This window comes from Mustela nivalis, assembly GCF_964662115.1.
Source record: "Mustela nivalis genome assembly, contig: HAP1_SCAFFOLD_1751, whole genome shotgun sequence".
Classification (NCBI taxonomy): domain Eukaryota; kingdom Metazoa; phylum Chordata; class Mammalia; order Carnivora; family Mustelidae; genus Mustela; species Mustela nivalis.
The window spans coordinates 28425-100513 of record NW_028134913.1 but is presented as its reverse complement, the minus strand read 5'-3'; positions in this window follow the sequence as shown (position 1 = coordinate 100513).

The following is a 72089-nucleotide window of genomic DNA, read 5'->3' as shown; positions in this document are numbered from 1 at the left end:
ATTACAGAGCTGGAAGGGGGAGGTGGGTGTGTCCTGGAGGTTACAGAAATTACATGAGAAAGGGAAGTCTTTTTAGATCTCTTTTTCAACTAGAGGAACTCTCACCTTATTGATAGAATTCCAGAGTGGGAACCAATGATATGAGGACATCTTTGAAATGTCTGAATATGTTCTTCGACATCTTTGCAAGTGACGAGGAGACCTTGACCTTAGGAGGCCTTGGCCCTCTTTGTAGCCAGAAAGATTTCACCTACAGATTTGGGTTCTCCCTTTTAAAGTCAAGGAGTCAGTCCTTCCAAAGGACACCTCCTATCATTTTACCCTCTCATCATAACTCACGTGCTGGCATCTCCAAGACCCTCTGTTCCAGGTTGAGAGTATCCACTTTGGCCGGGCTGGTCTTGCCAAGAACACCACCACAGGAAATCTAGAGCCTGTAGTGCTATTAATAACATCATCTAAGACTGTGTTTGCTGCCCTCATAGCCTCTTCCCACCATGACTCACTGAAGCTTTTAACACATTGTATCCATTAAGCTATAGTTCCCAAAGCTCATCTTCTCTAGTGCCAGTAATTTTTAGGGGACCAGGCAAACCTTAAACTTGTTCCCCTTAACTGGATCCCTGTGCCCCCACAATCTCTTTGAATGCCTTTCACCATGATCCTTGAATGAGATCATGCTGAGTACCTGAGACCACTGCTGGTACCTAACACTTCTTGGCACCTTGTCTTCTAGGTTCTTGGAAGAGGAGGTGGCTATGGAGGTGAGTGGGGATGGGAGTGGGAGGATTTCTCCCTTCACTTCCCTTTTTGTGTTTTCAAATAATGGGTTTTGAGGGGGAGGGAAAGGTTAACCAGACCATTTATTTTTCCATCTCCCATCGATAAAATGTTTACCACTCCCCACTGGAAGAATTTAGATCTTTCCTTTGAATCTCCAGGAAAATCTCCCAAACTCAGACCACCACCATGTGGATTCAGCCATCTACTGATTCACCTCCAGATTGTCTCCTCCTAACTGCTCCAGCCACAGGTTAAGGGCGTAATGTTCAATGCCCAAGCAATTAAGTGGGGAACACGTTTATCTAAGCAATTGCATGCAGCTCTCTATCTGCTTACAGGGGGTCTCTACCAAGCCTTTCCAACCTCAGCAAAACATGAGAAAGCCCCAGCAATCTGGGGTATATATCATTCATTCATTCCTGTGTTCAACACTCATGGCGGATCCCCACCAAGACAGTGGGAGAGCAAGGACTGGAGAAATCCTGGAAGCTGAAGTCTGAGGAGGATTTCAAATTCAAGTCAGAGATGAAAGAAACATCTGGACTTGATCCTCAGGTACATGCAGTATTCTGAACTGAGGCTAGAACCAGAGACCATTCTAATGAAAGGCCACTACAGTTGGGCTCTCACAGGTGGGCTCCAACTCAGTTTCGTGTATATTCATTCATGAAATAGCTCTTCGGGTCAACATGCAGAAGAAAACCATTTAAGAAAACTGACAATGAGGAGAGGAAAGGGAAGCCAGAAGGCATGTGAATGGGGAGAGAGGAGGAGCCAGGGCAGAAAACCAAGAATCCCTCCCTGCCCTCCTTGCTGCCAGGGAGGTCTGAGGGACTAGTTTCCACCTGGGATCCCAAGTCCAGAACAAAAGCAGCGGGGCCACGGTGGGGGAGGGAAGGGGGTCCTCAGCAGGGGCGCTTGGGGCTGCCAAAAGATGGCGGCTAGCGCGCCCGCTAGGGAGGGGCACCTCGCAAGGCGCTGTCCCCAGCCCGACCCCATGCGGACCTGGGTTTGGCGCAGCGTCTGGGGTGGTCCCGGTGCCCTGGGGTTCGCGGGAGGCTGGGCCTCCACAACCCCCCTCTCCGCCCCCAGGTGGGGTCCGCGCTTTCTGCTCCAGGTGAGGGCGCGGCGCGGTGTCACTTTACCTGTGTGCAGAGGGTGGTCCTGAAAAGCCTTGGGGCGGGGAGGGGCAGCAGGCAGCAGGAGCGGGACGGCGAGGCCTCACATGGGAGCGCACGGGGGGCGAGTCCGGTGGGTCCTGCAGTCCCGACTGGGCCGCAGCACAGCACCGCGGCGCTGCCCGCCCCTCCTCCGCCAGCCCCTCCACCTCCTCCCAGACTCTCAGCCACATCCTCTGTGAGCTCACTTCTAGCTTCGACAATTAGCAAAGCGCCTTCTCCCCGCCGCCCTCCACCCGCCCCCGCCCCCCTCCCTCCTGAGTCCTCCGCGAGCTCCCTTTTCACTTTGGCAATTAGCAAAGCCCCTTCTCCGCGCCGCCCCGCCCCCCTCCCTCCTGAGGCCCCGCCCTGGCTGGGGCGCGGGGGGAAGCCCCGGGGGCTGCAAGCTTTGCCAGCGCTGGCGCTGGGCAGCCTCCTAGCCTGGCTCCTTGAGCGGGTGTCCACCCGCGGCCTGGCTGCAAAAAGATCATCAGTCCTGTTAACCCTGGCTGCACTCTCCCGTCAGTTTGCTGGCTTCCTGATTGCGCCCAAAGCCATGAACCAGCTTCCCCAGCACAGGCCTGGGCTGAGATGCCTGCCCAGGATCTGTTTGAGCAGTCTACTCATCTCCAGGCAGGGATGGCACTTCCACATGGATGTTTGGGTTTTTTTATTGTTTTTTGGTCATTGGTTATTATTACATGACCTCCAGGGTAGGTGCTCCACAAAGGGAGTGAAAACAGGATGCATGATATACCCCTCACCTCCCATGCTGTCTTTCTCTTAAATAATAAGCACTGCTGAACTATCTTAGATTCTGTACCTTCTCTCCAGCCATGAACCTATCACTGTCTTTAACTCTTGAAAACTTCATTAGACAAATTAATGTGGTGAAGGAAGCAATATGAGAAAGCCTATTAATCTGATGAGCATGGAACTGAACAAACCCTATAGATACTTTCCCTTTGATTTCTAGCCTATCAATACCTACAGTGAGTCACATACACTCAAGATTATTGTTTTTATTGTATACTTCATATATTCATTGATTTTGGACTCGTTATCATTTTGTTGAAGTGTTAAACTATGGTAATAAACAAACTTTTAATTAACTTTTCCTCCTATGATACAAATATAACTTGCACTTGAGCTTTAGCTAATTTTATGTTCTAAAATTGCCAAAACAAAATGATCAAGGTTTCTAGATTATTTACTGTATTTTCTACTATATAATATTTTTCTATCTCTTCTGTATAAAGAAAATGAATGCTTGGGGCTCTTGGGTAGCTCAGTGCATTAAAGCCTCTGCCTTCTGCTCAGGTCATGATCCCAGAGTCCTGGGATAGTGTCCCACATCAGGCTCTCTGCTCAGCAGGTACCCTGCTCCCCTTCCTTTCTCTCTGCCTGCCTCTCTGTCTACTCGTGATCTCTGTCTGTCAAATAAATAAATAAAATCTTTAAAAAAAGAAAATGAATGCTTGATAACTAAATGAATGCTTTACTGAACAAATTAAATATGGCAATGGCATTTTATTTTATCATGCTTCACATATTAAACTATAATATTATATCACTAGTCTACAAATAATCTACTCGCATAGTCATTTGGAAGCTTTTAGCAAAAGAATTCTTCCTCCTGATTGTAGTATAAAAGCCACAGAAATATACAGAAGACTCCTAGGATAGAAAGTTAAATCCAGTTATCCGTGATGCCTTGAGGAGGACCTGACCTATGTATGTCCTGGGATGCACTAGTAACTGTTACATGTGATAGGATTATATTTAATATATACAGTTTCATTTACTTCACAAAGGACATATAAATTTGAGAATAAAATATTTGATGAATCTATAAAGTCTATATTTATTTGTAACTAATGTGGTAGAATTAAGATGTTAATTTAAAAAAAAATTCATTGAACACATACACATATTCAATTGTTTTTATATATATAAACAGCATTATTTATTTATGTAAATAAATGCATTGTCAGTAAAATCCATTTACTTATCAATCATAAGGGTAATTTTAAGTACTAAGAATAAGAAATATGTGAAAAGATAAGTGTTCAAGAGTGCAGTTTGTGGTAATTAATACAATATGATAGGCTCATAAAAATGATATATTACTTGAACTTAAAAGCTTCTATAATTAAGCGATGACCACTTGAAATTTGTAATTAGTCTTGCTGCAGTTTTTCCTTGCACTTATTGCCCTTCCCCAGAAGTTCATTAAGAATTTCTGTGAATGTCCTTATATTTAATCACATTCATAGATTCCACTACTGCTCACAAAACAAAGCCAAAAAGAGAGGTAACTCTATGTGGCACTCCATCCACAAGCAATACATTCATAAATAATTAAAAAGCTCTCTACTTCATTTGTTACCCATTCAGCTGATAATTTAAATGAGTAACTGAGGCCATTTTATCAGCACTTTTAATAGAATGCGACTCAGAAACTTCACAGTGTTATTTAAGAAGAAATGCTCACGTGTTAAGGTTTTTATTTATTTTAAATCACCAAATAATTTTCAAATATTAAAAGCAAATGTCTCCTTTTCCTCCAAGTTTCCTTGCTATGTCAAAGTTACAAATAAATACATTAAAATCGTATTTTGAGTAGTAGATAAAAACAAATGTTTTGAAACTGTCTGTGGGTTGAGTGTCTGGGTTAACTTGTATAAATATCTAAACTCAATGTATGTAGACTTTATTACATGGTTTTTTTTAGACTATTTAAAAATACATGCTCAGATAATGACATTATTTTATTCATTTTAATAAATAAATTATTTTATTTAATTATGTTTAGATATTTATTTATTAAATTAATGATTTAATATTTAATAATCTAAATGTGAAATATTTTAAATTCTAAAAATATTTATTTAATTAAATTGATATATTTAATATAAATATTTAATAAATTATTTAGTCATTATTATAATTATGCGATACATTATGTATTGTGTAATAATTGCATTTTAATAAATAAATAAATGTATTATTTACATTATTTTATTATATTTTATTTAGTTGACAAAGAGAGGGAGAACGCAAACAAAGGGAGCTGCAGGCAGAAGGAGAGGGAGAAGTAGGCTCCCAGCTGAGCAGAAAGTTCAACCTGGGGTTCCATCCCACGACCCTGGGATCACCACCTGAGTCGAAGGCAGATTCTTAAGTGACTGAGCCATCCAGATGTCGAAGGCTTTGTATTCTTCGCTTCTAAATATTGATGCTCCTTCATCTCTGGAGTTAGTAAATTGATGTTGAGAATTCATATCAAAGAATTGATAGTAGCTGTTAAACAGAAACATGTAATTTAGGGGAAAAAAAGAGCAGAAGGAAGAGAAAGGCCAAAAGTCAAAAGCACATTAATATAAAATTTAATTAGATAAAAAAGCTGATATTCCTGAAGGGGGCTAATAAAAGAGCTGCAAAGAGCTGATAGGATTAGGAAAATTGTCCGCTCCTGGTCATTTCATAATTTTAGACTATTCCTTATTAATAAATATACTTAGTTCCAGAAACACAATCACATAAGAATATTTCCACCAAGTTTCCTCTAACAGCATTTACAAATTAGACGTTCAAACAATGCAGTTCATTACATGTTGCATCTGTATCTTAAAGTTTAAACACTTTCTGTGACACATTTTCTAACAATTAAAATTAAAAAAATATATATATACATATATATATATATATATGTATATATACATATACCTTATCCCTAAATGGAAAAAATATATATATAGAGAGAGAAACCTTATCCCTAAATGAAACCTTTCTTTGTTTATTAGCATAAGTAGGTAAATTAGCAACAACAACAACAACAAACAGCTAATATTATAGAGGTAGGAACAATTTACCTTTTCATTCATTGCTATTTTCTAAAAATTCCTATTTTATTTTTTTCTCAAGTCTGTCATAATAATTTTCTAAATCTCCTGCCTTATTCAATTTTTTTCTTTTAGTGGAAATTTCTATCTCATATTTATTTTCTCTTCCTCCACTCTTTGCTGTAATAATTCAATGTATTATTAGATTTTCTGTTTTTCTCTTTATCCAGATATATCTTTTCTTTCTTTCTTTCTTTCTTTTTTAAATAATTTGATTTGCTGGCATTTTACATCAGTACATGCTTTTTTATGGATGTTAGAAATGTCTGTGGAACTACTAGAAGAATAAACTTTTTTACCTTTAAGAAGTTTACAGTCTAGAGTGCCTGGGTGGCTCAGTTGGTTAAGTGTCTTCCTTCAGCTTAGGTCATGATGCCAGGGTACTAGGATCCAGTCCTGCATCAGCTGCCTGCTCAGCAAGGAGTCTGGTTCTTCCTCTCCCTCTGCCCCTCCCTCTCTCTCTCTAATAAATAAATAAAATCTTTAAAAATAAGACTTACTGAATCTGAGACTGAATTGCTAAATTCAGTCTAAATAGAAGACAGCTAAACAAAGCAATGATCACAACTGGAAAATTTAGCGAGATCATGGTTTAACATTTTTGGTTGACACAGGACCTCTTTCAGTAACAACTTTCCCTAAATATCAATTTCTTTTTAAGGCAAAAAATTTTGACAAGAAATCAAGATCCTTCTGATCATTTTCATATCAATTTAAGGTGACATCCTCAGAGTATATAATCAAATATGTAATTATTCTATCTGTTGCCTTGTATATTGCCTGTATCTTTTTCAGACTCAAAGTTCCATTGAGGTAGAGTTTTTTTTTTTTTAAAGCAGAGATTTTTAAAGTGTTTGATATATACAAGATGCCTAATAAGTGTTTACAATGCCTATGTATTACAGAAGCCTTAAACAGGCTTTAAAATAATGTAGGTGATATTAGTGGTCATATCAAACAATTTTTAGGTTTCAGTCATGTAAGTATCTACATTTCTCAGAGACAGAGAAACATACAAATGGTCTGGGTCCAGTAGGATAATGCTAGCATGTGTTGTAAATTCCTTTATATGACATTATTCTTGCAAGAATTGGTTATGTGGCAGAAAAAAAGGTATCACTATCTTATACTTTATTATTTAAAGAGATTTATGGAAGTCTTAATTTCTTACACTACACCTTTGTTTCAGTGGACCCAATTTCCGTGGTAATGGTGAGAGGAAAGTAGGCAATTTAGGAAGCAGCAAAAATCTCCTACAAGGCACTATAAAATAAGGCTTGTTCTAGATCATGGGTCTGTCCAAAGGGGAATGTTAAGGGGTAGAATGGATGATGGATGCATTGTGGACTTATAACTTTAAGATTAATACTGTTATGCCCCAATAATGGGTCTATGATTAAAGGAGCGAGACTGATGTAAAGCAAAGGTCAAGCAAAGCTTTATTTCATGCCAAGCATCAAGAATCTAACCGAACGTTTGGGGCCACACCTCTTATGAGAGAAGGCAACCCTTTGCTGTTTCACAGTCTAGCTTTTAAGGGCAAAGGCCATGCAGTCAGGCCTGGCCACGCACAGGTGACCAATGAGATTTTAACACACACAGGAAACTGCACAGTGAGGCTAGATGACCAATTGAGGTTCAATTTACCCTAGTATAGACATTTGACCCAGCCTATTACACCTTGATTAGGATTAGTGCCAAAAAGGTTCCCAAAGGGTGGAGGAGTGGGGCATACTCCTTAGTATCTAGGGAGACAATATGCAAACACCGCCCCCCCTCCCGCTGATTGATGTCTCCACCTGGCCTGACCCACTTTTGTATATGGGCTTTGTTACCTGGAGCTGATTACCAGGACTTGTTTTTAAGTGAACCCCCTGGGGGAAGGGGAGCAAGGACAGTTTAAGGGTTAACCTCAATGAAAGCCTCTTGCTAAAATATAAAAATATAAAATAGGTCCTTACATTACAACAACTCAGTAGGGAAAGTTCCAGTGTGGTGATAAAAGAAGTGAGGTAACTTGCATTGCACATTTTTTTTTAAAACGTGTAAGTTGTATTTTTCCGTGCCATTACATCATACTTTATCTTCATCTCTGTCTACTAGTTTAAAACTAGTTAAACAAATTCAACAATTTTTTAAAAAATATTTTATTTATTTATTTAAGAGCAAAAGCCAGAGAGAGAGAGAGAGAGCATGAGCAATATGGGGCTCGATCCCAGGACTCTTGAGATCCTGATCTGAGCCAAAGGCAGACACTTAACTGACTAAGCAAATGAGACTCTCACAAACTCAACAATTTTATAAAATTTTTATTTGTTGGGGTGCCTGGCTGGAACAGTCAGTAAAATATGTAAATCTTGATCGTGGGGTTGTACGTTTGAAATCCACCTTGGGTGTAGAGGTTTTATTTAAAAATAAAATCTTTAAAAAAATTTTTTTTCATTTTTTTATTTAAGCCATTGTATGGCAGTGTTGATCACTATATTGTACACCTGAAAGTAATATTAACCTTATTTTAACTAACTACAATTTAAATAAAAACTTTAAAAATAAAATAAAAATAATAATCATAAAAATAAAAAAGAGGAAAAATTATTTGGCAGGCAATTTTCTTAATTGCATTATTATTTATTATTATCATAGTCTGTGTGTGTCGGTGGGAAGTGGCTGGTATTACAGTGAGTTCCATATCTGTGTTACACTGAGGTCCATGTCTGTAGTCAGTCTTTTTTTTCTTTTAGTTTATTTTCAGGGATCCAAAATTCATTGTTTATGCACCACACCCAGTGCTTCATGTAATAAATTCCCTCCTTAATACCCACCACTGGGCTCACCCAACCACCTGCCACCCTCCTCTTCAAAACCCTCAGTTTGTTTCTCAGAGTCCACAGTCTCTCATGGTTTGTCTCTCCCTCCGATTTCCCCCAGCACACTTCTCTCCATCTCCCAGTGTCCTCCACGTTATTCCTTATGTATTGAGTCTTATAAAAACTTTTATTTCTTTCCCTATTCTGCTTTGCATATGCTTACCTTAGATGTTAAAATGTTATAAACCTCTCCTGCCTGGTCCATTTTCTCTCTCTTCTCTCATGATTTCTCATGCTCTCCCTGCCAACCCCACATGCCTTACAATATCTGGATATGACTAATTTCTTCCTGAGCTACTTTATTCTACTCTGCCATATGGTCGCCCTTCCCTCTTCTGTACCATATCTTCTATCCCCTGCATTTGTGCTTTAACAATACCTAATTCTTTTCACTACATCTGTATCTTTGAGGTCAATACTCAGTAGTGCAATCGCTGGGTCATACGCTAGCTCTATTTTACTGGAAAGAAGGGCCATATGCACCCCAGTGTTCATAGCAGCAATGTCCACTATAGCCATTCTGTTGAAAGAGCCAAGATCCCCTACAACAGACAAACGGATAAAGAAGATGTGATCCAAGGATACAATGGAATATCACTCAGCCATCAGAAAGGATGAATACCCAACTTTTGCATCAACATGGATGGGACTGTAGGAGATTATGTTAAGTAAAATAAGTCAAGCAGTGAAAGTCAATCATCATATGGTTTCACTTATTTGTGGAACCTAAGGAATAGCATGGAGGACATTAGGAGAAGGAAAGGAAAAATGAAGTGGGGGTATTGGAGGGGGAAATGAAACATGAAAAACTATGGACTCCAAGAAACAAACTGAGGGTTTTAAAGATGAGAAGGATGTGGGGATGGGTGAGCATGGTGATGGGTATTAAGGAGGGCACATATTGCATGGGGCACTGGGTGTTTTACACAAACAATGAATCATGGAACACTACTTCAAAAACTAATGATGTATTGTATGGTAACTAGCATAACAGAATTAAAAAAAAAAAGGAGGGGGACAATACCTAACACTCAATCTTTGCTAGTTTCTTGTTTACCTCCTTTTAAGAGTAAGCTCATTAGTGTTTTTTTTTTGTTTGTTTGTTTGCTTTTTTTGTCTCAACTAAAAGAAGAAAAATAATACACATTATTTTGAAAACTTTTTGAACAGTGTACAAACGTTAGTCAAGTCCACAATGTCTCATCTCTTCTTCCTCCTAACATGGCTAAGTTGAAAAACCCTTTATCTGGGAAAAGATCATTCTCCAGCCACCTTGTGTAAGATTTTGGCTTTAGCTTAGATTATCCTTTCTTTCCTTTTCTGAAAATAAGTTGAAAATATTAATAGCCTCAGTTTCTTCTTCCAAAATATGACTGCTTCTTTACCAAGTGCAAAAGCAACCCATTTTGACCATAGTAAACAGCTTGGACCTACTTTTTTTGGCTCACTGTTTTAGTGAGACAAGTGGAGTGAAGATGACACACCATTTCCAAATGTATTAATAATTGGTAGACCATACTTCTAAATTGAAGTTTTGTTGCCAGTAAACTACGACCAGACTCGCTATAATTACAGAGGTAAATTCTTTATATTTACTATATTTGAAATTACCATATAATACCAAAATAAAATTATTATTATGTGAAGAGTCTGTAATATTAAGAAGATGACTTTGAAATGATTGCTTATCTAAATGAAATTTCCCATTTTATAATCTTGTATAAGCTTCCATTGTCATTTCTAATTAAAATCTATTAGAAGGCACTCTTATTTTCCCTTAAGTGGGAAGTCAAATGTGGAACAAATTCATCCCAAAGGAACTGATTCTATATTCCACTGAAGACCAGGTGGCTTCCATGTGGCATTTTGCCTCTTGCATATTGTTCATCTCCTACAACAAATGAGGGTATGCTCTTTAGTAAACTAATTCAACTCAATTAGAGACATTGTCTTCAAGGGATAACATTATAGAGACTAGAATCAGAATCATACTTTTGGGAAAATTGGGCCCAGGATTTTTGTTTTGTTTTGTTTTGTTTTAAGATTTTATTTATTTATTTGACAGACAGAGACCACAAGTAGGCAAAGAGGCAGGGGGGGGGGGGTTGGGAAGCAGGCTCCCTGCTGAACAGAGAGCCTGATGCAGAGCTCGATCCCAGGACCCTGAGATCATGGCCTGAGCCGAAGGCAGAGGCTTAACCCACTGAGCTACCCAGGTGCCCCTGGGCCCAGGTTTTGATGGCTTCTTTCCTCAATCTTATAAAACCTATGTGAACTCTACTGGATGCCAGAACTGCTTAAAAATATTTGGTCCCTTGTAATTTTAACCTTCCAGTATTCAATGCACCTGATCCATGTAATATCCTATAGTATTTTTGTCAAATGAAGACTCTCAAAGTGTGTTTCTTGGGAGACACTTTTCAATTGGTTGCTTACATTTCTGCATTTATTATTTGTTCTAGGCCATCCTTTGAAGATAGTTGTATTGAATAGACTTAGAAGACAGAAATAGTATCTTTTTTTTAACTTAACCTGTTGTGTTTGCAAATATTATCTGCCTCTGTTTTGATTCTTCTTGTGGGAACTGAGGCTCAGAACTGATATATAACTCCCACCCCTACACACACACACACACACACACACACACACACACACACAAAAATACTGTTAATATTCTGGCTACCTCTATTGCTGTGAATATTAAACTATATTATTTCTGAACCATGAGTCTGCGTCTTCTATCAACACCCAAGAAACTATGGCAGACTCATACACCAGCTTTCAAATAAGGGAAAATAATCTCAGATGCTTTATATTTTTTGATAGTGTTACCTACTTCTGAACATATGACTGAACACATATAAAGCTGGAGCCCTGACCATTTAGAGCTTATTCTGTGGAAGAACTATGCATTCACTAGTAAGCAAAAGTAGTTTCATCTTTTTTTTTTCCTCCTGGACACCATTTCCTCTCTCACACTGTTGCTCAAATTGGATGGAGTCTAAGGTCCTTTGAGGAAATTTTTGTTTAATGACTCAAAATAAAATAGGAAGAGTCTAAAGTGCTAAAAATACTTCTAGATAAAAGGTATAAGATCATGCCAGAAAGGATAGTAATTTTATCTAACAACTGCCTGTTCACCCCTTTTTTGTTCATTAACTAATCTCCAAATTCCTGACTAAATCCCTTTTGTAAGCCAGAATGTGAGCTAAAAACTGGGATTTTAAAAAATGTTCATTTGAAATCCAGTTAGTTAACATATATGGTTGTATTAGATTCATGTGTACAATATAACATATAGCACTCAGTGCTCATCATGACAAGTGCTCTAATTAACCCCATCACTTATTTAATCCATCACTCCTTTCAGATCCCGTCAAGTAACCATCAGTTTGTTCTCCGTAATGAAATGTCTGTTTCTTGCTTTGTTTCTCTTTCTATGTCTTATTATTTCCCCTTTGCTTGTTTGTTTTGTTTCTTTTATTCCATATATGAGTAAAGGTATTTGTCTTTCTCTGACTGACTTATTTCACTTTTAGCATTATACTGTCTAGTTCCAACCATGTTATTGCAAATGGCAAGATTTCAGTCTTTTTTATGGCAGAATAATATTCCATTGTATATACATACCACTTATTCTTTATTTATTCATCAATTGATGGATACTTGGGCGCTTTCCATATCTTAGCTTTATAAATAATGCTGCTATAAACATAGGGGTGCTAGCATCCCTTTGAATAAGTTTTCTTATATTCATTGGGTAAATACACACCAACAGGATTGTTGGATCACAAAGGACTTCTATTTTTAAATTTTATGGAAATTCCATACTGTTTTCAAATATGGCTGTATCAGTTTGCATCACCACCAACAGTTCACAATTGTTACTTTTTCTTTTTTTTTTAAGATTTTATTCATTTGACAGAGAGAGATCACAAGTAGAAAGAGAGAGAGGAGGGAGCAGGCTCCATGCCTGGCAGAGAGCCTGATGTGGGACTTGATCCCAGGACCCTGAGATCATGACCTGAGCTGAAGGCAGAGGCTTAACCCACTGAGCCACCCAGGCAGCCCCCACAAGTGTTACTTTTTCACATCCTCTCCAACACCTTTTGTTTCTTGTAGTGTTGATTTTAGCCATTCTGACAGGTGTGAGGTGGTATCTCTTTCTAGTTTTGCTTTGCAATTTCCTGATGATACATGATGATGGACATCTTTTCATGTATCTACTGAACATTTGAATGTGTTCTTTGGGGAAACACTTGTTCATGTCTTCTATCCATGGTTTTATTGGATTATTTGTTTTTGGATGTTGACTAAAAACTGGATATTAAGTAACACACAAGACAGGTTTCCTTGAGCTTAAATTTTATTTGCATGAGTATCATTAACAGGAAAAAATATGCATATGGGTATGTACAAGTGTGTTTATGTATACATCTATCTATCTATCCTCTATCCCATGTCTTCTAATTGTGGTAAATCCTGTAAGGTGGGGAATGGGATAGTCTGAAGAAATATGCTTCTGGATATGCTGGGTAAGCAAATTTAATTGCACTCAGATGCATTGGATATAAGTGAATCACTCAAATGAGTTATTTAATATTATATAGAAACAAATTAAAAGTTTATGTAGTTGAAAATAATAGGTAGTTAAAATAATTTTTTTGTTTGTTGTTTTTGTGTCTTTTTTTGTTTATATATACTATGGTGTGAATGTTTATGTCTCCCAAAATCATATTATGGAATCTAACTCTGGAAGTGATAGTATTAAAACTTAGGGGCCTTTGGGAGGTGATTAGGTCATAAGTGGGATTACAGTCCTTTTAAAGGAGACCCCAGTGAGTTCTCTTGATTCATTCATCATGTACGTTTACAGTGAGAAGATAGCCATCTATGAGGAAGTGGGCTCTCCCTGGATCTGCCCATTCCTTAATCTTGAACTTCTCCGTTCTAGAACTGTGAGAAATAAATTCCTGTTCTTTATAAGCTATTAAGTCTATATCATGTCCGTTATAGCAGCCTGCATGCAGAAGGACACTATGACCTAAAATGAGAGCAATAAATATAAAGTTTCAGTAAAGTCAGTTGGTACAATGTTTTTTTTTTTACTTAGAGAAGACATGCTGCTTCATGTTAAACCTTGATATTGTATATGTTTCTTGAAGGGCCACTTCTTACTCCTTTGTGTGTTTTCCACAAAGTCCAGGATGATGCCTTACATAAAGGTAATATTTTATAAATACTGCTGGAAATATATACTTCTCTAAAATCTTATTTTGCCTACAGATTACTTGGATCCACTTTGTCTTGTGTAGAATATTTGAAATATATTAAGAACAGAATGTCTCTCTAAATAACATTTAGAATCATCATTAGTTTATGACTCCTGACTCATTTGTTTATGCAGTGATACTTACTTCAAGAACACTGAAGTTTGTAATATAATTTTGAATTAATCACCAAGCTAGTTTATTTTAACTTATGAAAAAATAATTTCTCAGGTTGGTTTAATTCTGCTCTTATGTTATGGTCATGACATTTTCATTAAAATAAAGTAGAAAATAGAAGTAAATAATTAATGAAAAATAAAAAATAATAAATAAAAAATAAAAGCAAATCTCTTGTGAAATGTTAAACTTTTCTTACTTATTTTGTTTTGCTTTTTCTCTACCATGCTGGCAAAGCTGTATGTTGCAGATAAGTATAATTTTCTAGGTGGTAGGTTTGTTACTTTTACTAAAATTTTCAAAATATAAGGAGTTGAATAGTCATAAATTGTTTATTAAACTCCTTATCTACACATATAAAAATAAAACAATGATGGTGACCTGGGTATTTCTAAAATTGTATTCTGTTTTTCCATATTATGGTTTACAATGTAATTAATAAAGATTCTGCATATATTAACATCCATCCCCTTCTATCTCATCTGTATGTCCATACAGAGCATGTATGATTTCTATTCATTTCTATGTTGTGGTGAAGAGATTGTCTGAAGTAGCCTATATTTATGCAGGTAGATCTTAAGCTACGGTGCTCTTGTTTATTTGCTTTTTCGTGATCAGTATGTCTGAAAGATGGTAACTATTGCATCAGGTGTGACGATTAAAAAATATTATTGGTGCCTGATACGCTGTGATTAAATAGGTAAGTCGATTCATAATTTGTTAATTAAATTAGAAAAGAAATTCCTTTGGATTTGTTCTTTATTAAGAGTTTTTTTTTTAACGAATGCCTTGGGATGTTTTTTGTGTAATATATATCACATGCCGCAACCTTTAAATTTGAATGTAGAAAAGAGTTATCAGAATGAGCCTAGAAAATATTGTTATGGGGGTGCCTGGGTGGCTCAGTGGGTAAAGCCGCTGCCTTCGGCTCAGGTCATAATCTCAGAGTCCTGGGATCGAGTCCCACATTGGGCTCTCTGCTCAGCAGGGTGCCTGCTTCCTCCTCTCTTTCTGCCTGCCTCTCTGCCTACTTGTGATCTCTCTCTGTCAAATAAATAAATAAAATCTTAAAAAAAAAAGAAAACATTGTTTTGAAATATTTTTGTTCTGTTATATTATGTTAACTTAGGAAATAATGGTAGTTATTTTTATTAGCATTTCCTACTTTCCACATGCCCTTACAGATGAGATATCATGTTTTTCCTACTCTTTTTATCGTGGTTGTTATATTCTTCATGATCAATAACAATCAATAAAAATTCATAACATTAATTTTCTTTGGGAAAGTGATATTTTAGCAAGAATCCATGACCAAAAATTTTAGCTGTTGTTCTTCCAGGAGATGAGACTATCAATGTTCCCGAAATTTCAAGAAATAGAACTTATTAATTGTGTTGGTTGATGTTTATTGTCTCTGAACTTAGAGGTGCATAATTCAATTTAAAATTTATTTTGGGGGCTCCTGGGTGGCTCAGTGGGTTAAAGCCTCTGCCTTTGGCTCAGGTCATGATCCCAGGGTCCTGGGATCGAGCCCCGCATCGGGCTCTCTGCCTAGCAGGGAGCCTGCTTCCTCCTCTCTTTCTGCCTGCCTCTCTGCCTACTTGTGATCTCTATCTGTCAAATAAAATAAATAAATTCTTAAAAAAAAACAGAGTGGACCTAATGGGGGTGCTTATCTGAAATTGAGGGACATTATAAAAAAATAAAAAATAAAATTTATTTTGAATTGAAAACAAGATCTTACTGAAGTTTAGGCATCCCACTTTATATCAGGCCTCCAGTACATTCTAATTTATTTATAGAAAATATCATAAACATGAATGACACTTTTCCTATTGCATTTATATGAAACTGCAATGACTCAAAGATGTCAGATTTGAAAAGCACTACCTTTCTATAATTTCTGTTTCCTAGGAGGAATGGATATACCATTTTAGCACAATTATCCAACAGTATTCAAAACCACCATGAATTTTAAAACATAGTTATTACATCCTAAAAATCAAGTATGAAAATGTATAAACAACCAAATCTCTATCTGTAAATGAAATACTCCCACACAGACGGGTTTTAAAACTTTCTAACTTAAGGAATTTGATAGCACAGACTCAGGGTAGTAGTTTCAGTGCCTACAGTATACTTTCAGGGAGAGAGTAATGTAAGCTCTGAGTCACTTTCTGCCTAGAGATGACCTAATAGTGGTTCTGGCATTGTTTGTTTGTTTTTGAAAATACGTTCCTGGGCGTCATTCAGAAAATGCAGAGTTTGGCATCTATATAAATTAAGGATGATCTTTTTGAACTTTTGTCTTTCATTACATCAAATTACCATAATTGGACAGAAATTCCACTAAATTAAGCATTGTTAGGAAATGTGTAAATTGGAGCTACTCAAATTAGTTGCTCTTTGAACTATGTGCTGTTGGTTCAGGATTAGATAAGGAGTTTGAAGGCAAACCTAAATCATTGCTTCCTTTTTTGAGAGATTCTCAGCATATTTTCTTAAAATTAGCTGAAATAAACAATGTGTTTAGTCGCAAAGTGATTTGCATTTTTGCACAAACTCCCTATCTCCTTGAGAATTATAACAAATATTTCATGAAACATCATTGATCTTTACTTTGTTACACTGTTGTAAAGTACATTCAGAGTTGCCAGTTAAAGGTGTTAGTGTTGAGATGAAATGTCATGCATTTTTCTTCACTTCCATGCAAATGAAGAAAGTAATTTATTAAGACACAATGAAGAAAAAAAATTGACAATGAGTTCCAGATTTTAAAAATCACTTGCCATTCAATCCAAATTGTGAGTTTGATCGGTTACCGAACACTTTATAATGCACCCCTGGTAATTTTACAGAGATTACGTTTTTCTTACCAATTCTTGATTATTCTGTCTTGCAATGCAGAGAAAGCTAACTAATTTAAAATAAACTTCCGTTAATTTTGATTGTTATAAACTTAAAATTGACTAATTTCCATATACAGAGTTTAAAATGTTCACAATTTACATTAAATATATATTCTGTGTATACCTTGGAAAAATTATACTGAAAATTGAAATTAAAATGATGTTGTATATAGCTGCAAGAAGCCGCCTGTCCCATTTTATCTTACTATATTAGTTGTGTCAGGTAATTTATAAAATCCCTGCTGCATAACAAATCTATTTTTTGTTGGAATGGGTAGTAATGTTTCTTCTTATTTCGAAATAAGAGTTGGTCTATGAGTGCCTCTGCAACTGTATTTTTCCTAAGTGGCTTCATGGTCTTGAACTGAGAAAGCTCAGAGCATTAAACATCAAAGTAATATATTTTGACATAATTAGACATCAAGGAAATGCAATTAAAATGACACTGAGATATCACTACACACTTACCAGAATGGCTAAAATAAAATATAATGACAAGCCCAAAAGAAAAAAATATACCATTTGATGATACACAATGGCAAGTTGTACCATAACTTAACCATCTCAGACTAGTGTAGTGTTAAATTTGTTTTTCTAAGCCATGTTTTTGGTCACTTACCACTTTTCAAGGATATAAAGTGCTATCATTTTACTTAAAACTGTGAAATTTGGTCAGATTTAAATTTCAATTTATGTTAAAACATTCTGTAAACTGTGTTAGACTTTGACATTTGTTCCCTCAGTTCAGTGAATAACACTATATCATATTCTGAAAAATACGCTAATTTTTATTTTGAAAAATATCCCTTTTTCCTCTATGAATTGGGCCATTGAGAAGGTGACACCGACTCGCTTCGCAAACTGCCTTGGTGAGAGACCCAGGCAGCTCCAGAGGTTTGGGACGGCCTGGGGTCCTCTTGGCCCACCCATGACTACTCCAGTCAAGTGTAGTGATCAGGCCTGGGTTGATGAGGAGTGGTTGCTATGACCTCAAAGCTTTGTGACATCACAGATGCTGGCTTCACTGAAGCAGCTGTCCCTCTCCCATGACCTTGGTGTTCTATGGCTTTAAGTAGGAAGCTCCGGGAAGGACAGAACAAGAGCCCTCTGAACCTGATCAAGAACTCAGGATGTCTTGTGGGTTAATGTCCAACTTCCCCTTTCTGGAGACATAGAGGAAGGAAAATGACATTCAGTATACCTTCCTTTAGGCCAACATATCCCCGGAGATGGCAAGGTGTCCTTTTCCACTACAATTTCTAGATATTTCAAGAAAAGGTGAGGCCTCGCGGGTATGAATAGCTCTCCGTGGGTTTTCTCGTCCTGTGGGTGAGAGCGTACTTTGTCAGCGTCTTTCGCCTATGCGTCTGTGATGACTAAGGTACGGAAAGTCCCTTTCCGAGGTAAAAGGTGATGGCATCGATATATGGTGCTGTCTGGGGCCTAGTCTCCTAGTGTTCTGAAACACACGGCTAAGGGATGAGGCCTCTGTCTACCTGGCTTTCCCTTAAATACCTTTGCAAAGTCTTTGAGGAGAGTGATATTCTGCATCTGAGCTAACTCTCAATGAAGAGGCCTGGACCGAAAACGTTGTCATTATTAGTTAACTGTACTTGTTGTGGTAACGGGTATAGACATGTGGACCAAGTCTCTTTAGTCAGAAGGAAAGGGACGGCCTATACCGACGGCTTGCAAGGCCCATTCGAGCAGACTTTTGGAGTGAGCCGCAATGCCTTTGCAAGGACTAGTGGATCAGGAAGTTTGGGTCCATTTCGGCACCACAGTATTCCTCTGTCGTCGAAGTGAATGAACCCCTGGACCTTGCCTTGACATGAATGTCCCATGCCCTGCTGTTGGGAAATGGAAAAGGAAGGGAATACTGACGGGCAAGAAGTCAGAGAAGGAGACCCACCAGGAGTGACTCAGGACTCTGAGAATCCAGCTGAGGTTTACCAAAAAGAGAACTGCTTAATGGGTAGTCAGGAGTTGTGGAATATATTAAGAGGAGCACTGGACGTACATGCAACTAAAGCATCCCTGAATACTCTGTCAAAAACGGATGATGGATGATAGGCAGGCTTTCTCAACAGAACAGCAACAAGAACAACATAATTTCAGAGGAAAACATTATGGCCCTCTCTAAACCAAAGGCAGTCACAGGAGAAAAGGAAAGAATTATATTGTTTATTGTCTTTCCTTTATTGAAATGACATGGAATTGGTTTCCTAAAATGTCCTTTTTTGAATTGGGTCTTTATCCTTGTGAATTAGAGTTTACCCACCTCTTCCATCTCTGGATTTGATGAGAGGACATCACAATGCCTTCACTAAATACCTAGAGGAGTGGCTCAAGAAAATGTCTTGACCTGGCCTTCTGTGTGTTGGCTGGGGTTGGATTACTGCTTCAAATGGTTCCGTCACTACTAGAGCTGAGATTTTGTAGGATTACTGACCTAACTTGGATGTTCCTATGTGTCTGCGAATTTATCCTTTTCTCTCAGTTCTTGGATTTGCTAGCATAAATGTGTGGATGTGCCTCTTCGGTTTTTCTTTTTTCCTTTCTCCGAGTTGTCATGTGGTTTCATACTTGCAGCTGTGTGCTTGTCTCCCTGTTTTATCCCAGTAATGGCTTCTGTGGTTTGTTCGTGTTGTGAAAACTGAAGTGTGAGGTCTCCTGATTCATTTCCTATTGGTTTGTTTGTATTTCCTTAATTTTGATAATCACATGTATGATTTCAATTTTTCTGTTAACTTTGGAGTTCGGTTTTTCTTCATCTTGTTCCTTCAGTCGTCCTTATAGGGGGATTTCTTTTTCAGTGTTTTTAAATTTTGGAAATGCATGCTTTTAACCCTATATGGTTTCCCCATAAAATGTTTTGGCATCCTCCTCTAAGTTTCTTAGAATTCCTTCGTTCATGGCTCTTCTTTTCCTTTGGATTTTCTTTCTTGCATTCATTGCAGTTCGTGAATGTGTTGTGTTTTCGACTTTAGTGTCTGGCTGTATTTCCAATTTGAAAGTGATATCTTCCTGTTTTCATACCTTCGTGATGATAAGTGCACAGGATAGGTTTTGACTTCTCTTCCATGAATTATGACTGGATTTGGACTCGAGCTCATGACCTGCGATAGACAAAGTTAGGTCTGCTGCTGGGAAGAACATATCTTATTGTCCTCAGAGACGCAATCTTTCTCATCGATCCCCAAAGTTCAGGTGGTCTCGAGAGCCCATGTGGACGTCTGTTATTCCTTAGCACCTTCCCATCCAGATGATCTGTCCTGTGCTTAACGTAGATATCATAATTGCCAACAGTATTGGATAAAATTTACCATCTCCCTTCCTGTGTGTTCATACCTTCCAACGTTTAGATACACCCTTGTTCGTGGTGTATATGTTGGCAATTCTTCCAGGTTTCTGTTGTTTTGATGCTCCATCAAGACAAAACAACTTCCGCTTATCTTTTGTCTCTCGAAGGCATAAAATGACTCTCGCTGACTTATGCACAAACACTTTGGCTCTCTTCTCCTTGGGAATAGCATAACCTACATCTTCCCTGTTTCTTCACTTGCAAGCTATGAGTATCTTTATAGTCGAAGGAAATCTCCTATGGTCAACAGAAGGACGAGCTAGTTTAATATTTGTTGTTTTCTTATGGATGTTTTCTACCTTTTTTTTTTTTTTGATTTGGAATTTCAACCACTGTTACAAACTGTTTGTATTGACGGGAGACTTTAGTCCTGATACTGAATGTATTATTGATAGGTAATAGTTCACTTTCTCATTTTGGTTGGCTTCTGACTTGGATTCTATTTGCCTTTCACCTATATGGTATTTTCTATGGGGTTGCTTCATTGGTACGATTCCTCGCTTCCTTCCCATATTTTGCATGTCTTATCTTTGTGTGTTTGCATGTGCATGTGTTAATGCTGTGTGGTGTGTGTGTGTTTCACATCACAATTATTATTAAAATACGAGAGAATGGAATTCGGTCTCTTGTGGGTAGCAATTCAATTTGACATGCCTTGAAATCTCACATTCCATCAGTTTCAGGAAATCTCCTGCAAGGAATGTCATCTCTTGTCCTCTTCAAGTAACACGTGTTCTCACAAAACTGCTTTCCAAAGAACAGCACCATTTGAATTTCTCATTAGAGTCATACTGTTTGTACCAATACCCTTTCTTTTTCGTATGATTCTTGAGTGTCATGAGTTAGTGAAATCGTCTGTCTGATGTCGTTCTGAGAATGATAGATGTGACAAAGCCCAATGCTCTCCGCAAGACTGCCATAAGAGACAAGTGGAAGAATTCCTTCTTGCTTATGTCTCAGTACGAATTGCGGTGACATGGAGGAGAGTGAGATGGTAGTAGTGTCTAATAACCTCATGCTTGTCTTCAGCTATGAAGGCAACAGGAAGATGAACACAACAACTGCATTGGGGTGGAAATTGACCTGAAGCCTACAAGATAAACTCCACAGCGAAAGAAAACGGAAGTTGCAGAGATGATGGGAGAAGGTTGGAGACATGGCTCAGGGGATATTTGGTTGGTTAGTGGATCAGAGGGCTGGATCCCATGAAGAGTACCAAGGCACAGGAGAGCAGGGCACACTGGGAACCCACAAGGAACCTGTTTCCCAGTGCCGTTGACTGTGAGACGCAGAGGGTCTGAAGGGCACGAGTACTTTACAACACAAGTGTTGAAGTCTGAAGTTTTCCTATCAGCAGGCTTGGCAGACATCAACTTGAAGGAACACCATCTTTTTCCTGCATATGACACCAACAAGCGACCAGGAGCAGACAGCCTGGAGACAATGATCAGAGAGAGACAATACTAAGTGACGCACTGGGAAGATGGTGAGTAGTGGGAGTGATTCCGTGAAAGGCAGTGTTCGTGGAGATGTCTCAATGTGGACATAATAAATTTTGGGCTCTCGCAACAGCAGCATCAAGACAAAGCTACTGGCCAAGACAGGTATGTGAGGACATAGGCTGCCTAGCCAGCCAACTCGAAATCCCGACAGTGGAATACTTGGAAAACTGCCTTCCTCAGTCCAAGATGCTTAGTCCAAGGACAACGACTCTCCCATAGGGGACGAGAAGAAAGCTTTGACCACATGTTCTCTTCTGAACACAGCATTCTGCAGGCCTGCGTTCTGCTGAGTTGCTCGAATTTCTCCTTTCACAGGCACACCAGAGCCCACCAAGGTAAACCTCTGCATATTCAACCTGGACCCTAAAAACAACAAACGGCCGGAAAGGAGAGCTACAGCAAATGACTGGCCTCCAGGACAGGGTCAGCCACAACACAAACAGCAGTGGCATGCATGCCACATACACACTCACAAACACACACACACGCACGCACTCAACAAACCTTAAGGGCCAGCCCTGGGTACTCCGGATCTCTTCCTCCTAAATAAATTACCCTCAGGTTAGAAAGCAGAATGAGTTTAACGAATACAGAGAGGTGACAGAGACTTAGATCCAATGCAAAGATGAAAAAATCAATTGATGCCCAGGTAAAGGAAGAAGGAATGATTATGGCTAGGCAATCAGAGTGAACCCTCTACATAGAAAACGCCCGATGAGGGATTGAAAGCAGGGGCCTGGATACTCGCTGTACGTCAGAAAACATAGGAGATATCAGAGAGTCTCGAACCACAGAGATAAAACTGATAAAGATAAAAGCACCTAAAGAACTCCTGAAGAGAAGATTGGCAGGAGACTGTACACTGCAGCTCCATGCAGGATCCCATGATCTTACCTCCAGAGGCTTTTCCAAAAATTCCAATGCTGTTTCAGTTCTCATCATTTGAATTCGGGTGGCCCTCCAAAGATAGGGTCCTTATTCAAAAGAGCGAGACTGATACAAAGTGAAGGTCAAGCAAACGTTAATTTTGCACAAAGCATCGAGAATCATATTGACCGGTCAGGGCCTTCTCTTGCAAAGAGGCAACCCCTCCCAGCCTCAGAGACTAACATTTATAGCGGTAGTTTAGCCAGGCTATACAGACGTGGCCAATGAGATAACAATACAGAAAAAACTGCACAGTCGTGCTAAGTCTGCTACACCACAAAAACAAAAATGCTAGGTAACACATGGGTGGACAATTGGATCTCAATTTACCCTAGTAGATATATGTGTGCCCCTCTAATGGGATGTCTTCACCTGGCCTGATTCACCCTTGTATCTAGGCTTTGAGAGTAAGCTCCTCTGGGAGGAGTAGGGTCAATTTTGTTTACAGCATGGGTTCAATATAAGTTTACTGCAGAAACACAAAATGACTCCCTCTGGCCTAGCGGACCTTATAATGAGTAGCTGTAGCATCCCTAGAAATAGAGCCAAAATGACTTCCAAATCTTCAAAACTGATGATTTACCAAAAGCAGATTCTACATCCTAGAACCTTAGGTCCAGAATGGACTCATGTACTTGGAGTCCACAGGAGCAAGCATGGAGCATGTTGGAAAAGACCCATAGCCCAAGTGAAGCCATCTGAAAGACTTCCGTGCCCGTTTCAGGAAGACAACTTGTATCTTCAAAAGGACGCATTGAAGAGGATTCAAATGTCAAAGAACCTGGAGCATTCCCACAGGGTCGTGCAGATACCCTCTGGAGGAGTACATGTAGATGTGACAGCACAAGCCTGCCTTCACCCTCTCATGAACATCCCCCAAATAGTTTCATGGGATAAGCAAACAATGCCTCTTGTGGAAGATGGGCGTGTTCTAATGGAGGCAGCAGAAGATGAACAGTGGGACAACAAAGGGCCATTAGAGAGCCACAGACAGCGTATGCTACAGGTTGGTGAGGATATTCAGGAAGACAAGGAACTGGAGAATGAACATTGGAGCTCTGAGCGAAGGTCTAGCATTTGAGGATGGTGGGAGGTTCTCTGAACCTGGCTGCCTTCCATAGAGATCTAGGTCCAAATTAAAGAAAACATCCCCTGGCCACAGTCAATCCTTGTACCCCGGTTGTGTTTTTGTCTTTTTGTCAAACAATGCACATGCACATATTTGACAGAGAGACAGAGAGATCACAATCAGGGTGTAGAGCTGGAGAGGGAAAAGCTGACTTACCCCTGAGCAGGGAACCTGAGACCAGAGTCGATGCCAAGACCCTGGGATCATGAGTTGAGCTGAAGGCCGCCTCTGAACTGATAGACACAATCCATGACACAACCTTTGACTTCTGAATACGTCCTAGTTCTAGACGTGAACCACTGCTCTGTCATTGTTCACAAATGAAGGGGAAATGGATTTTGGCTTGGGCTGGTGTTGCTTGAGCAACCTGGCCTGCTTTGAGAGCTGGTATAGTTTGTCCTCTTGAGGTAAGTGATTTGGCTATGTACAAACTACACTCCCACGCATATTTAGGTAAAGAGAATTCCTCCATTGAATGAAACTATGTCTTGTGGTTCCATGCTTCTGTGGATGGTGATGTGAGTCCTCCTTGCCTCTGAATCTGGATCTCTGTTTCTGCTCCCAGATGAGGGACAGTTTTAGCTCTGAATTCTCAAATCCATGTTCAGCCCTCTTTTTTTTCTCTCACTCCTACTTCTCCTACAATAAGCACCTCTTTCTATTCCTTGGAGTCAATGACTTTCCTAAGCTCATTGTCATGTTTCATCATTCTTCCTTCTTTCTTTGGATTTGTTTCCTTATTTACCATTCCTTTTCTGCCAGGTCAAAAATTTGGTCCTTTGCTTCTGCCAGCTTCTTGGACTTTTCCTTCAGTCTGCTACCAATCTTTTCTTTAGAAATTCTTTATTTATTTTATTTTATTTTATTTTATTTTATTTTACTTTATTTTATTTCTATCAGTTTAATCTATGTGTTTTGAGACTCCCTGATATCTTTCTGCTTTCAATCCTCCATTGGGCGTGTTATATGTGAGGTTTCACTCCGATTACCTGGCCATGATAATTTCTTGTCTTCTTCCTTGGCAACAATTGATTCTTCCATCTTTGTCTTGGATATAGGTCTCTGACTCTTTCTCAGTATTTGAAAAATCCATTCTGTTTTTTATCCTGATGGTAATTTCTTTAGAAATAAGATATCATGGAGTGCCCAAGGGCTGGCCCTTGAGGGAGTCTCAGGTATGTGTGTGTGGCATGCATGCCCTCTGCTGTTGTATCATAGCTGCCCCCTGTCCTTGAGACCAGTCATCTGCAGAGGCTCTCTTTGCCAGCCTTTTGGTGTGTTTGGGGTCTGGGCTGAATAGGCTGAGGTTTAGCTTGGTGGGATCTGGTGTGCCTGTGAAAGGAGAAATTCAACCTTCACAACAGAATGAATGCCTGTAGCATTCTGTGGTCAGGGGACAGCCTATGGACAGGGCTTTCTTCTAGTCCCCTATGGGAGAATCTGTTCTCTTAAAATGAAGCAAGTTGGACTGAGGAACACAGTACCCTATGTGTTCCATGGTTAGAATTTCGTGTTTGCAGGAGAGGCAATTAAAGCCCTCACCAACCTGTCTTTGGCCAGTAGCTCGGGCTTGATGCTGCCTGTGCGAGAGCCCCAAATTTCTTTTGCCCCCATCAAATCATCTCCAAGAACACTGCCTCTCACTAATGTACAGCCAGAACCCACCATCTTCCCACTGTGTCACCTGGTATTGTCTCTAATCGTGGTTTCCAGGCTGTCTTCACCTGGCTATTTGTTAGTGTTCTCTGACAGAGAAATACAGTGTTCTTTTGAGTTGATATGCCAAGGCTGCTGATCTAAAATCTCCAGGCCTCAAGGCCCTTTGTTGGCATGAACTAGTATGATTCAGACCCCCTGATGGTCAGAATCAATGGAATTGGAGAACGTACTCCTTGTGGGTTCCAAGTGTGCTCCGATCTCTTGTGGCTTTGCCCATTGCATTGTCTCACTGCCTTCTGAATTACCAACTTTCCACTTTTCCCCTAAACCATGTCTCCAGTCTTCTCCCATAGTGATTGCAACTTATTCTCTCTTTTGCTATGGAGTTTGCTTTGTGGGCTCCAGTTCATTTCTGCCATGTTGAAGTTGATGTGGTAATCTTCCTGTTGTGTTCCTGGATAAAGACAAGTCTGGAGTTACCAGACACTACTACCATCTCACTGTCCTGAAAAAGCCCCACAGAATCTTACCCAGCCATAAGCAAGAATGAATTCTTTCCACTTGCCTCATGTGGCAGAATTGTGGAGAGCATTAGCCTACGTCACATCTATCAGTCCCAGAAAGACAAATAACATACAATTTCACTCTCTCATGACTGTCAAGAGACATATGAAAAAGCAAGGGAAAAATGGACAAATAATACGACACTACCCAGGCACACAAAATGTGGTGTTTGTTGAGGTCAGGTTTGAGAAAATATGTGTTTATCAAAGAGGACAAAAGATGACATTCTTTGTAGGAAATGTGGCTGAAAGAGAGGGAATGTGAGTTTTCAAGGCATGTCAAATGGAACTGCTATCCATTAAATACCGACTTCCTATCTCCATCAATTTAATTATAATTGTTATTTGAAACACACTCAGCACACACACACACACACACACACACACACACAGATAAGACACACAAAAGATGGGGAGGAAGTGAAGAATAGCACTAATGAAGCAAACCCAAAAGAAAAGAACTGAGAGAAAAGGATAAATTCCAAGACACATATTCACTCCAAAGATTAGGTCAGGAAACCTACAAAATCTCAGCTCTGTAGTAGTGACTAAAGCGTTTGAAGCAGTAATCAAACCCCTGTCAACACACAGATGGCGAGGTGCAAATCATTTCCTGTTCAACTCTTCTAGACATTTAGAGAAGGCAATGCCATTTTCTTCTCATCAATTCCACAAATGGAGGAGGTGGATGAACTCCACTTTACTAGTATAAAGACCCAATTCAAATAATGACATTTTAGGAAATAAATTATATTCCATTTCAATAATTAAACATAATAAAAATATAATTCTTTCTTTTTCTCTGTCTGTCTTCACCTGCATTTGAAAGGGCCAGCTTGTTTTTGTATTATTTTGTACTGTTGAGGAAGCCAGCCTGTCATCCATCATCCATTTTTGACAGAGTATTCACTGATGCTTCAGTTCCATATATGACCTAGTACTCCGCCTAAGATATGCCAGAACTCTTCAACACCCATTAGCCCGTTCCCTCATTCCCTGCATGTCTCTTTTTTCCTTGACTCTCAGCTTGATTCCTCAGAGTTCTGAGTTACTCCTGGTTTGTCTCCTTCTCTGACTTATCCCCTTCAGTTTTTCCTTCTTTCTACTAAGGGCCGGGGTATTCGTCCTAGGGCACATATGAGAGAAGCCATATGATATTTCCCTATGTCTCCTTGCCCATTTCATTTCACAAACCCAGTCCTGTGGCATTCATGCCAGTGCAAGAATCAAGAGTTCATCCTCCCTAATTGCTGAGGAATACTCTGTTGCCAATATGGACCACACCTTCTTTATCCACTAGTCTTTGCAAGGACATAGCAGCTCAATCCTCAGTTCTGTTCAAGTGAGCCTTGCAGACCATCGATATAAGCCATTAATTTTCCTTTGATTAAAGAGACTTGGTCAACAGGGTTATACCCATTAACACAGTAGGTAGAGATAAATAATGGTAACAAGGAGTGCTGTCCATTGCTCCTCCTTAAGGATTAGCTATAATGTATAATGTCACTCTCTCATGCAAAGGATGACAAACCTCAGAGAGACGGGATGATATACCAGAGGACTTGTTGTTTCTGATATCTCTAGATATTTCAGAGGAAATAGGAAAACTTTGCCATCTCTGGAGAAAGGTTGGCCTAAAAGATCATTTTCCTGGGCCACTCTTCTAGGTATTTAGTGAAGGCATTGTCATGTCCTCTCATCAAATCCAGAGATGGAAGAGGCGGGTAAGCTCTAATTCACAAGGATAAAGACCCAATTCAAAGAAGGACATTTTAGGAAACCCACCCAATGTCATTTCAATAAGGAAAGATAATAAACAATATAATTCTTTCCTTTTCTCCCTGTGACTTCCTTTGGTTTTGAGAGGGCCACATTGTTTTCCTATGAATTGATGTTGTTGTTGCTATCTGTTGAGAAAGCCTGCCTATCATCCATCATCCATTTTTGACAGAGTATTCACGGATGCTTTAGTTGCATGGACGTCCTAGTGCTCCTCCTAATATATGCCACAACTCCTGACCACCCATTAATCAGTTCTCTTTTCGGTAGCCCTCAGCTGGATTCTCAGAGTCCTGAGTCACTCCTGGTGGGTCTCCTTCTCTGACTTCTTGCCCTTTATTATTCCCTTCCTTAAGTGGGCCAAGGTATTCCTCCCGAGGCACATATTGTGGGTAGCCATATGACATTTCCCTTTGTTTGCTTGCCTTTTCCATTTCCCAACAGCAGGGCATGGGACATTCATGTCAAGGCAAGGTCCAGGGGTTCATTCACTCGACGGCAGAGGAATACTGTGGTGCCGAAATGGACCCAAACTTTCTGATCCACTAGTCCTTGCAAGGGCATTGCGACTCACTCCAAAGTTCTGCTCGAATGGGCCTTGCAAGCCTTCGGTATAGGCCGTCCCTTTCCTTCTGACTAAAGAGTCTTGGTCCACATGTTTATACCCGTTACCACAACAAGTACAGTTAACTAATAATAACAACGGGTTCGGTCCAGGCCTCTTCATTGAGAGTTAGCTCAGATGCAGAATATCACTCTCCTCAAAGACTTTGCAAAGGTATTTAAGGGAAAGCCAGGTAGACAGAGGCCTCATCCCTTAGCCGCGTGTTTCAGAACACTAGGAGACGAGGCCACAGACAGCACCATATAGCGATGCCCTCACCTTTTACCTCCGAAAGGGACTTTCCGTATCTTAGTCATCACTGACCCATAGGCAAAAGACGCTGACAAAGTACGCTCTCACCCACAGGACGACAAACCCCACGGAGAGCTGCTTATACCCGCGAGGCCTCACCTTTTCTTGAGATATCTAGAAATTGTAGTGTAAAAGGACACCTTGCCGTCTCTGGGGATATGTTGGCCTAAAGGAAGGTATACTGAATGTCATTTTCCTTCCTCTATGTCTCCAGAAAGGGGAAGTTGGACATTAACCCACAAGACATCCTGAGTTCTTGATCAGGTTCAGAGGGCTCTTGTTCTGTCCTTCCCGGGGCTTCCTACTTAAAGCCATAGGACACCAAGGTCATGGGAGAGGGACAGCTGCTTCAGTGAAGCCAGCATCTGTGATGTCACAAAGCCTTGAGGTCATAGCAACCACTCCTCATCAACCCAGGCCTGATCACTACACTTGACTGGAGTAGTCATGGGTGGGCCAAGAGGACCCCAAGCCATCCCAAACCGCTGGAGCCGCCTGGGTCTCTCACCAAGGCAGTTTGCGAAGCGAGTCGGTGTCAACTTCTCCATGGCCCAATTCGTAGTATTTGGTCGTGAGTGTCAGCACCAGCCCTCTGGACCTCGGAGAAAGGCAAGGATCCCTCATTCCATGACAGGCCAAGAAACTAACAGACCACAAGCAAAGCCTCAGGGGAGGAAATCCGAGCCCTGCGTAAGGGTGAGACCCTCCCACCAAATCATGGAGCATCTCAACAGGAAAAGGTCCACCCAAGGGAAGCTCAAAGTGAACCCCCGCAACCGTGCCAAAGACATGTCTGGAATCTTCCACAGCAAGCACACGAGTACCTCGATGGTCTCCAGAAACGGTGCCAACAAGGCCTCCCAATCTTCCAAAAACACCATTCATCCAAGGCAGACTCTACACCCTAGAACCTTAGGTCCAGGACGGACTCATGTTCTTGGAGTCCACAGAAGCCAACGGAGAGCATGTTGGAAGAGACCCAAGCCCAAGTGAAGCCATCTGAAAGACTTCGGTGCCCATTTCAGGAAGACAACTTGTATGTGCAAAAGGACGCATTGAAGAGGATTCGAATGTGGAAGAACCTTGAGCACTCCCTCATGGTGGATCAGCTACCCTCTGTGGAACTGCATGGAGATGTGGCAGCACAAGCCTGCCTTCACCCTCTCATGACCATCCCCCAAATGGTTACATGCGATAAGCAAACAGTGCCTCTTGAGGAAGATGGGCATGTTCCAATGGAGCCCCGAGAGGATGCACAATGTGTTAACAAGGGGTCAGTACAGCACGACAGACAGCGGATGCTGCAGGTTGGTGAGGAGATCCAGGAAGGCAAAGAACAGGAGAATGAACAAGGAAGCTCCAAGCGAAGGTCGGGCATTTTAGGATGGTGGGAGGTTCTCTATACCTGGCTGCCCTCCATAGGAACCTAGGTCCAAATTCAATAAAACATCCTTTGGCCCCAGTCAATTATTGTGCACTGTTTTTGTCTTTGTTATCTTATCGAACATGCACATGCACGTTTGGACAGAGAGGCAGAGAGATCCCAATCAGGGGGTGGAGCTGGAGAGGGAGAAGCTTACTTGCCCCTGAGCAGAGAACCTGAGAACAGAGTCAATGCCAAGGCCCTGGAATCATGAGTTGATCTGAAGGCCGCGTCTGAACTGATGGACACAACCCGGGACCCAACAATTGACTTCTGAATACCTCCTGGTTCTAGACAGAACCGCTGCTCTGTCATTGTTCAGAAATGCAGGGGATAAGGATTTTGGCTTGGCTGCTGTTGCTTGAGCTATCCGGCCTGCTTCGAGAGCTGGTATAGCTTTTCCTCTTGAAGTCAGTGACTGGGCTATGGACAAACTATTCTCCGATGCCTATTTGCCTAAGAGAATACCTCCATGCCTAGATTTTCCGGGGGGAATGGCACTATGTCTTTAGGTGCTCCGCTTCTGTGGAAGGTGTTGGGAGTTCTCTGTGCCTCTGATTCTGGACCACTTTCTCTGCTCCCAGATGAGGGTCCTTTCCAGCCCCGAGTTCTCTAATCTAGGATCAGCCCTCTTTTCTTTCTCTCACTCTTAATTCACCTACAAGAGGCACCTCTTTCATTTCCTTAGAGATTCCCTAAGCTCACTATCATGTTCCATCATTCTGCCTTCTCTCTTAGAATTTGCATCCTTATTTTCTAGGCTTGTTCTTCTCGGTTCCTAATTGGATCCTCCACTTCTACCATGTTCCCGAACTTTGCATCCAGTCTCCTGCCAATCTTCTCTTCAGGAGTTCTTTAGGTGTTTTTATCTTTATCAGTTTTATCTCTGTGTTTCGAGACTCTCTGATATCTCTTATGTTTTCTGATGTACAGCGAGTATCCAGGCCACAGCTTTCTATCCCGCATCGGGCGTGCTCTATGTAGAGGTTTCACTCTGACTGCCTAGTCGTAATCACTCCTTCTTCCTTTACCTGGGAATCAATTGATTCTTCCATCTTTGCATTGGATCTAAGTCTCTGTCACCTCTCTGTATTCGTTAAACTCATTCTGTTTTCTAACCTGAGGGTAATTTATTTAGGAGGAAGTGATCCGTGAGTGACCCAGGGCTCGCCCTTAAGGTTTGTTGAGTGCATGCGTGTGTGTGTGTGTTTGTGAGAGTGTATGTGGCATGCATGCCACTGCTGTTTGTGTTGTGGCTGACCCTGTCCTGGAGGCCAGTCATTTGCAGTAGCTCTCCTTTCCGGCCGTTTGTTGTTTTTAGGGTCCGGGCTGAATATGCTGAGGTTTACCTTGGTGGGCTCTGGTGTGCCTGTGAAAGGAGAAACTCTACCAACTCAACAGAACGCAGGCCTGCAGAATGCTGTGTTCAGAAGAGAACATGTGGTCAAAGCTTTCTTCTCGTCCCGTATGGGAGAGTCTGTTCTCCTTGGACTAAGCATCTTGGACTGAGGAAGGCAATCCTCCAAGTGTTCCACTGTTGGTATTTTGTGTTGGCTGGCTAGGGAGTCTCTGTCCTCACATACCTGTCTTGGCCAAGCTCTGTCTTGATGCTGCTGTTGTGAGAGCCAAAATTTATTATGTCCACATTGAGTCATCTCCACGAACACTGCCTTTCACGGAATCACTCCCACGACTCATCATCTTCCCACTGCGTCTCTTGGTATTGTCTCTCTCTGATCATTGTCTCCAGGCTGTCTGCTCCTGGTCGCTTGTTGGTGTCATATGCAGGAAAAAGATGGTGTTCTTTCAAGTTGATGTCTGCCAAGCCTGCTGATAGGAAAACTTCAGCCCTCAACACTTGTGTTGTCAAGTACTCGTGCCCTTCAGACCCTCTGCGTCTCACAGTTAACGGCACTGGGAAACAGGTTCCTTGTGTGTTCCCAGGGTTCCCTGCTCTCCTGTGCTTTGGTCCTCTTCATGGACTCCAGCCCTCTGATCCACGAACCAACCAAATCTCCCCTGAGCCATGTCTCCAACCTTCTCCCATCATCTCTGCACCTTCCGTTCTATTTCGCTCTGGAGTTTACCTTGTAGGCTTCAGGTCAATTTCCACCCCACTGCAGTTGTTGTGGTCATCTTTTTGTTGCCTTCATGGTTGAAGAAGCATGAGGTTATTAGACACTACTACCATCTCAGTGTCTTCATGTCACCACAATTTGTACTGTGACATAAGCAAGAAGGAATTCTTCCACATGTCTCTTATGGCAGTCTTGCGGAGAGCATTGGACTTTGTCACATCTATCATTCTCAGAAAGACAATAAACAGACGATTTCACTAACTCATGACAGTCAAGAAACATACGAAAAAGAAAGGGTATTGGGACAAACATTATGACTCTAATGAGGAATTCAAATGGTGCTGTTTGTTGGAAGGCCGTTTTGTGAGAACACGGGATTCTTGAAGAGGACAAGAGATGACATTCCTTTAAGGAGATTTCCTGAAACTAATGGAATGTGAGATTTCAAGGCATGTCAAATTGAATTGCTACCCACAAGAGACCGAATTCCATTCTCTCGTATTTTAATAATAATTGTGATGTGAAACACACACACACCACACAGCATTAACACATGCACATGCAAACACACAAAGATAAGACATGCAAAATATGGGAAGGAAGCGAGGAATCGTACCAATGAAGCAACCCCAAGAAAATACCATATAGGTGAAAGGCAAATAGAATCCAAGTCAGAAGCCAACCGAAATGAGAAAGTGAACTATTACCTATCAATAATACATTCAGTACTCAGGACTAAAGACTCCCGTCAATACAAACAGTTTGTAACAGTGGTTGAAATTCCAAATCAAAAAAAAAAAAATAGAAACATCCATAAGAAAACAGCAAATATTAAACAGGCTCGTCCTTCTGTTGCCCATAGGAGATTTCCTTCGACTATAAAGATACTCATAGCTTGCAAGTGAAGAAACAGGGAAGATGTAGGTTATGCTATTCCCAAGGAGAAGAGAGCCAAAGTGTTTGTGCCTAAGTCAGCGAGAGTCATTTTATGCCTTCGAGAGAAAAAAGCTAAGCGGAAGGTGTTTTGTCTTGATGGAGCATCAAAACATCAGAAACCTGGAAGAATTGCCAACATATCCACCATGAAAAAAGGTGTATCTAAACGTTGGAAGCCTATGAACACACAGGAATGGAGATGGCGACGTTTATCCAATACTGTTGGCAACTATGATATCCAGGTTAAGCACAGGACAGATTATCTGGATGGGAAGGTGCTAAGGAATAACAGACGTCCACATGGGCATTCGAGACCACCTGAACTTTGGGGGGTCCATGAGTAAGATTGCGTCTCTGAGGACAATAAGATATGTTCTTCCCAGCAGCAGACCTAACTTTGTCTATCGCAGGTCATGAGCTCGAGTCCAAATCCAGTCATAATTCATGGAAGAGAAGTCAAAACCTATCCTGTGCACTTATCATCACGAAGGTATGAAAACAGGAAGATATCACTTTCAAATTGGAAATACAGCCAGACACTAAAGTGGAAAACACAACACATTCACGAACTGCAATGAATGCAAGAAAGAAAATCCAAAGGAAAAGAAGAGCCATGAACGAAGGAATTCTAAGAAACTTAGAGGAGGATGCCAAAACATTTTATGGGGAAACAATATAGGGTTAAATGTGTGCATTTCCAAAATTTAAAAACACCGAAAAAGAAAGCCACCTAAAAGGACGACTGAAGGAACAAGATGAAGAAAAACCGAACTCCAAAGTTAACAGAAAAATTGAAATCAGACATGTGATTATCAAAATTAAGGAAATACAAACAAACCAATAGGAAAAAAATCAGGAGATCTCACACTTGAGTTTTGACAACAGGAACAAACCGCAGAAGCCATTACTGGGATAAAACAGGGAGACAAGCACACAGCTGCAAGTATGAAACCACATCACAACTGGTAGCAAGGAAAAAAGAATAACCGAAAAGGCATAGCCACACATTTATGCTAGCAAATCCAAGAACTGAGAGAAAAGGATAAATTCCCAGACACATAGAAACTTCCAAGATTAGGTCAGGAAACCTACAAAATCTCAGCTCTCTAGTTTAGACGGAAGCCTTTGAAGCAGTAATCCAACCCCTGCCAACACACAGAAGGCCAGGTCAAGTCATTTGCTTGGGCCACTCTTCTATGTATTTAGTGAAGGCATTGTCATGTCCTCTCATCAAATCCAGAGATGGAAGAGGTGGGTAAACTCTAATTTACAAGGATAAAGACCCAATTCAAAGAAGGACATTTTAGGAAACCCACCCATGTCATTTCAATAAGGAAAGATAATAAACAATATAATTCTTTCCTTTTCTCCCTGTGACTTCCTTTGGTTTCCTATGAATTGATGTTGTTCTTGTTGCTGTTCTGTTGAGAAAGCCTGCCTATCATCCATCATCCATTTTTGACAGAGTATTCACGGATGCTTTAGTTGCATGGACGTCCTAGTGCTCCTCCTAATATATGCCACAACTCCTGACCACCCATTAATCAGTTCTCTTTTCGGTAGCCCTCAGCTGGATTCTCAGAGTCCTGAGTCACTCCTGGTGGGTCTCCTTCTCTGACTTCTTGCCCTTTATTATTCCCTTCCTTAAGTGGGCCAAGGTATTCCTCCCGAGGCACATATTGTGGGTAGCCATATGACATTTCCCTTTGTTTGCTTGCCTTTTCCATTTCCCAACAGCAGGGCATGGGACATTCATGTCAAGGCAAGGTCCAGGGGTTCATTCACTCGACGGCAGAGGAATACTGTGGTGCCGAAATGGACCCAAACTTTCTGATCCACTAGTCCTTGCAAGGGCATTGCGACTCACTCCAAAGTTCTGCTCGAATGGGCCTTGCAAGCCTTCGGTATAGGCCGTCCCTTTCCTTCTGACTAAAGAGTCTTGGTCCACATGTTTATACCCGTTACCACAACAAGTACAGTTAACTAATAATAACAACGGGTTCGGTCCAGGCCTCTTCATTGAGAGTTAGCTCAGATGCAGAATATCACTCTCCTCAAAGACTTTGCAAAGGTATTTAAGGGAAAGCCAGGTAGACAGAGGCCTCATCCCTTAGCCGCGTGTTTCAGAACACTAGGAGACGAGGCCACAGACAGCACCATATAGCGATGCCCTCACCTTTTACCTCCGAAAGGGACTTTCCGTATCTTAGTCATCACTGACCCATAGGCAAAAGACGCTGACAAAGTACGCTCTCACCCACAGGACGACAAACCCCACGGAGAGCTGCTTATACCCGCGAGGCCTCACCTTTTCTTGAGATATCTAGAAATTGTAGTGTAAAAGGACACCTTGCCGTCTCTGGGGATATGTTGGCCTAAAGGAAGGTATACTGAATGTCATTTTCCTTCCTCTATGTCTCCAGAAAGGGGAAGTTGGACATTAACCCACAAGACATCCTGAGTTCTTGATCAGGTTCAGAGGGCTCTTGTTCTGTCCTTCCCGGGGCTTCCTACTTAAAGCCATAGGACACCAAGGTCATGGGAGAGGGACAGCTGCTTCAGTGAAGCCAGCATCTGTGATGTCACAAAGCCTTGAGGTCATAGCAACCACTCCTCATCAACCCAGGCCTGATCACTACACTTGACTGGAGTAGTCATGGGTGGGCCAAGAGGACCCCAAGCCATCCCAAACCGCTGGAGCCGCCTGGGTCTCTCACCAAGGCAGTTTGCGAAGCGAGTCGGTGTCAACTTCTCCATGGCCCAATTCGTAGTATTTGGTCGTGAGTGTCAGCACCAGCCCTCTGGACCTCGGAGAAAGGCAAGGATCCCTCATTCCATGACAGGCCAAGAAACTAACAGACCACAAGCAAAGCCTCAGGGGAGGAAATCCGAGCCCTGCGTAAGGGTGAGACCCTCCCACCAAATCATGGAGCATCTCAACAGGAAAAGGTCCACCCAAGGGAAGCTCAAAGTGAACCCCCGCAACCGTGCCAAAGACATGTCTGGAATCTTCCACAGCAAGCACACGAGTACCTCGATGGTCTCCAGAAACGGTGCCAACAAGGCCTCCCAATCTTCCAAAAACACCATTCATCCAAGGCAGACTCTACACCCTAGAACCTTAGGTCCAGGACGGACTCATGTTCTTGGAGTCCACAGAAGCCAACGGAGAGCATGTTGGAAGAGACCCAAGCCCAAGTGAAGCCATCTGAAAGACTTCGGTGCCCATTTCAGGAAGACAACTTGTATGTGCAAAAGGACGCATTGAAGAGGATTCGAATGTGGAAGAACCTTGAGCACTCCCTCATGGTGGATCAGCTACCCTCTGTGGAACTGCATGGAGATGTGGCAGCACAAGCCTGCCTTCACCCTCTCATGACCATCCCCCAAATGGTTACATGCGATAAGCAAACAGTGCCTCTTGAGGAAGATGGGCATGTTCCAATGGAGCCCCGAGAGGATGCACAATGTGTTAACAAGGGGTCAGTACAGCACGACAGACAGCGGATGCTGCAGGTTGGTGAGGAGATCCAGGAAGGCAAAGAACAGGAGAATGAACAAGGAAGCTCCAAGCGAAGGTCGGGCATTTTAGGATGGTGGGAGGTTCTCTATACCTGGCTGCCCTCCATAGGAACCTAGGTCCAAATTCAATAAAACATCCTTTGGCCCCAGTCAATTATTGTGCACTGTTTTTGTCTTTGTTATCTTATCGAACATGCACATGCACGTTTGGACAGAGAGGCAGAGAGATCCCAATCAGGGGGTGGAGCTGGAGAGGGAGAAGCTTACTTGCCCCTGAGCAGAGAACCTGAGAACAGAGTCAATGCCAAGGCCCTGGAATCATGAGTTGATCTGAAGGCCGCGTCTGAACTGATGGACACAACCCGGGACCCAACAATTGACTTCTGAATACCTCCTGGTTCTAGACAGAACCGCTGCTCTGTCATTGTTCAGAAATGCAGGGGATAAGGATTTTGGCTTGGCTGCTGTTGCTTGAGCTATCCGGCCTGCTTCGAGAGCTGGTATAGCTTTTCCTCTTGAAGTCAGTGACTGGGCTATGGACAAACTATTCTCCGATGCCTATTTGCCTAAGAGAATACCTCCATGCCTAGATTTTCCGGGGGGAATGGCACTATGTCTTTAGGTGCTCCGCTTCTGTGGAAGGTGTTGGGAGTTCTCTGTGCCTCTGATTCTGGACCACTTTCTCTGCTCCCAGATGAGGGTCCTTTCCAGCCCCGAGTTCTCTAATCTAGGATCAGCCCTCTTTTCTTTCTCTCACTCTTAATTCACCTACAAGAGGCACCTCTTTCATTTCCTTAGAGATTCCCTAAGCTCACTATCATGTTCCATCATTCTGCCTTCTCTCTTAGAATTTGCATCCTTATTTTCTAGGCTTGTTCTTCTCGGTTCCTAATTGGATCCTCCACTTCTACCATGTTCCCGAACTTTGCATCCAGTCTCCTGCCAATCTTCTCTTCAGGAGTTCTTTAGGTGTTTTTATCTTTATCAGTTTTATCTCTGTGTTTCGAGACTCTCTGATATCTCCTATGTTTTCTGATGTACAGCGAGTATCCAGGCCACAGCTTTCTATCCCGCATCGGGCGTGCTCTATGTAGAGGTTTCACTCTGACTGCCTAGTCGTAATCACTCCTTCTTCCTTTACCTGGGAATCAATTGATTCTTCCATCTTTGCATTGGATCTAAGTCTCTGTCACCTCTCTGTATTCGTTAAACTCATTCTGTTTTCTAACCTGAGGGTAATTTATTTAGGAGGAAGTGATCCGTGAGTGACCCAGGGCTCGCCCTTAAGGTTTGTTGAGTGCATGCGTGTGTGTGTGTGTTTGTGAGAGTGTATGTGGCATGCATGCCACTGCTGTTTGTGTTGTGGCTGACCCTGTCCTGGAGGCCAGTCATTTGCAGTAGCTCTCCTTTCCGGCCGTTTGTTGTTTTTAGGGTCCGGGCTGAATATGCTGAGGTTTACCTTGGTGGGCTCTGGTGTGCCTGTGAAAGGAGAAACTCTACCAACTCAACAGAACGCAGGCCTGCAGAATGCTGTGTTCAGAAGAGAACATGTGGTCAAAGCTTTCTTCTCGTCCCGTATGGGAGAGTCTGTTCTCCTTGGACTAAGCATCTTGGACTGAGGAAGGCAATCCTCCAAGTGTTCCACTGTTGGTATTTTGTGTTGGCTGGCTAGGGAGTCTCTGTCCTCACATACCTGTCTTGGCCAAGCTCTGTCTTGATGCTGCTGTTGTGAGAGCCAAAATTTATTATGTCCACATTGAGTCATCTCCACGAACACTGCCTTTCACGGAATCACTCCCACGACTCATCATCTTCCCACTGCGTCTCTTGGTATTGTCTCTCTCTGATCATTGTCTCCAGGCTGTCTGCTCCTGGTCGCTTGTTGGTGTCATATGCAGGAAAAAGATGGTGTTCTTTCAAGTTGATGTCTGCCAAGCCTGCTGATAGGAAAACTTCAGCCCTCAACACTTGTGTTGTCAAGTACTCGTGCCCTTCAGACCCTCTGCGTCTCACAGTCAACGGCACTGGGAAACAGGTTCCTTGTGTGTTCCCAGGGTTCCCTGCTCTCCTGTGCTTTGGTCCTCTTCATGGACTCCAGCCCTCTGATCCACAAACCAACCAAATCTCCCCTGAGCCATGTCTCCAACCTTCTCCCATCATCTCTGCACCTTCCGTTCTATTTCGCTCTGGAGTTTACCTTGTAGGCTTCAGGTCAATTTCCACCCCACTGCAGTTGTTGTGGTCATCTTTTTGTTGCCTTCATGGTTGAAGAAGCATGAGGTTATTAGACACTACTACCATCTCAGTGTCTTCATGTCACCACAATTTGTACTGTGACATAAGCAAGAAGGAATTCTTCCACATGTCTCTTATGGCAGTCTTGCGGAGAGCATTGGACTTTGTCACATCTATCATTCTCAGAAAGACAATAAACAGACGATTTCACTAACTCATGACAGTCAAGAAACATACGAAAAAGAAAGGGTATTGGGACAAACATTATGACTCTAATGAGGAATTCAAATGGTGCTGTTTGTTGGAAGGCCGTTTTGTGAGAACACGGGATTCTTGAAGAGGACAAGAGATGACATTCCTTTAAGGAGATTTCCTGAAACTAATGGAATGTGAGATTTCAAGGCATGTCAAATTGAATTGCTACCCACAAGAGACCGAATTCCATTCTCTCGTATTTTAATAATAATTGTGATGTGAAACACACACACACCACACAGCATTAACACATGCACATGCAAACACACAAAGATAAGACATGCAAAATATGGGAAGGAAGCGAGGAATCGTACCAATGAAGCAACCCCAAGAAAATACCATATAGGTGAAAGGCAAATAGAATCCAAGTCAGAAGCCAACCGAAATGAGAAAGTGAACTATTACCTATCAATAATACATTCAGTACTCAGGACTAAAGACTCCCGTCAATACAAACAGTTTGTAACAGTGGTTGAAATTCCAAATCAAAAAAAAAAAAAATAGAAACATCCATAAGAAAACAGCAAATATTAAACAGGCTCGTCCTTCTGTTGCCCATAGGAGATTTCCTTCGACTATAAAGATACTCATAGCTTGCAAGTGAAGAAACAGGGAAGATGTAGGTTATGCTATTCCCAAGGAGAAGAGAGCCAAAGTGTTTGTGCCTAAGTCAGCGAGAGTCATTTTATGCCTTCGAGAGAAAAAAGCTAAGCGGAAGGTGTTTTGTCTTGATGGAGCATCAAAACATCAGAAACCTGGAAGAATTGCCAACATATCCACCATGAAAAAAGGTGTATCTAAACGTTGGAAGCCTATGAACACACAGGAATGGAGATGGCGACGTTTATCCAATACTGTTGGCAACTATGATATCCAGGTTAAGCACAGGACAGATTATCTGGATGGGAAGGTGCTAAGGAATAACAGACGTCCACATGGGCATTCGAGACCACCTGAACTTTGGGGGGTCCATGAGTAAGATTGCGTCTCTGAGGACAATAAGATATGTTCTTCCCAGCAGCAGACCTAACTTTGTCTATCGCAGGTCATGAGCTCGAGTCCAAATCCAGTCATAATTCATGGAAGAGAAGTCAAAACCTATCCTGTGCACTTATCATCACGAAGGTATGAAAACAGGAAGATATCACTTTCAAATTGGAAATACAGCCAGACACTAAAGTGGAAAACACAACACATTCACGAACTGCAATGAATGCAAGAAAGAAAATCCAAAGGAAAAGAAGAGCCATGAACGAAGGAATTCTAAGAAACTTAGAGGAGGATGCCAAAACATTTTATGGGGAAACAATATAGGGTTAAATGTGTGCATTTCCAAAATTTAAAAACACCGAAAAAGAAAGCCACCTAAAAGGACGACTGAAGGAACAAGATGAAGAAAAACCGAACTCCAAAGTTAACAGAAAAATTGAAATCAGACATGTGATTATCAAAATTAAGGAAATACAAACAAACCAATAGGAAAAAAATCAGGAGATCTCACACTTGAGTTTTGACAACAGGAACAAACCGCAGAAGCCATTACTGGGATAAAACAGGGAGACAAGCACACAGCTGCAAGTATGAAACCACATCACAACTGGTAGCAAGGAAAAAAGAATAACCGAAAAGGCATAGCCACACATTTATGCTAGCAAATCCAAGAACTGAGAGAAAAGGATAAATTCCCAGACACATAGAAACTTCCAAGATTAGGTCAGGAAACCTACAAAATCTCAGCTCTCTAGTTTAGACGGAAGCCTTTGAAGCAGTAATCCAACCCCTGCCAACACACAGAAGGCCAGGTCAAGTCATTTGCTTGGGCCACTCTTCTATGTATTTAGTGAAGGCATTGTCATGTCCTCTCATCAAATCCAGAGATGGAAGAGGTGGGTAAACTCTAATTTACAAGGATAAAGACCCAATTCAAAGAAGGACATTTTAGGAAACCCACCCATGTCATTTCAATAAGGAAAGATAATAAACAATATAATTCTTTCCTTTTCTCCCTGTGACTTCCTTTGGTTTTGAGAGGGCCACATTGTTTTCCTATGAATTGATGTTGTTCTTGTTGCTGTTCTGTTGAGAAAGCCTGCCTATCATCCATCATCCATTTTTGACAGAGTATTCACGGATGCTTTAGTTGCATGGACGTCCTAGTGCTCCTCCTAATATATGCCACAACTCCTGACCACCCATTAATCAGTTCTCTTTTCGGTAGCCCTCAGCTGGATTCTCAGAGTCCTGAGTCACTCCTGGTGGGTCTCCTTCTCTGACTTCTTGCCCTTTATTATTCCCTTCCTTAAGTGGGCCAAGGTATTCCTCCCGAGGCACATATTGTGGGTAGCCATATGACATTTCCCTTTGTTTGCTTGCCTTTTCCATTTCCCAACAGCAGGGCATGGGACATTCATGTCAAGGCAAGGTCCAGGGGTTCATTCACTCGACGGCAGAGGAATACTGTGGTGCCGAAATGGACCCAAACTTTCTGATCCACTAGTCCTTGCAAGGGCATTGCGACTCACTCCAAAGTTCTGCTCGAATGGGCCTTGCAAGCCTTCGGTATAGGCCGTCCCTTTCCTTCTGACTAAAGAGTCTTGGTCCACATGTTTATACCCGTTACCACAACAAGTACAGTTAACTAATAATAACAACGGGTTCGGTCCAGGCCTCTTCATTGAGAGTTAGCTCAGATGCAGAATATCACTCTCCTCAAAGACTTTGCAAAGGTATTTAAGGGAAAGCCAGGTAGACAGAGGCCTCATCCCTTAGCTGCGTGTTTCAGAACACTAGGAGACGAGGCCACAGACAGCACCATATAGCGATGCCCTCACCTTTTACCTCCGAAAGGGACTTTCCGTATCTTAGTCATCACTGACCCATAGGCAAAAGACGCTGACAAAGTACGCTCTCACCCACAGGACGACAAACCCCACGGAGAGCTGCTTATACCCGCGAGGCCTCACCTTTTCTTGAGATATCTAGAAATTGTAGTGTAAAAGGACACCTTGCCGTCTCTGGGGATATGTTGGCCTAAAGGAAGGTATACTGAATGTCATTTTCCTTCCTCTATGTCTCCAGAAAGGGGAAGTTGGACATTAACCCACAAGACATCCTGAGTTCTTGATCAGGTTCAGAGGGCTCTTGTTCTGTCCTTCCCGGGGCTTCCTACTTAAAGCCATAGGACACCAAGGTCATGGGAGAGGGACAGCTGCTTCAGTGAAGCCAGCATCTGTGATGTCACAAAGCCTTGAGGTCATAGCAACCACTCCTCATCAACCCAGGCCTGATCACTACACTTGACTGGAGTAGTCATGGGTGGGCCAAGAGGACCCCAAGCCATCCCAAACCGCTGGAGCCGCCTGGGTCTCTCACCAAGGCAGTTTGCGAAGCGAGTCGGTGTCAACTTCTCCATGGCCCAATTCGTAGTATTTGGTCGTGAGTGTCAGCACCAGCCCTCTGGACCTCGGAGAAAGGCAAGGATCCCTCATTCCATCTTAGCCACGACAGGCCAAGAAACTAACAGACCACAAGCAAAGCCTCAGGGGAGGAAATCCGAGCCCTGCGTAAGGGTGAGACCCTCCCACCAAATCATGGAGCATCTCAACAGGAAAAGGTCCACCCAAGGGAAGCTCAAAGTGAACCCCCGCAACCGTGCCAAAGACATGTCTGGAATCTTCCACAGCAAGCACACGAGTACCTCGATGGTCTCCAGAAACGGTGCCAACAAGGCCTCCCAATCTTCCAAAAACACCATTCATCCAAGGCAGACTCTACACCCTAGAACCTTAGGTCCAGGACGGACTCATGTTCTTGGAGTCCACAGAAGCCAACGGAGAGCATGTTGGAAGAGACCCAAGCCCAAGTGAAGCCATCTGAAAGACTTCGGTGCCCATTTCAGGAAGACAACTTGTATGTGCAAAAGGACGCATTGAAGAGGATTCGAATGTGGAAGAACCTTGAGCACTCCCTCATGGTGGATCAGCTACCCTCTGTGGAACTGCATGGAGATGTGGCAGCACAAGCCTGCCTTCACCCTCTCATGACCATCCCCCAAATGGTTACATGCGATAAGCAAACAGTGCCTCTTGAGGAAGATGGGCATGTTCCAATGGAGCCCCGAGAGGATGCACAATGTGTTAACAAGGGGTCAGTACAGCACGACAGACAGCGGATGCTGCAGGTTGGTGAGGAGATCCAGGAAGGCAAAGAACAGGAGAATGAACAAGGAAGCTCCAAGCGAAGGTCGGGCATTTTAGGATGGTGGGAGGTTCTCTATACCTGGCTGCCCTCCATAGGAACCTAGGTCCAAATTCAATAAAACATCCTTTGGCCCCAGTCAATTATTGTGCACTGTTTTTGTCTTTGTTATCTTATCGAACATGCACATGCACGTTTGGACAGAGAGGCAGAGAGATCCCAATCAGGGGGTGGAGCTGGAGAGGGAGAAGCTTACTTGCCCCTGAGCAGAGAACCTGAGAACAGAGTCAATGCCAAGGCCCTGGAATCATGAGTTGATCTGAAGGCCGCGTCTGAACTGATGGACACAACCCGGGACCCAACAATTGACTTCTGAATACCTCCTGGTTCTAGACAGAACCGCTGCTCTGTCATTGTTCAGAAATGCAGGGGATAAGGATTTTGGCTTGGCTGCTGTTGCTTGAGCTATCCGGCCTGCTTCGAGAGCTGGTATAGCTTTTCCTCTTGAAGTCAGTGACTGGGCTATGGACAAACTATTCTCCGATGCCTATTTGCCTAAGAGAATACCTCCATGCCTAGATTTTCCGGGGGGAATGGCACTATGTCTTTAGGTGCTCCGCTTCTGTGGAAGGTGTTGGGAGTTCTCTGTGCCTCTGATTCTGGACCACTTTCTCTGCTCCCAGATGAGGGTCCTTTCCAGCCCCGAGTTCTCTAATCTAGGATCAGCCCTCTTTTCTTTCTCTCACTCTTAATTCACCTACAAGAGGCACCTCTTTCATTTCCTTAGAGATTCCCTAAGCTCACTATCATGTTCCATCATTCTGCCTTCTCTCTTAGAATTTGCATCCTTATTTTCTAGGCTTGTTCTTCTCGGTTCCTAATTGGATCCTCCACTTCTACCATGTTCCCGAACTTTGCATCCAGTCTCCTGCCAATCTTCTCTTCAGGAGTTCTTTAGGTGTTTTTATCTTTATCAGTTTTATCTCTGTGTTTCGAGACTCTCTGATATCTCCTATGTTTTCTGATGTACAGCGAGTATCCAGGCCACAGCTTTCTATCCCGCATCGGGCGTGCTCTATGTAGAGGTTTCACTCTGACTGCCTAGTCGTAATCACTCCTTCTTCCTTTACCTGGGAATCAATTGATTCTTCCATCTTTGCATTGGATCTAAGTCTCTGTCACCTCTCTGTATTCGTTAAACTCATTCTGTTTTCTAACCTGAGGGTAATTTATTTAGGAGGAAGTGATCCGTGAGTGACCCAGGGCTCGCCCTTAAGGTTTGTTGAGTGCATGCGTGTGTGTGTGTGTTTGTGAGAGTGTATGTGGCATGCATGCCACTGCTGTTTGTGTTGTGGCTGACCCTGTCCTGGAGGCCAGTCATTTGCAGTAGCTCTCCTTTCCGGCCGTTTGTTGTTTTTAGGGTCCGGGCTGAATATGCTGAGGTTTACCTTGGTGGGCTCTGGTGTGCCTGTGAAAGGAGAAACTCTACCAACTCAACAGAACGCAGGCCTGCAGAATGCTGTGTTCAGAAGAGAACATGTGGTCAAAGCTTTCTTCTCGTCCCGTATGGGAGAGTCTGTTCTCCTTGGACTAAGCATCTTGGACTGAGGAAGGCAATCCTCCAAGTGTTCCACTGTTGGTATTTTGTGTTGGCTGGCTAGGGAGTCTCTGTCCTCACATACCTGTCTTGGCCAAGCTCTGTCTTGATGCTGCTGTTGTGAGAGCCAAAATTTATTATGTCCACATTGAGTCATCTCCACGAACACTGCCTTTCACGGAATCACTCCCACGACTCATCATCTTCCCACTGCGTCTCTTGGTATTGTCTCTCTCTGATCATTGTCTCCAGGCTGTCTGCTCCTGGTCGCTTGTTGGTGTCATATGCAGGAAAAAGATGGTGTTCTTTCAAGTTGATGTCTGCCAAGCCTGCTGATAGGAAAACTTCAGCCCTCAACACTTGTGTTGTCAAGTACTCGTGCCCTTCAGACCCTCTGCGTCTCACAGTCAACGGCACTGGGAAACAGGTTCCTTGTGTGTTCCCAGGGTGCCCTGCTCTCCTGTGCTTTGGTCCTCTTCATGGACTCCAGCCCTCTGATCCACGAACCAACCAAATCTCCCCTGAGCCATGTCTCCAACCTTCTCCCATCATCTCTGCACCTTCCGTTCTATTTCGCTCTGGAGTTTACCTTGTAGGCTTCAGGTCAATTTCCACCCCACTGCAGTTGTTGTGGTCATCTTTTTGTTGCCTTCATGGTTGAAGAAGCATGAGGTTATTAGACACTACTACCATCTCAGTGTCTTCATGTCACCACAATTTGTACTGTGACATAAGCAAGAAGGAATTCTTCCACATGTCTCTTATGGCAGTCTTGCGGAGAGCATTGGACTTTGTCACATCTATCATTCTCAGAAAGACAATAAACAGACGATTTCACTAACTCATGACAGTCAAGAAACATACGAAAAAGAAAGGGTATTGGGACAAACATTATGACTCTAATGAGGAATTCAAATGGTGCTGTTTGTTGGAAGGCCGTTTTGTGAGAACACGGGATTCTTGAAGAGGACAAGAGATGACATTCCTTTAAGGAGATTTCCTGAAACTAATGGAATGTGAGATTTCAAGGCATGTCAAATTGAATTGCTACCCACAAGAGACCGAATTCCATTCTCTCGTATTTTAATAATAATTGTGATGTGAAACACACACACACCACACAGCATTAACACATGCACATGCAAACACACAAAGATAAGACATGCAAAATATGGGAAGGAAGCGAGGAATCGTACCAATGAAGCAACCCCAAGAAAATACCATATAGGTGAAAGGCAAATAGAATCCAAGTCAGAAGCCAACCAAAATGAGAAAGTGAACTATTACCTATCAATAATACATTCAGTACTCAGGACTAAAGACTCCCGTCAATACAAACAGTTTGTAACAGTGGTTGAAATTCCAAATCAAAAAAAAAAAAAAAATAGAAACATCCATAAGAAAACAGCAAATATTAAACAGGCTCGTCCTTCTGTTGCCCATAGGAGATTTCCTTCGACTATAAAGATACTCATAGCTTGCAAGTGAAGAAACAGGGAAGATGTAGGTTATGCTATTCCCAAGGAGAAGAGAGCCAAAGTGTTTGTGCCTAAGTCAGCGAGAGTCATTTTATGCCTTCGAGAGAAAAAAGCTAAGCGGAAGGTGTTTTGTCTTGATGGAGCATCAAAACATCAGAAACCTGGAAGAATTGCCAACATATCCACCATGAAAAAAGGTGTATCTAAACGTTGGAAGCCTATGAACACACAGGAATGGAGATGGCGACGTTTATCCAATACTGTTGGCAACTATGATATCCAGGTTAAGCACAGGACAGATTATCTGGATGGGAAGGTGCTAAGGAATAACAGACGTCCACATGGGCATTCGAGACCACCTGAACTTTGGGGGGTCCATGAGTAAGATTGCGTCTCTGAGGACAATAAGATATGTTCTTCCCAGCAGCAGACCTAACTTTGTCTATCGCAGGTCATGAGCTCGAGTCCAAATCCAGTCATAATTCATGGAAGAGAAGTCAAAACCTATCCTGTGCACTTATCATCACGAAGGTATGAAAACAGGAAGATATCACTTTCAAATTGGAAATACAGCCAGACACTAAAGTGGAAAACACAACACATTCACGAACTGCAATGAATGCAAGAAAGAAAATCCAAAGGAAAAGAAGAGCCATGAACGAAGGAATTCTAAGAAACTTAGAGGAGGATGCCAAAACATTTTATGGGGAAACAATATAGGGTTAAATGTGTGCATTTCCAAAATTTAAAAACACCGAAAAAGAAAGCCACCTAAAAGGACGACTGAAGGAACAAGATGAAGAAAAACCGAACTCCAAAGTTAACAGAAAAATTGAAATCAGACATGTGATTATCAAAATTAAGGAAATACAAACAAACCAATAGGAAAAAAATCAGGAGATCTCACACTTGAGTTTTGACAACAGGAACAAACCGCAGAAGCCTTTACTGGGATAAAACAGGGAGACAAGCACACAGCTGCAAGTATGAAACCACATCACAACTGGTAGCAAGGAAAAAAGAATAACCGAAAAGGCATAGCCACACATTTATGCTAGCAAATCCAAGAACTGAGAGAAAAGGATAAATTCCCAGACACATAGAAACTTCCAAGATTAGGTCAGGAAACCTACAAAATCTCAGCTCTCTAGTTTAGACGGAAGCCTTTGAAGCAGTAATCCAACCCCTGCCAACACACAGAAGGCCAGGTCAAGTCATTTGCTTGGGCCACTCTTCTATGTATTTAGTGAAGGCATTGTCATGTCCTCTCATCAAATCCAGAGATGGAAGAGGTGGGTAAACTCTAATTTACAAGGATAAAGACCCAATTCAAAGAAGGACATTTTAGGAAACCCACCCATGTCATTTCAATAAGGAAAGATAATAAACAATATAATTCTTTCCTTTTCTCCCTGTGACTTCCTTTGGTTTTGAGAGGGCCACATTGTTTTCCTATGAATTGATGTTGTTCTTGTTGCTGTTCTGTTGAGAAAGCCTGCCTATCATCCATCATCCATTTTTGACAGAGTATTCACGGATGCTTTAGTTGCATGGACGTCCTAGTGCTCCTCCTAATATATGCCACAACTCCTGACCACCCATTAATCAGTTCTCTTTTCGGTAGCCCTCATCTGGATTCTCAGAGTCCTGAGTCACTCCTGGTGGGTCTCCTTCTCTGACTTCTTGCCCTTTATTATTCCCTTCCTTAAGTGGGCCAAGGTATTCCTCCCGAGGCACATATTGTGGGTAGCCATATGACATTTCCCTTTGTTTGCTTGCCTTTTCCATTTCCCAACAGCAGGGCATGGGACATTCATGTCAAGGCAAGGTCCAGGGGTTCATTCACTCGACGGCAGAGGAATACTGTGGTGCCGAAATGGACCCAAACTTTCTGATCCACTAGTCCTTGCAAGGGCATTGCGACTCACTCCAAAGTTCTGCTCGAATGGGCCTTGCAAGCCTTCGGTATAGGCCGTCCCTTTCCTTCTGACTAAAGAGTCTTGGTCCACATGTTTATACCCGTTACCACAACAAGTACAGTTAACTAATAATAACAACGGGTTCGGTCCAGGCCTCTTCATTGAGAGTTAGCTCAGATGCAGAATATCACTCTCCTCAAAGACTTTGCAAAGGTATTTAAGGGAAAGCCAGGTAGACAGAGGCCTCATCCCTTAGCTGCGTGTTTCAGAACACTAGGAGACGAGGCCACAGACAGCACCATATAGCGATGCCCTCACCTTTTACCTCCGAAAGGGACTTTCCGTATCTTAGTCATCACTGACCCATAGGCAAAAGACGCTGACAAAGTACGCTCTCACCCACAGGACGACAAACCCCACGGAGAGCTGCTTATACCCGCGAGGCCTCACCTTTTCTTGAGATATCTAGAAATTGTAGTGTAAAAGGACACCTTGCCGTCTCTGGGGATATGTTGGCCTAAAGGAAGGTATACTGAATGTCATTTTCCTTCCTCTATGTCTCCAGAAAGGGGAAGTTGGACATTAACCCACAAGACATCCTGAGTTCTTGATCAGGTTCAGAGGGCTCTTGTTCTGTCCTTCCCGGGGCTTCCTACTTAAAGCCATAGGACACCAAGGTCATGGGAGAGGGACAGCTGCTTCAGTGAAGCCAGCATCTGTGATGTCACAAAGCCTTGAGGTCATAGCAACCACTCCTCATCAACCCAGGCCTGATCACTACACTTGACTGGAGTAGTCATGGGTGGGCCAAGAGGACCCCAAGCCATCCCAAACCGCTGGAGCCGCCTGGGTCTCTCACCAAGGCAGTTTGCGAAGCGAGTCGGTGTCAACTTCTCCATGGCCCAATTCGTAGTATTTGGTCGTGAGTGTCAGCACCAGCCCTCTGGACCTCGGAGAAAGGCAAGGATCCCTCATTCCATCTTAGCCACGACAGGCCAAGAAACTAACAGACCACAAGCAAAGCCTCAGGGGAGGAAATCCGAGCCCTGCGTAAGGGTGAGACCCTCCCACCAAATCATGGAGCATCTCAACAGGAAAAGGTCCACCCAAGGGAAGCTCAAAGTGAACCCCCGCAACCGTGCCAAAGACATGTCTGGAATCTTCCACAGCAAGCACACGAGTACCTCGATGGTCTCCAGAAACGGTGCCAACAAGGCCTCCCAATCTTCCAAAAACACCATTCATCCAAGGCAGACTCTACACCCTAGAACCTTAGGTCCAGGACGGACTCATGTTCTTGGAGTCCACAGAAGCCAACGGAGAGCATGTTGGAAGAGACCCAAGCCCAAGTGAAGCCATCTGAAAGACTTCGGTGCCCATTTCAGGAAGACAACTTGTATGTGCAAAAGGACGCATTGAAGAGGATTCGAATGTGGAAGAACCTTGAGCACTCCCTCATGGTGGATCAGCTACCCTCTGTGGAACTGCATGGAGATGTGGCAGCACAAGCCTGCCTTCACCCTCTCATGACCATCCCCCAAATGGTTACATGCGATAAGCAAACAGTGCCTCTTGAGGAAGATGGGCATGTTCCAATGGAGCCCCGAGAGGATGCACAATGTGTTAACAAGGGGTCAGTACAGCACGACAGACAGCGGATGCTGCAGGTTGGTGAGGAGATCCAGGAAGGCAAAGAACAGGAGAATGAACAAGGAAGCTCCAAGCGAAGGTCGGGCATTTTAGGATGGTGGGAGGTTCTCTATACCTGGCTGCCCTCCATAGGAACCTAGGTCCAAATTCAATAAAACATCCTTTGGCCCCAGTCAATTATTGTGCACTGTTTTTGTCTTTGTTATCTTATCGAACATGCACATGCACGTTTGGACAGAGAGGCAGAGAGATCCCAATCAGGGGGTGGAGCTGGAGAGGGAGAAGCTTACTTGCCCCTGAGCAGAGAACCTGAGAACAGAGTCAATGCCAAGGCCCTGGAATCATGAGTTGATCTGAAGGCCGCGTCTGAACTGATGGACACAACCCGGGACCCAACAATTGACTTCTGAATACCTCCTGGTTCTAGACAGAACCGCTGCTCTGTCATTGTTCAGAAATGCAGGGGATAAGGATTTTGGCTTGGCTGCTGTTGCTTGAGCTATCCGGCCTGCTTCGAGAGCTGGTATAGCTTTTCCTCTTGAAGTCAGTGACTGGGCTATGGACAAACTATTCTCCGATGCCTATTTGCCTAAGAGAATACCTCCATGCCTAGATTTTCCGGGGGGAATGGCACTATGTCTTTAGGTGCTCCGCTTCTGTGGAAGGTGTTGGGAGTTCTCTGTGCCTCTGATTCTGGACCACTTTCTCTGCTCCCAGATGAGGGTCCTTTCCAGCCCCGAGTTCTCTAATCTAGGATCAGCCCTCTTTTCTTTCTCTCACTCTTAATTCACCTACAAGAGGCACCTCTTTCATTTCCTTAGAGATTCCCTAAGCTCACTATCATGTTCCATCATTCTGCCTTCTCTCTTAGAATTTGCATCCTTATTTTCTAGGCTTGTTCTTCTCGGTTCCTAATTGGATCCTCCACTTCTACCATGTTCCCGAACTTTGCATCCAGTCTCCTGCCAATCTTCTCTTCAGGAGTTCTTTAGGTGTTTTTATCTTTATCAGTTTTATCTCTGTGTTTCGAGACTCTCTGATATCTCCTATGTTTTCTGATGTACAGCGAGTATCCAGGCCACAGCTTTCTATCCCGCATCGGGCGTGCTCTATGTAGAGGTTTCACTCTGACTGCCTAGTCGTAATCACTCCTTCTTCCTTTACCTGGGAATCAATTGATTCTTCCATCTTTGCATTGGATCTAAGTCTCTGTCACCTCTCTGTATTCGTTAAACTCATTCTGTTTTCTAACCTGAGGGTAATTTATTTAGGAGGAAGTGATCCGTGAGTGACCCAGGGCTCGCCCTTAAGGTTTGTTGAGTGCATGCGTGTGTGTGTGTGTTTGTGAGAGTGTATGTGGCATGCATGCCACTGCTGTTTGTGTTGTGGCTGACCCTGTCCTGGAGGCCAGTCATTTGCAGTAGCTCTCCTTTCCGGCCGTTTGTTGTTTTTAGGGTCCGGGCTGAATATGCTGAGGTTTACCTTGGTGGGCTCTGGTGTGCCTGTGAAAGGAGAAACTCTACCAACTCAACAGAACGCAGGCCTGCAGAATGCTGTGTTCAGAAGAGAACATGTGGTCAAAGCTTTCTTCTCGTCCCGTATGGGAGAGTCTGTTCTCCTTGGACTAAGCATCTTGGACTGAGGAAGGCAATCCTCCAAGTGTTCCACTGTTGGTATTTTGTGTTGGCTGGCTAGGGAGTCTCTGTCCTCACATACCTGTCTTGGCCAAGCTCTGTCTTGATGCTGCTGTTGTGAGAGCCAAAATTTATTATGTCCACATTGAGTCATCTCCACGAACACTGCCTTTCACGGAATCACTCCCACGACTCATCATCTTCCCACTGCGTCTCTTGGTATTGTCTCTCTCTGATCATTGTCTCCAGGCTGTCTGCTCCTGGTCGCTTGTTGGTGTCATATGCAGGAAAAAGATGGTGTTCTTTCAAGTTGATGTCTGCCAAGCCTGCTGATAGGAAAACTTCAGCCCTCAACACTTGTGTTGTCAAGTACTCGTGCCCTTCAGACCCTCTGCGTCTCACAGTCAACGGCACTGGGAAACAGGTTCCTTGTGTGTTCCCAGGGTGCCCTGCTCTCCTGTGCTTTGGTCCTCTTCATGGACTCCAGCCCTCTGATCCACGAACCAACCAAATCTCCCCTGAGCCATGTCTCCAACCTTCTCCCATCATCTCTGCACCTTCCGTTCTATTTCGCTCTGGAGTTTACCTTGTAGGCTTCAGGTCAATTTCCACCCCACTGCAGTTGTTGTGGTCATCTTTTTGTTGCCTTCATGGTTGAAGAAGCATGAGGTTATTAGACACTACTACCATCTCAGTGTCTTCATGTCACCACAATTTGTACTGTGACATAAGCAAGAAGGAATTCTTCCACATGTCTCTTATGGCAGTCTTGCGGAGAGCATTGGACTTTGTCACATCTATCATTCTCAGAAAGACAATAAACAGACGATTTCACTAACTCATGACAGTCAAGAAACATACGAAAAAGAAAGGGTATTGGGACAAACATTATGACTCTAATGAGGAATTCAAATGGTGCTGTTTGTTGGAAGGCCGTTTTGTGAGAACACGGGATTCTTGAAGAGGACAAGAGATGACATTCCTTTAAGGAGATTTCCTGAAACTAATGGAATGTGAGATTTCAAGGCATGTCAAATTGAATTGCTACCCACAAGAGACCGAATTCCATTCTCTCGTATTTTAATAATAATTGTGATGTGAAACACACACACACCACACAGCATTAACACATGCACATGCAAACACACAAAGATAAGACATGCAAAATATGGGAAGGAAGCGAGGAATCGTACCAATGAAGCAACCCCAAGAAAATACCATATAGGTGAAAGGCAAATAGAATCCAAGTCAGAAGCCAACCGAAATGAGAAAGTGAACTATTACCTATCAATAATACATTCAGTACTCAGGACTAAAGACTCCCGTCAATACAAACAGTTTGTAACAGTGGTTGAAATTCCAAATCAAAAAAAAAAAAAAATAGAAACATCCATAAGAAAACAGCAAATATTAAACAGGCTCGTCCTTCTGTTGCCCATAGGAGATTTCCTTCGACTATAAAGATACTCATAGCTTGCAAGTGAAGAAACAGGGAAGATGTAGGTTATGCTATTCCCAAGGAGAAGAGAGCCAAAGTGTTTGTGCCTAAGTCAGCGAGAGTCATTTTATGCCTTCGAGAGAAAAAAGCTAAGCGGAAGGTGTTTTGTCTTGATGGAGCATCAAAACATCAGAAACCTGGAAGAATTGCCAACATATCCACCATGAAAAAAGGTGTATCTAAACGTTGGAAGCCTATGAACACACAGGAATGGAGATGGCGACGTTTATCCAATACTGTTGGCAACTATGATATCCAGGTTAAGCACAGGACAGATTATCTGGATGGGAAGGTGCTAAGGAATAACAGACGTCCACATGGGCATTCGAGACCACCTGAACTTTGGGGGGTCCATGAGTAAGATTGCGTCTCTGAGGACAATAAGATATGTTCTTCCCAGCAGCAGACCTAACTTTGTCTATCGCAGGTCATGAGCTCGAGTCCAAATCCAGTCATAATTCATGGAAGAGAAGTCAAAACCTATCCTGTGCACTTATCATCACGAAGGTATGAAAACAGGAAGATATCACTTTCAAATTGGAAATACAGCCAGACACTAAAGTGGAAAACACAACACATTCACGAACTGCAATGAATGCAAGAAAGAAAATCCAAAGGAAAAGAAGAGCCATGAACGAAGGAATTCTAAGAAACTTAGAGGAGGATGCCAAAACATTTTATGGGGAAACAATATAGGGTTAAATGTGTGCATTTCCAAAATTTAAAAACACCGAAAAAGAAAGCCACCTAAAAGGACGACTGAAGGAACAAGATGAAGAAAAACCGAACTCCAAAGTTAACAGAAAAATTGAAATCAGACATGTGATTATCAAAATTAAGGAAATACAAACAAACCAATAGGAAAAAAATCAGGAGATCTCACACTTGAGTTTTGACAACAGGAACAAACCGCAGAAGCCTTTACTGGGATAAAACAGGGAGACAAGCACACAGCTGCAAGTATGAAACCACATCACAACTGGTAGCAAGGAAAAAAGAATAACCGAAAAGGCATAGCCACACATTTATGCTAGCAAATCCAAGAACTGAGAGAAAAGGATAAATTCCCAGACACATAGAAACTTCCAAGATTAGGTCAGGAAACCTACAAAATCTCAGCTCTCTAGTTTAGACGGAAGCCTTTGAAGCAGTAATCCAACCCCTGCCAACACACAGAAGGCCAGGTCAAGTCATTTGCTTGGGCCACTCTTCTATGTATTTAGTGAAGGCATTGTCATGTCCTCTCATCAAATCCAGAGATGGAAGAGGTGGGTAAACTCTAATTTACAAGGATAAAGACCCAATTCAAAGAAGGACATTTTAGGAAACCCACCCATGTCATTTCAATAAGGAAAGATAATAAACAATATAATTCTTTCCTTTTCTCCCTGTGACTTCCTTTGGTTTTGAGAGGGCCACATTGTTTTCCTATGAATTGATGTTGTTCTTGTTGCTGTTCTGTTGAGAAAGCCTGCCTATCATCCATCATCCATTTTTGACAGAGTATTCACGGATGCTTTAGTTGCATGGACGTCCTAGTGCTCCTCCTAATATATGCCACAACTCCTGACCACCCATTAATCAGTTCTCTTTTCGGTAGCCCTCATCTGGATTCTCAGAGTCCTGAGTCACTCCTGGTGGGTCTCCTTCTCTGACTTCTTGCCCTTTATTATTCCCTTCCTTAAGTGGGCCAAGGTATTCCTCCCGAGGCACATATTGTGGGTAGCCATATGACATTTCCCTTTGTTTGCTTGCCTTTTCCATTTCCCAACAGCAGGGCATGGGACATTCATGTCAAGGCAAGGTCCAGGGGTTCATTCACTCGACGGCAGAGGAATACTGTGGTGCCGAAATGGACCCAAACTTTCTGATCCACTAGTCCTTGCAAGGGCATTGCGACTCACTCCAAAGTTCTGCTCGAATGGGCCTTGCAAGCCTTCGGTATAGGCCGTCCCTTTCCTTCTGACTAAAGAGTCTTGGTCCACATGTTTATACCCGTTACCACAACAAGTACAGTTAACTAATAATAACAACGGGTTCGGTCCAGGCCTCTTCATTGAGAGTTAGCTCAGATGCAGAATATCACTCTCCTCAAAGACTTTGCAAAGGTATTTAAGGGAAAGCCAGGTAGACAGAGGCCTCATCCCTTAGCCGCGTGTTTCAGAACACTAGGAGACGAGGCCACAGACAGCACCATATAGCGATGCCCTCACCTTTTACCTCCGAAAGGGACTTTCCGTATCTTAGTCATCACTGACCCATAGGCAAAAGACGCTGACAAAGTACGCTCTCACCCACAGGACGACAAACCCCACGGAGAGCTGCTTATACCCGCGAGGCCTCACCTTTTCTTGAGATATCTAGAAATTGTAGTGTAAAAGGACACCTTGCCGTCTCTGGGGATATGTTGGCCTAAAGGAAGGTATACTGAATGTCATTTTCCTTCCTCTATGTCTCCAGAAAGGGGAAGTTGGACATTAACCCACAAGACATCCTGAGTTCTTGATCAGGTTCAGAGGGCTCTTGTTCTGTCCTTCCCGGGGCTTCCTACTTAAAGCCATAGGACACCAAGGTCATGGGAGAGGGACAGCTGCTTCAGTGAAGCCAGCATCTGTGATGTCACAAAGCCTTGAGGTCATAGCAACCACTCCTCATCAACCCAGGCCTGATCACTACACTTGACTGGAGTAGTCATGGGTGGGCCAAGAGGACCCCAAGCCATCCCAAACCGCTGGAGCCGCCTGGGTCTCTCACCAAGGCAGTTTGCGAAGCGAGTCGGTGTCAACTTCTCCATGGCCCAATTCGTAGTATTTGGTCGTGAGTGTCAGCACCAGCCCTCTGGACCTCGGAGAAAGGCAAGGATCCCTCATTCCATCTTAGCCACGACAGGCCAAGAAACTAACAGACCACAAGCAAAGCCTCAGGGGAGGAAATCCGAGCCCTGCGTAAGGGTGAGACCCTCCCACCAAATCATGGAGCATCTCAACAGGAAAAGGTCCACCCAAGGGAAGCTCAAAGTGAACCCCCGCAACCGTGCCAAAGACATGTCTGGAATCTTCCACAGCAAGCACACGAGTACCTCGATGGTCTCCAGAAACGGTGCCAACAAGGCCTCCCAATCTTCCAAAAACACCATTCATCCAAGGCAGACTCTACACCCTAGAACCTTAGGTCCAGGACGGACTCATGTTCTTGGAGTCCACAGAAGCCAACGGAGAGCATGTTGGAAGAGACCCAAGCCCAAGTGAAGCCATCTGAAAGACTTCGGTGCCCATTTCAGGAAGACAACTTGTATGTGCAAAAGGACGCATTGAAGAGGATTCGAATGTGGAAGAACCTTGAGCACTCCCTCATGGTGGATCAGCTACCCTCTGTGGAACTGCATGGAGATGTGGCAGCACAAGCCTGCCTTCACCCTCTCATGACCATCCCCCAAATGGTTACATGCGATAAGCAAACAGTGCCTCTTGAGGAAGATGGGCATGTTCCAATGGAGCCCCGAGAGGATGCACAATGTGTTAACAAGGGGTCAGTACAGCACGACAGACAGCGGATGCTGCAGGTTGGTGAGGAGATCCAGGAAGGCAAAGAACAGGAGAATGAACAAGGAAGCTCCAAGCGAAGGTCGGGCATTTTAGGATGGTGGGAGGTTCTCTATACCTGGCTGCCCTCCATAGGAACCTAGGTCCAAATTCAATAAAACATCCTTTGGCCCCAGTCAATTATTGTGCACTGTTTTTGTCTTTGTTATCTTATCGAACATGCACATGCACGTTTGGACAGAGAGGCAGAGAGATCCCAATCAGGGGGTGGAGCTGGAGAGGGAGAAGCTTACTTGCCCCTGAGCAGAGAACCTGAGAACAGAGTCAATGCCAAGGCCCTGGAATCATGAGTTGATCTGAAGGCCGCGTCTGAACTGATGGACACAACCCGGGACCCAACAATTGACTTCTGAATACCTCCTGGTTCTAGACAGAACCGCTGCTCTGTCATTGTTCAGAAATGCAGGGGATAAGGATTTTGGCTTGGCTGCTGTTGCTTGAGCTATCCGGCCTGCTTCGAGAGCTGGTATAGCTTTTCCTCTTGAAGTCAGTGACTGGGCTATGGACAAACTATTCTCCGATGCCTATTTGCCTAAGAGAATACCTCCATGCCTAGATTTTCCGGGGGGAATGGCACTATGTCTTTAGGTGCTCCGCTTCTGTGGAAGGTGTTGGGAGTTCTCTGTGCCTCTGATTCTGGACCACTTTCTCTGCTCCCAGATGAGGGTCCTTTCCAGCCCCGAGTTCTCTAATCTAGGATCAGCCCTCTTTTCTTTCTCTCACTCTTAATTCACCTACAAGAGGCACCTCTTTCATTTCCTTAGAGATTCCCTAAGCTCACTATCATGTTCCATCATTCTGCCTTCTCTCTTAGAATTTGCATCCTTATTTTCTAGGCTTGTTCTTCTCGGTTCCTAATTGGATCCTCCACTTCTACCATGTTCCCGAACTTTGCATCCAGTCTCCTGCCAATCTTCTCTTCAGGAGTTCTTTAGGTGTTTTTATCTTTATCAGTTTTATCTCTGTGTTTCGAGACTCTCTGATATCTCCTATGTTTTCTGATGTACAGCGAGTATCCAGGCCACAGCTTTCTATCCCGCATCGGGCGTGCTCTATGTAGAGGTTTCACTCTGACTGCCTAGTCGTAATCACTCCTTCTTCCTTTACCTGGGAATCAATTGATTCTTCCATCTTTGCATTGGATCTAAGTCTCTGTCACCTCTCTGTATTCGTTAAACTCATTCTGTTTTCTAACCTGAGGGTAATTTATTTAGGAGGAAGTGATCCGTGAGTGACCCAGGGCTCGCCCTTAAGGTTTGTTGAGTGCATGCGTGTGTGTGTGTGTTTGTGAGAGTGTATGTGGCATGCATGCCACTGCTGTTTGTGTTGTGGCTGACCCTGTCCTGGAGGCCAGTCATTTGCAGTAGCTCTCCTTTCCGGCCGTTTGTTGTTTTTAGGGTCCGGGCTGAATATGCTGAGGTTTACCTTGGTGGGCTCTGGTGTGCCTGTGAAAGGAGAAACTCTACCAACTCAACAGAACGCAGGCCTGCAGAATGCTGTGTTCAGAAGAGAACATGTGGTCAAAGCTTTCTTCTCGTCCCGTATGGGAGAGTCTGTTCTCCTTGGACTAAGCATCTTGGACTGAGGAAGGCAATCCTCCAAGTGTTCCACTGTTGGTATTTTGTGTTGGCTGGCTAGGGAGTCTCTGTCCTCACATACCTGTCTTGGCCAAGCTCTGTCTTGATGCTGCTGTTGTGAGAGCCAAAATTTATTATGTCCACATTGAGTCATCTCCACGAACACTGCCTTTCACGGAATCACTCCCACAACTCATCATCTTCCCACTGCGTCTCTTGGTATTGTCTCTCTCTGATCATTGTCTCCAGGCTGTCTGCTCCTGGTCGCTTGTTGGTGTCATATGCAGGAAAAAGATGGTGTTCTTTCAAGTTGATGTCTGCCAAGCCTGCTGATAGGAAAACTTCAGCCCTCAACACTTGTGTTGTCAAGTACTCGTGCCCTTCAGACCCTCTGCGTCTCACAGTCAACGGCACTGGGAAACAGGTTCCTTGTGTGTTCCCAGGGTGCCCTGCTCTCCTGTGCTTTGGTCCTCTTCATGGACTCCAGCCCTCTGATCCACGAACCAACCAAATCTCCCCTGAGCCATGTCTCCAACCTTCTCCCATCATCTCTGCAACTTCCGTTCTATTTCGCTGTGGAGTTTACCTTGTAGGCTTCAGGTCAATTTCCACCCCACTGCAGTTGTTGTGGTCATCTTTTTGTTGCCTTCATGGTTGAAGAAGCATGAGGTTATTAGACACTACTACCATCTCAGTGTCTTCATGTCACCACAATTTGTACTGTGACATAAGCAAGAAGGAATTCTTCCACATGTCTCTTATGGCAGTCTTGCGGAGAGCATTGGACTTTGTCACATCTATCATTCTCAGAAAGACAATAAACAGACGATTTCACTAACTCATGACAGTCAAGAAACATACGAAAAAGAAAGGGTATTGGGACAAACATTATGACTCTAATGAGGAATTCAAATGGTGCTGTTTGTTGGAAGGCCGTTTTGTGAGAACACGGGATTCTTGAAGAGGACAAGAGATGACATTCCTTTAAGGAGATTTCCTGAAACTAATGGAATGTGAGATTTCAAGGCATGTCAAATTGAATTGCTACCCACAAGAGACCGAATTCCATTCTCTCGTATTTTAATAATAATTGTGATGTGAAACACACACACACCACACAGCATTAACACATGCACATGCAAACACACAAAGATAAGACATGCAAAATATGGGAAGGAAGCGAGGAATCGTACCAATGAAGCAACCCCAAGAAAATACCATATAGGTGAAAGGCAAATAGAATCCAAGTCAGAAGCCAACCGAAATGAGAAAGTGAACTATTACCTATCAATAATACATTCAGTACTCAGGACTAAAGACTCCCGTCAATACAAACAGTTTGTAACAGTGGTTGAAATTCCAAATCAAAAAAAAAAAAAATAGAAACATCCATAAGAAAACAGCAAATATTAAACAGGCTCGTCCTTCTGTTGCCCATAGGAGATTTCCTTCGACTATAAAGATACTCATAGCTTGCAAGTGAAGAAACAGGGAAGATGTAGGTTATGCTATTCCCAAGGAGAAGAGAGCCAAAGTGTTTGTGCCTAAGTCAGCGAGAGTCATTTTATGCCTTCGAGAGAAAAAAGCTAAGCGGAAGGTGTTTTGTCTTGATGGAGCATCAAAACATCAGAAACCTGGAAGAATTGCCAACATATCCACCATGAAAAAAGGTGTATCTAAACGTTGGAAGCCTATGAACACACAGGAATGGAGATGGCGACGTTTATCCAATACTGTTGGCAACTATGATATCCAGGTTAAGCACAGGACAGATTATCTGGATGGGAAGGTGCTAAGGAATAACAGACGTCCACATGGGCATTCGAGACCACCTGAACTTTGGGGGTCCATGAGTAAGATTGCATCTCTGAGGACAATAAGATATGTTCTTCCCAGCAGCAGACCTAACTTTGTCTATCGCAGGTCATGAGCTCGAGTCCAAATCCAGTCATAATTCATGGAAGAGAAGTCAAAACCTATCCTGTGCACTTATCATCACGAAGGTATGAAAACAGGAAGATATCACTTTCAAATTGGAAATACAGCCAGACACTAAAGTGGAAAACACAACACATTCACGAACTGCAATGAATGCAAGAAAGAAAATCCAAAGGAAAAGAAGAGCCATGAACGAAGGAATTCTAAGAAACTTAGAGGAGGATGCCAAAACATTTTATGGGGAAACAATATAGGGTTAAATGTGTGCATTTCCAAAATTTAAAAACACCGAAAAAGAAAGCCACCTAAAAGGACGACTGAAGGAACAAGATGAAGAAAAACCGAACTCCAAAGTTAACAGAAAAATTGAAATCAGACATGTGATTATCAAAATTAAGGAAATACAAACAAACCAATAGGAAAAAAATCAGGAGATCTCACACTTGAGTTTTGACAACAGGAACAAACCGCAGAAGCCATTACTGGGATAAAACAGGGAGACAAGCACACAGCTGCAAGTATGAAACCACATCACAACTGGTAGCAAGGAAAAAAGAATAACCGAAAAGGCATAGCCACACATTTATGCTAGCAAATCCAAGAACTGAGAGAAAAGGATAAATTCCCAGACACATAGAAACTTCCAAGATTAGGTCAGGAAACCTACAAAATCTCAGCTCTCTAGTTTAGACGGAAGCCTTTGAAGCAGTAATCCAACCCCTGCCAACACACAGAAGGCCAGGTCAAGTCATTTGCTTGGGCCACTCTTCTATGTATTTAGTGAAGGCATTGTCATGTCCTCTCATCAAATCCAGAGATGGAAGAGGTGGGTAAACTCTAATTTACAAGGATAAAGACCCAATTCAAAGAAGGACATTTTAGGAAACCCACCCATGTCATTTCAATAAGGAAAGATAATAAACAATATAATTCTTTCCTTTTCTCCCTGTGACTTCCTTTGGTTTTGAGAGGGCCACATTGTTTTCCTATGAATTGATGTTGTTCTTGTTGCTGTTCTGTTGAGAAAGCCTGCCTATCATCCATCATCCATTTTTGACAGAGTATTCACGGATGCTTTAGTTGCATGGACGTCCTAGTGCTCCTCATAATATATGCCACAACTCCTGACCACCGATTAATCAGTTCTCTTTTCGGTAGCCCTCATCTGGATTCTCAGAGTCCTGAGTCACTCCTGGTGGGTCTCCTTCTCTGACTTCTTGCCCTTCATTATTCCCTTCCTTTCCTAGGGCCAAGGTATTCCTCCCGAGGCACATATTGTGGGAAGCCATATGATATTTCCCTTTGCTTGCCTTTTCCATTTCCCAACAGCAGGGCATGGGACATTCATGTCAAGGCAAGGTCCAGGGGTTCATTCACTTCGATGGCAGAGGAATACTGAGGTGCCGAAATGGACCCAAACTTTCTGATCCACTAGTCCTTGCAAGGGCATTGCGGCTCACTCCAAAGGTCTGCTCGAATGGGCCTTGCAAGCCGTCTATATACGCCGTCCCTTTCCTTCTGACTAAAGAGTCTTGGTCCACATGTCTATACCCGTTACCACAACAAGTACAGTTAACTAATAATAACAAGGGGTTCGGTAGACCTCTCTGAGAGTTAGCTCTGATGCAGAAGGTCACTCTCCTCAAAGACTTTCAAAGGTATTTAAGGGAAAGCCAGGTAGACAGAGGCCTCATCTCTTAGCCGCGTGTTTCAGAACACTAGGAGACGAGGACACAGACGGCACCATATAGCGATGCCCTCACCTTTTACCTCGGAAAGGTACTTTCCGTACCTTAGTCATCACTGACCCATAAGCAAAAGACGCTGACAAAGTACGCTCTCACCCACAGGACGAAAAACCCCACGGAGAGCTGCTCATACACGCGACCTCACCTTTTCTTGAGATATCTAGAAATTGTAGTGTAAAAGGACACCTTGCCGTCTCTGGGGATATGTTGGCCTAAAGGAAGGTATACTGAATGTCATTTTCCTTCCTCTATGTCTCCAGAAAGGGGAAGTTGGACATTAAACCACAAGACATCCTGAGTTCTTGATCAGGTTCAGAGGGCTCTTGTTTTGTCCTTCCTGGGGCTTCCTACTTAAAGCCATAGGACACCAAGGTCATGGGAGAGGGACAGCTGCTTCAGTGAAGCCAGCATCTGTGATGTCACAAAGCTTTGAGGTCATAGCAACCACTCCTCATCAACCCAGGCCTGATCACTACACTTGACTGGAGTAGTCATGGGTGGGCCAAGAGGACCCCAGGCCGTCCCAAACTGCTGGAGCCGCCTGGGTCTCTCACCAAGGCAGTTTGCGAAGCGAGTCGGTGTCACCTTCTCCATGGCCCAGTTCATAGTATTTGGTCGTGAGTGTCAGCACCAGCCCTCTGGACCTCGGAGAAAGGCAAGATGCCGCATTCCATCTTAGCAACGACAAGCCAAGAAACTAACAGACCGCAAGCAATGCCTCAGGGGAGGAAATCTGAGCCCTGCGTAAGGGTGAGACCCTCCCACCAAATCATGGAGCATCTCAACAGGAAAAGGTCCACCCAAGGGAAGCTCAAAGTGAACCCCCGCAACCGTGCCAAAGACATGTCTGGAGTCTTCCACAGAAAGCACACGAGTACCTCAATGGTCTCCAGAAACGGTGCCAACAAGGCCTCCCAATCTTCCAAAAAGACCATGCATCCAAGGCAGAGTCTACACCCTAGAACCTTAGGTCCAGGACGGACTCATGTTCTTGGAGTCCACAGAAGCCAACGGAGAGCATGTTGGAAGAGACCCATAGCCCAATGAAGCCAACTGAAAGACTTCCGTGCCCATTTCAGGAAGACAACTTGTATGTGCAAAAGGACGCATTGAAGAGGATTCGAATGTGGAAGAACCTTGAGCACTCCCTCATGGTGGATCAGCTACCCTCTGTGGAACTGCATGGAGATGTGGCAGCACAAGCCTGCCTTCACCCTCTCATGACCATCCCCCAAATGGTTACATGCGATAAGCAAACAGTGCCTCTTGAGGAAGATGGGCATGTTCCAATGGAGCCCCGAGAGGATGCACAATGTGTTAACAAGGGGTCAGTACAGCACGACAGACAGCGGATGCTGCAGGTTGGTGAGGAGATCCAGGAAGGCAAAGAACAGGAGAATGAACAAGGAAGCTCCAAGCGAAGGTCGGGCATTTTAGGATGGTGGGAGGTTCTCTATACCTGGCTGCCCTCCATAGGAACCTAGGTCCAAATTCAATAAAACATCCTTTGGCCCCAGTCAATTATTGTGCACTGTTTTTGTCTTTGTTATCTTATCGAACATGCACATGCACGTTTGGACAGAGAGGCAGAGAGATCCCAATCAGGGGGTGGAGCTGGAGAGGGAGAAGCTTACTTGCCCCTGAGCAGAGAACCTGAGAACAGAGTCAATGCCAAGGCCCTGGAATCATGAGTTGATCTGAAGGCCGCGTCTGAACTGATGGACACAACCCGGGACCCAACAATTGACTTCTGAATACCTCCTGGTTCTAGACAGAACCGCTGCTCTGTCATTGTTCAGAAATGCAGGGGATAAGGATTTTGGCTTGGCTGCTGTTGCTTGAGCTATCCGGCCTGCTTCGAGAGCTGTTATAGCTTTTCCTCTTGAAGTCAGTGACTGGGCTATGGACAAACTATTCTCCGATGCTTATTTGCCTAAAGAGAATACCTCCATGCCTAGATTTTCAGGGGTAATGGCACTATGTCTTTAGGTGCTCCGCTTTTGTGGAAGGTGTTGGGAGTCCTCTGTGCCTCTGATTCTGGACCACTTTCTCTGCTCCCAGATAAGGGTCCTTTTCAGCCCCGAGTTCTCCAATCTAGGATAAGCCCTCTTTTCTTTCTCTCACTCTTAATTCACCTACAAGAGGCACCTCTTTCATTAACTTGGTGATTCCCTAAGCTCACTATCATGTTCCATCAAAGAATACATTCAAATGGCCAACAGACACATGAAAAAATGCTCCACATCACTCGGCATCAGGGAAATACAAATCAAAACCAGAATGAGATACCACCTCACACCGTTCAGAATGGCTAAAATGAACAAGTCCGTCAATGACAGATGCTGGCGAGGATGTGGAGAAAGGGCAACCCTCCTACACTGTATGTGGGAATGCAAGCTGGTGCAACCACTCTGGAAAACAGCGTGGACGTGCCTCAAAAAGCTGAAAATAGAACTACCCTATGACCCAGTGCTTGTAGTACTGGGTATATACCCTACAGATACAAACGTGGCATTCTGAAGGGGCACATGCACCCAAATGTTTATAGCAGCAATGTCCACAATAGTTAAACTATGGAAAGAAACTAAATGTCCTTCAACAGATGAATCAATAAATAAGATGTGGTATATATGTTCAATGGAATACTATGCAGCCATCAAAAAAAATGAAATCCTGCTATTTGTGATGACGTGGATGGAACTAGAGGGTATTATGCTTGGCAAAATAAATCAATCTGAGAAAGACAACTATCATATGATCTCCCTGATATGATGAAGTGGAGATGCAACATAGGCAGTTTCGGGCGTACGAAAAAAAAATAAAAAAAGATGGTATTAGGAGGGAGACAAACCATAAAAGACTGAATCTCACAAAACAGACTGAGGGTTGCTGGGGGGAGGTGTGTTGGGAGAGGATGGTGGGGGTATGGACATTGGAGAGGGCAGGTGCTATGGTGAGTGATGGTGAGTGCTGTGAATCACAGACCTGTACCCCTAGGGATAAAAACACATTATATAAAAAATTTTAAAAAATAATTTAAAAAACCCATTAAAGAAAAAACACAGATTGCAAGCCCAGAGCTAATCTCATATTCAATCAAAACTTTTGAAAGTTTTCCCCTTAAAGATCAGAAGAAAGACAAGTGTGTCCATTTTCACTACTCTCATTTGACACAGTAGTGGATGTCCTAGCCAGAGAAACAAGGAACACAAAGAAATAAGAGACTCCAAAAAAAAAAAAAAAAGGAAGAAGTAAAATTTTCTTTTTTTGGATAACATGAACTTACATGTTAAAAAATCCTAAAAAATTCACAAAAAATTTGAATAAACAAATTTAGTAAAATTACCAAATACAAGATCAATATATAAAAGAAAAGAATTTTGTTTTGTTTCTTTTTTTTTTTTATGGACTGCTTCCCAGTTTGTCATGTCATCCTTGTTCAGTGATCACGCTAATCTTCTCTGCATCATTCCAATTTTAGTATATGTGCTGCCAAAGTAAGCACAAGACAGGAGCATTTTAACATTCTAATGATGAACTATCTGAAAAAATAAAGAAAACAATCTAATTCACAATAGCATCAAAAATAATAAAATACTTAGGAATAGATTTAACTAAGAAGATGAAAGATCTGTACTCCATAAACTATGACATTGATAAAGAAATTGAAGGTGACAGAAATGGAAAGATAGCTCATATTTATGAATGGTAAGAATTAACATTGTTAAAATGTCCATACTACCGTATACCATCTGTAAATCCAATTCCTATAAAAAATCCAATGTTAGGGGCGCCTGGGTGGCTCAGTGGGTTAAGCCGCTGCCTTCGGCTCTGGTCATGATCCCAGGGTCCTGGGATCGAGCCCCGCATCAGGCTCTCTGCTCAGCAGGAAGCCTGCTTCCTCTTCTCTCTCTGCCTGCCTCTCTGCCTGCTTGTCATCTCTCTCTGTCAAATAAATAAATTAAAAATCTTAAAAAAAAATCCAATATTATTGTTTTACAGAAGTAAGTAAAGAATCCTAAAGTTTATATGAGACCATGAAAGACAACAAATAATCAAAGCAGTTCTGAGAAAGAATGAAGAAGGGAGATTACACTTCTTGATTTGAAACTATACTACAAAGCCCTCATGCTCAAAACAATAAAGTATACTGGCATAAAAACAGACCAATAAACAAGTAGAACAGAATTGAGAGTCCAGAAATAAATCCTTTCATACAGTCACCTAATATTTGACAGGGGCCAACATATGTAATGGGGAAAGATAGTCTGTTCAATAAATGATATTTAAAACTGAATAGTCACATAAACAGTATGAAGGGAACCTTATATCACTCATAAGTCTGAACTTGAAATAGATTAAAGACTTAAAGGTGATGCATGAAACTAAATTTCCTAAAGGAAAACATAGGAAAAATTCTCCTTGACATTAGTCTTGCCAATAGTTTTTTGGATACCAGACTAAAAACACAAGCAAAAAAAGCAAAAATAAATAAATGGTATTACATCAAACTAACGTTTCTGCATTGCCAAAAAAAGGGAGAGAGAATGAAAACACAATCCACAGAATGTAAGAAAATACTTACGAATCTTATATCTGAAAAGAGGTTAATAACCAACAGATACAAATAGAAAAAAATATATGATTAAAAAAATAGCAAAAGGATCTCAATAGACTTTTTTTTTCAAAAAAGTTATATAAATGACCAACAGGAGCATTAAAAAGTGCTCAACGTAAAAATCTCAGGGCAAAGTCCTTATGTTGTTGTTGTTGTTGTTTACCTCTGAAAAACACAGCAAGATATTAGAATATATACTACCAAAAAATTGAAACTAACCAATTTTGGTAAATATTGGGGAAAACGGGGAACTTATGCACTGTAATAGGGATATAAATTTGTATGGAAAACAGTATGGAGATTATTCATATTATTAAAAGTAAAATTACCATATGATTCAGTAATCCCACTTCTAGGTATCTATCTAAAGAAAACGAAGTTCACTGTTCAAAGACATATCTGCACTCTTATGTTTATTATAAAATTATTAACTCTAAGCAAGAGATGGAAATAACTTCAGTATCCATTAATGGATGAATGAGTAAAATAAGTATGGTAAATATATACTACGGAATACTACTTAACCATGAAAAATTAAGAAATACTGCCATTTACAACAGCATGGATGGATCTTGAAGGTATTATTCTAAGTGAAATATTTCAAAGATTTTGTATATTTTTTTAATTTATGTATTATGATATCCCTTACATACAGAATCTGAGGAAAAGGAAAACTAATGGAAACTTAGAGTTGAGTTGACAAGGGGTGAACCTGGGGTGGAGTAAGGTGGTCCAAGGGTGCAAACTTGCAACTATAATATGAAAAAGTTCTGGGGATCTAATGTACAGCATGATGATCATAGTTAATAAGATATACATACTTTTTTTTATTGTGCTTCCCTTTATTAAACTTTGCATATATCACATTCTTACAAGTTGAAAGTTTATAGCAATCTTGTATAAAAGAGGTCTGCTGCCACCATTTCTCTAACAACATTTGTTCATTTTGTGTCTCTTTGTCACATGTTGGTAATTCTTGCAATATATCAAGTTTTTTCATTATTATTGTATTTGTTATGGTGATCTGTGATCAGTAATTATGACCCACTGAAAACTCAGAACTAGTGTACTTAAGGTATATACATTGTTTTTCTTTAAAAACATAATGCTTTTGAACAGTGCAGTATAGTTTTTATTTTTTATATGCACTGGGAAACATAATTTTTTATATGCACTGGGAAACCAAAAAATATAATAATTTGACTTAGTTTATTGAGATAATCACTTTATTGAGGCAGTCTGGAACAAAACCCACAAGACCTCTGAAGTTTATCTCTACTATACTATATACATAAAAGTTGCTAAGAGAGTAGATCTTAAAATTCCTTATGATAAATGCATAAAAAACAGTGGCAACTATACGAGATAGTAGATGTATTAACATTTTTATGTAGATTATATTGCAATAAAGATGTATACCAATTTATCAAATTGTACAAAATTTACACAATGTTAAAGGTTTGCAATGTTATAAGAAATCATTTCTTAAATTTACAAATATGTCGATTTTTTTCAATAAACCTGGAAAAAACTTTTTGTAGAATTAATCTATTTTTCAAAAAATGAAGTAAGGCAGTAGAAACTGCAACTAACTCTGAAATAATAGAATATAAAATCCATTTTCATTATATACACTGTGACAAAAAGTATTACTTAGTTTACAATGGAGGAGTACTTATGAAACATGAAGGATGGTCTATAAATAAGGCTGAAAGAGCTCAGTTTTAAGGTTTAAATTTAAAATCTTCTTTTGAAATACTAAACTGACCACCCAGTGTTCCAAACATCAATGTCTTAACTGCATGAATTTATTTCATACAACTCTATAATCTAGTTTCATAAGAAAACAGCATGCAAATTTTGAATAAGACAGACTTGCTTAAGTTTCATGTTCAACAGTAAAGGATACCTCCCTAAAAACAAATAGAAGACAAATCAGCATATTTATTATGATAATTATTATTCATAAAGAGATTCATATTGAATTAGGGAATATATATCCTCAGAGGGGGTAAAGTAAAATGAAATTTATGTTGGTAAATGTGTCTATGAATAGTCAATACAATGCCTCAATATAAATGAATATTACCATTTTGAACAATTTAATTACTATTACTAGAATTATTATAAGTATAAAAATAGCTATCATTTTAGCATGGAATATGAGATTCTCATGCTCCATGCTTCATCACATACACACAACAACGCAGCATAATAAGTATTATCATCACCATTTCATGGGTGAAAAAACTGAGGCTAACACATTTGGATAACTGGTTTATGATTACATGGGTAGCAAAAATGCATCACACTAATTTAGGCTTTATGATTTCAGAATTGTACTCTTACCATTGCACATTCTATTACTCTGTAAATACTTGGCCTGTTTTCATTTGGTTCTTTAATTTTATTCATGTGGTGATGGCTTAAAGCTTCATTTAAAGGAAGCTTAAAAATTTCATTTAACCAAAAGCTCCCAAGAATTAAAAATGTCATTGATCTAATGTAGACATGGATATCATTAGTTAATGGGTAACTATATATTTTCCACTCTAGTGAGATAAAAGAGTATTTTTCTAAGTTTTAGTCTCTCAGTGTTAAAAAGGACTTTGTTAAAATAGAAATATTTAGACAAAGGTGATCAAAAGTCTGGATCAGGTCACCTTAAGGTAAATATTAGGAAACTGAGGAAACAAATGGAGATTTGAACACTGAGCTATGATATAATGAATGGTTTCAAGTATTTAGTAGAGTATAGAAAAGCCCTTTAAAGCCTGGTCTTAGCCTAGCATTGCAGCTTCTGGGATATCTATCTATCATCTATCTATCTAGATATAATGTGAAAACTTTTTTAACTTAAAGATTTTGAGAAATAGAACATAATCAGCACCATAGAAGATCTGTTTATGATAACAACCTAGCCCCTCCTCCCAGTTTGTTAATATTCTCTCTTATTTAATGTAACATTGTGCAAATAGACCACTACTGATCTGCTGTTATGAATGAAATAGCTATAATCATCTGTTTGCATATCCTGGTGAAAATATTCATTTAGTTCCATGTTGTATTTCTAGGAATGGACCAAATTTTTATTTTTATTTTTAAGTTTTCTAAATATTGTCCAACTTACCTCAAATGTTTTTATTATGGGCACTTTCATTCTTTCACATTCTTGCAAGGCAATTTTACTGTTGCCCAATATGGTAAGTGTGTAATAGTATGTCATTTTAGGTTTTAATTTATTATTAATTTAATTTAATTTAATTCCAGATTCATAATAAAGATAAACAGTTTTTATATATGAGTGGCCATTTGGATTACCCTTTCTGTAAAGTGCATGCTCAAATCTTTTGATATCTTAACATTGTGTCATACTGACTTCTTTAATAGTAGATTTTCTGAATGAACTTTAAGCTGTGTAGGTCTTCTCTATTTTATTTTGAACTTGTTTTCATTTCAAAATCTTTATATTTATTTTCATAATCTGCTTTTATTTTTCTTTGTCTATTATCTATCTATCTATCTATCTATCTATCATCTATCTATCTATCTATTTATTTGCAAGCAAGAGAGAGCGAGCAAGTGAGAGTGCAGGGAGGGATAGAAAAAGAAGGGAAAAGAATCTTAAGCAGACTCCAGGCTCAGCACAGAGCCCAACTCTGGGCTCTATTTCACAACCCTGACATCATGACCTGAGCCAAATGAAAGAGATAAAATAAAATTAAGGTGTTAAAAAAAAAAGGAAAAAGAATTGGAGGTTTAATTAAGTGAGCCACCCAGGCACCCCTGTGGTACCTTAAATTAGCTGTCATATTTTTAAAGTTCTAGAGTATCCATTTGGTTCATTTATAAAACCTTTCTCAATATCATTTTTAGTGTCAGTTTTTGGTTCAATTTGCTTCCCCTCTCATTTCTTTGAGCAGAGTAATCAAGCCATTTTACAATCTTTATTGATCATTTTAACATCATACTTAATCCCATTTTGTCTATCAAATCTTGTTAATGGTTTTTCTTTGTGTGCTTTGTTACATTTTGCTATGTTCAAGACATTATATTTGAAACTCTTATTGAGTAGGGATAATTAAGAGCTATAATAATGGTATGGTCCTCCTTGGTAGGATTTTCTCTTATATCTGAGACTCTACAAGACAATCATACTCCAAATTCAGTGATTGACTTTCTCAGTTTACACAGAAGGCAAGGTAGGCTATAGTCTTATTTCTGCTTCTCCTTGTGCTTTGGGGATCTCAAGTTAAATTTGGGTTGTACCAAAGTCCTCAAATTTGATTGCTGCTGGATTTTGAATTTTGTTTCTCTAGTATCAAGAGTCTATGAACAACACAGCTCAGTGTGTTTTAGCAGTTTCAAATGCTCTCATAGCTAAAATGGCTTCAGGGCATATATCTCTAGGCTCTCATTGTATTTCGTATTTTGGCCCAGTAATCCCTCACTTATTTTTATAATCATTCTGATATTTTTAACTTTAAAAGCTATTTTGTCTGGATTTTTAGTTGTCTTAAGTAGGAGTTTTTAGATCACCATTACTAGAAGCAACAACAAATATACATGAAAATATCTGCAGTAGTTTATCACATCTTTATGGCTTTGAACTTCCATAAGCTGAGGCATCCTTCTCTAATCACTTAGGCAAACTCCAATTTACCCTTTAAAACAACCCAAGAATTGCTTCATTTAAGAACATGTTCAGGGATGACTCTTCCCCACTGTTCTTACCAACATTCCCACACACTCTTTGCTACCCAAAGCTTGTTTATGAACTTTCGTTAGGTATATCAGCGTGACCAGAATTTTGCTCTATTGTATTTTTGTCCTTTAGAGCTTTAATTAAATATGAATTCCATAGAAAGTCTGTCCCTTTTCTTTCAAACCTGGGTTAGTTATTTCTTCTCATTCTTTGTCAGAAGTTACTTTATTAGAGAAACTTATAGCTCTATTGTGACTTTGGAGCCTTTACAGTTTTTCGACTGGAAAAATCACCCATCCCTGAGATTTTTACGCAGCTTCCTAGCTGATATTATTCAGAAATCTGTTCAAAACAGACTTTTTCAGGGAGGCCCTTTCGGACCACTCAGTTAAAAAACCTCTTCTCAATCACTGCTCTTTTAAAAATGTGCTTATTTAGTTCAAATATGCATCTCTATTAAAGAAAAATCAGTACGTTTTTTTTTTTAAAGTTGGCTTACCTATTATCTATCTCTCCCATTAAAATGATTCCTCTGGGCTGGGGTTTTGTTGTGCTCATCTTAGGCCAGGCAC